This window comes from Triticum urartu, chromosome 7 (assembly GCF_003073215.2).
Source record: "Triticum urartu cultivar G1812 chromosome 7, Tu2.1, whole genome shotgun sequence".
Lineage (NCBI taxonomy): Eukaryota > Viridiplantae > Streptophyta > Magnoliopsida > Poales > Poaceae > Triticum > Triticum urartu.
The window spans coordinates 115,516,203-115,588,291 of record NC_053028.1 but is presented as its reverse complement, the minus strand read 5'-3'; the positions used below and the strand labels follow the sequence as shown (position 1 = coordinate 115,588,291).

The 72,089-nt window shown below is 44.1% G+C and overlaps 1 pseudogene; it reads right to left on the bottom strand.

The window, feature by feature from the left end:
- Positions 1-43,042: 43,042 nt before the first annotated feature.
- LOC125525768 lies at positions 43,043-47,221 on the bottom strand (annotated as a pseudogene).
- Positions 47,222-72,089: the final 24,868 nt, after the last annotated feature.

Here is a 72,089-nt window from a genome sequence, read left to right as displayed (position 1 = left end):
GCCTTTAGTGCAATCAATAACAGCCCCTGCAGTGTTCAAAAAGGGTCTTCCAAGAATAATAGACATACTATCTTCCTCAGGAATATCAAGAATAACAAAGTCTGTTAAAATAGTAACGTTTGCAACTGCAACAGGCACATCCTCACAAATACCGACAAGTATAGCAGTTGATTTATCAGCCATTTGCAAAGATATTTTAGTAGGTGTCAACTTATTCAAATCAAGTCTACGATATAAAGAGAGAGGCATAACACTAACACCGGCTCCAAGATCACATAAAGCAGTATTAACATAGTTTCTTTTCATGGAGCATGGTATAGTTGGTACACCGGGATCTCCTAGTTTCTTAGGTATTCCACCGTCAAAAGTATAATTAGCAAGCATGGTGGAAACTTCAGCTCCCGGTATCTTTCTTTTATTAGTAACAATATCTTTCATGTACTTAGCATAAGGATTCATTTTGAGCATATCAGTTAATCGCATACGCAAAAAGATAGGTCTAATCATTTCATCAAAGCACTCAAAATCCTCATCATCCTTGTTCTTGGATGGTTTGGGAGGAAAAGCCATGGGTTTCTGAACCCATGGTTCACTTTCTTTACCATGTTTCCTAGCAACAAAGTCTTTCTTATCATAATGTTGGTTCTTTGATTGTGGGTTATCAAGATCAACATCAAGTTCAATTTCTATATCATTATCATTACTAGGTTGAGCATCATCATGAACATTATTATTGACATTATCACTAGTTTCAGGTTCATTACCAGATTGCGTTTCAGCATCAGAAATAGAAGTATCATTTGGATTCTCAGGTGTTTTAGTAATAGGTTCACTAGAAGCATGCAAAGTCCTATCATTTCTCTTTTTCTTCCTTTTAGAAGGACTAGGTGCATCTACATTATTTCTTTGAGAATCTTGCTCAATTCCCTTAGGGTGGCCTTCAGGATACAAAGGTTCCTGAGTCATTCTACCAGTTCTAGTAGCCACTCTAACAGCATAATCATTATTCTTTACTATTCATTTCATTAAGCACTTCTTTTTGAGCTTTAAGTACTTGTTCTACTTGGGTGGTGACCATAGAAGCATGTTTGCTAATAAGTTTAAGTTCACCTTTAATATCATCCATATAATCACCCAAGCGTCTAATCATATAAGCATTTTCTTTTAATTGTCTACCAAAATAAGCATTGAAGTCATCTTGCTTATACATAAAGTTATCAAACTCATCCTAGCATTGACTAGCAATTTTAGTAGGAGGGACTTCAGCTTTATCATATCTATAGAGAGAATTTACCTTTACTACCTGTGTCGGGATATCGGGATCAGGAGGTTCTTCAATAAATAAATAGTTGAGATCATAGGTTTCTTCAACAGGCGATGAATTAAGACCATGTATTTCTTCAATAGGAGGTAAATTCTTAGCGTCTTCAGCTTTAATACCTTTTTCTTTCATAGATTTCTTTGCCTCTTGCATATCTTCAGGACTGAGAAATAAAACACCTCTCTTCTTCGGAGTTGGTTTAGGAATAGGTTCAGTAACTGGAGCAGGAGTCGGCTCAGGAGCTGGCTCAGGAGGTGCCCAATTATTTTCATTTGTCAACATATTATTCAATAAAATTTCAGCTTCATCCGGTGTTCTTTCCGTGAAAAGAGAACCAGCACAACTATCCAGGTAATCTCTAGAAGCATCGGTTAGTCTGTTATAAAAGATATCAAGTATTTCAGGTTTCTTGAGAGGATGATCAGGCAAAGCATTAAGTAACTTGAGAAGCCTCCCCCAAGCTTGTGGGAGACTCTCTTCTTTAATTTGCACAAAGTTGTATATTTCCCTTAAAGCAGCTTGTTTCTTATGAGCAGGGAAATATTTAGTAGAGAAGTAATAAATCATATCCTGGGGACTACGCACACAACCAGGATCAAGAGAATTAAACCATATCTTAGCATCTCCCTTTAATGAAAACGGAAATATTTTGAGTAAATAGAGGTAACGTGATCTCTCATTATTAGTGAACAGGGCAGCTATATCATTTAATTTAGTAAGATGTGCCACAACAGTTTCGGAATCATAGCCATAGAACGGATCAGATTCAACCAAAGCAATTATATCAGGATCAACAGAGAATTCATAATTTTTATCAGGAACACATATAGGTGAAGTAGCAAAAGCAGGATCGGGTTTCATTTTATCTCTAAATGGTTCTTTGTTCCATTTAATTAATAACCTCTTAAGCTCATATCTATCTCTGCAAGCTAAAATAGCTAAAGAAGCATCTTGATCAAATAAATAACCCTCAGGAATAACAGGCATATTTTCATCATCACTATCATCATCGTATTCAGATTCAATAATTTCTTTTTCTCTAGCCCTAGCAATTTGTTCATTCTAGAAAATCACTAAGTGGCACAGTAGTATCAGGCATAGAAGCAGTTTCATCATAAGTATAGCAGAAGTGGCATCATCAATAACATGCGACATATCAGAACGAATAGCAGAAGCAGATGTAGGTGTCGTAAACTTACTCATAACAGAAGGTGAATCAAGTGCAGAGCTAGAAGGCAATTCCTTACCTCCCCTCGTAGTTGAGGGATAGATCTTGGTTTTTGGATCTCTCAAGTTCTTATAGTGTCCAGCAGATATAAATCCCAAGTGACTCAAAGAATAGAGCTATGCTCCCCGGCAACGGCGCCAGAAATTAGTCTTGATAACCCACAAGTATAGGGGATCGCAACAGCTTTCGAGGGTAGAGTATTCAACCCAAATTTATTGATTCGACACAAGGGGGGCCAAAGAATATTCTCAAGTATTAGCAGCTGAGTTGTCAATTCAACCACACCTGGAAACTTAGTATCTGCGGCGAAGTGTTTAGTAGCAAAGTAATATGATAGTGGCGGTAGCGGCAACAAAAGTAAAGACAACAAAAGTAATGTTTTTGTTATTTTGTAGTGATTGTAACAGTAGCAGCGGGAAAGTAAATAAGCGTGGACCAGTATATGGAAAACTCGTAGGCACTGGATCGGTGATGGATAATTATGCCGGATGCGGTTCATCATGTAACAGTCATAACATAGGGTGACACAGAACTAGCTCCAATTCATCAATGTAATGTAGGCATGTATTCCGTATATAGTTATACGTGCTTATGGAAAAGAACTTGCATGACATCTTTTGTCCTACCCTCCCGTGGCAGCGGGGTCCTATTGGAAACTTAGGGATATTAAGGCCTCCTTTTAATAGAGAACCGGAACAAAGCATTAGCACATTGTGAATACATGAACTCCTCAAACTATGGTCATCACCGGGAGTGGTCCCGATTATTGTCACTTCGGGGTTGCCGGATCATAACACATAGTATGTGACTATAGACTTGCAAGATAGGATCTAGAACTCACATATATTCATGAAAACATAATAGGTTCAGGTCTGAAATCATGGCACTCGGGCCCTAGTGACAAGCATTAAGCATAGCAAAGTCATAGCAACATCAATCTCGGAACATGATGGATACTAGGGATCAAACCCTAACAAAACTAACTCGATTACATGATAAATCTCATCCAACCCATCACCGTCCAGCAAGCCTATGATGCAATTACTCACGCACGGCGCTGAGCATCATGAAATTGGTGATGGAGGATGGTTGATGATGACGACGGCGACGAATCCCCCTCTCCGGAGCCCCGAACGGACTCCAGATCAGCCCTCCCAAGAGGTTTTAGGGCTTGGCGGCGGCTCCGTATCGTAAAACACGATGATTTCTTCTCTCTGATTTTTTCTCTCCGAAAGCAAATATATAGAGTTGGAGTTGGCATCGGAGGGTCAACAGGGGGCCCACGAGGTAGGGGGCGCGCCCTAGGGGGGGCGCCCCCCACCCTCGTGGAAAGGGTGTGGGCCCCCTGGTCTTCATATTTGGCGAGGATTTTTTATTATTTTTTCTAAGACCTCCCGTGGAGTTTCAGGTCATTCCGAGAATATTTGTTTTCTGCACATAAAAGAACACCATGGTAATTCTGCTGAAAGCAGCGTCAGTCCGGGTTAGTTCCATTCAAATCGTACAAGTTAAAGTCCAAAACAAGGGCAAATTGTTTGGAAAAGTAGATACGATGGAGACGTATCAAGGGATTCCCCATCCCGCAGGGTGCCGGAACGGGTCTAGATTGGTTTTCAGTGGCTACAGAGGCTTCTGGCGGCGGAACTCCCAATCTATTATGCTCCCCGAAGTTTTTAGGGTATATGGGTATATATGGGAGGAAGAAGTACGTTGGTGGACCTCCGGGCTGTCCACGAGGCAGGGGCGCGCCCCCACCCTCGTGGGCAGCCTGGGACTCTCCTAGTCCACTCTGATACTCCGTGGGCTTCTTCTGGTCCAAAAATAAGTTCGGTGAAGTTTCAGGTCAATTGGACTCCGTTTGATTTTCCTTTTCTGAGATACTCTAAAAGAAGGAAAAAAACAAAAACTTGCACTAGGCTCTGGGTTAATAGGTTAGTCCCAAAAATAATATAAAAGTGTTTAATAAAGCCCATAAACATCCAAAATAGATAATATAATAGCATGGAACAATCAAAAATTATAGATACGTTGGAGACGTATCAGGGCCTCATATGGGTCGAAAGACGTCGTGGACCATACATGGGCCGGAAGTTAAAACGGGCTGGAATTAGATTGGACGGCCCAGATGAAGCTATTGGGCCTAATTTAGATAGGCCATAAACGGGCCCTGGGTTAGTGGGCTGTAAATGGGCTATATGCGAACAGGCCGTTAACATGCTTGCCGTGGGCTAGCCCGCCACCTTTTGACCAAATCAAACGGGCCGGCCTTTTCACAGGAATGGGCCTCTATTGGGTCGTGCCACTGCCGACGTATCATAGGCGCTTTGGGTCCAATGAGTGGATGACATATGTCCCAACAGTGAGCCGATACATGTTTCCTCCAGCCAATGATGATTTTACACGTGGAAAATCCCCATTGGTCGGGGCTGTTAATGGGTTATCGGATCCAAAACCGGACCCGATAGCTTAACTGCGTTCCGTTACGGTGGATGCCACATGTCGGTCACCCTTGATGAAAGAACTTCTGTGACGCGCGATTTATCGTCATGGAACTGGACACTTCCGTGATGATAATTTTCGTAATGTCATGGAACACTTCTACGACAGCACAGGTATGACTATCTTGATTCTTTCATAAAATCGTCATGGATGTACATGCATGACAGAAAACGTGGTCTACTGTGACAAACACGTATCATCACGGAAGTGTGTTTTTTTTGTAGTGATGGGTGCAAGACAGTTTTGCACATGCGGAATACTCACGTTAAACTTGACGAGCCTAGCATGTACAGACATGGCCTCAGAATGCTAGAGACCGAAAGGTCGAACGTGAATCATATAGTAGATATGATCAACATAGAGATGTTCACCATTGATGACTACTCCATCTCACGTGATGATCGGACATGGATTAGTTGATTTGGATCGCGTATCATTTAGATGACTTGAGGGATGCCTATCTAAGTGGGAATTCTTAAGTAATTTGATTAATTGAACTTAATTTATCATGAACTTAGTCATCATAGTATTTGCGTATCTATGTTGTAGATCAATGGCCCATGCTACCATTCCCCTGAATTTTAATGCATTCCTAGAGAAAGCTAAGTTGAAAGATGATGGTAGCAACTACATAGACTGGGTATGTAACTTGAGGATTATCATCATTGCCACACAGAAGAATTATGTCCTTGATGCACCGCTAGGTGAAAGGCCTACTGCAGGAGCAGATGCTGATGTTTTGAACATCATGCAAGCTCGATATGATGACTACTCGATAGTTCAGAGTGTCATGCTTTACGGCTTAGAATCGGGACTTCAAGACACTTTGAACGTCATGGAGCATATGATATGTTCCAGGGGTTGAAGTTAATATTTCAAGCAAATGCCCGAGTTGAGAGATATGGAGTCTCCAACAAGTTCTATAGTTGCAAGATGGAGGAGAACAGTTCTGTCGGTGAACACATACTCAAAATGTCCGGGTATCATAATCACTTGACTCAGCTGGGAGTTAATCTTCCAAATGATAGTGTTATTGACATAGTTCTTCAATCACTGCCACCAAGCTATAAAGGCTTCGTGATGAACTATAATATACAAGGGATGGAGAAGACAATTCCCGAGCTCTTTGCAATCCTCAAAGCTAAAGATGTATTAATTAAGAAGGAGCATCAAGTGTTGATGGTTAACAAGACCACTAGTTTCAAGAAAAAGGGCAAGGGAAAGAAGGGGAACTTCAAGAAGAATGGCAAGCAAGTTGCCACTCCCGGGAAGAAGCCCAAAGCTAGACCTAAGCCTGAAACTGAGTGCTTCGACTGCAAAGGGACTGGTCACTGGAAGAAGAACTGCCCCAAGTATTTGGCGGATAAGAAGGATGGCAAATTGAACAAAGGTACATTTGATATACATGTTATTGATGTGTACCTTACTAATGCTCGTAGTAGCGCTTGGGTATTCGATACTGGTTCGATTGCTCATATTTGCAACTCGAAACAGGAGCTGCGGATTAAACGAAGATTGGCTAAGCACGAGGTGATGATGCGCGTCGGGAATGGTTCCAATGTCGATGTGATCGTTGTTGTCATGCTACCTCTACATCTACCTTCGGGATTAGTTTTAGACCTGAATAATTGTTATTTGGTGTCGGCTTTGAGCATGAACATTATATCTGGATCTTGTTTAGTGCGAGACGGTTATTCGTTTAAATCAGAGAATAATGGTTGTTCTATTTATATGAGTAATATCTTTTATGGTCATGCACCCGTGAAGAGTGGTCTATTTCTGTTTAATCTCGATTGTGGTGATACACATATTCATAACATTGATGCCAAAAGAAGCAAAGTTGATAATGATAGTGAACCATATTTGTGGCACTGCCGTTTAGGTCATATTGGTGTAAAGCGCATGAAGAACCTCCATGCTGATGGGATTTTGGAATCACTTGATTATGAATCACTTGATGCTTGCGAACCATGTCTCTTGGGCAAGATGACTAAAACGCCGTTCTCCGGAACAATGGAGCAAGCAACAGATTTGTTGGAAATCATACATACTGATGTATGTGGTCTGATGAATATCAAGGCTTGCAGTGGGTATCATTATTTTTTGACCTTCACAGATGATTTGAGCAGATATGGGTATATCTACTTGATGAAACATAAGTCTGAAACATTTGAAAAGCTCAAAGAATTTCAGAGTGAAGTGGAAAATCATCGTGACAAGAAAATAAGGTTTCTATGATCTGATCGCGGAGACAAATATTTGAGTTACGAGTTTGGTCTTCAATTAAAACAATGTGGAATAGTTTCACAAATTCATGCCACCTGGAACACCATAGCATAATGGTGTGTCCGAACGTCATAGCCGTACTTTATTAGATATAGTGCAAATCTATGATGTTTCTTACCGATTTACCACTATCGTTTTTGAGGTTATGCATTAAAGACAGCTGCATTCACATTAAAAAGGGGCACCATCTAAGTCCGTTGAGACGACACAATCTGAACTGTGGTTTGGCAAGAAACCAAAGTTGTCGTTTCTTAAAGTTTGGGTTGTGATGCTTATATGAAAAAGTTTCATCCTGATAAGCTCAAACCCAAATCGGAGAAATATGTCTTCATAGGATACCCAAAGGAGACTATTGGGTACACCTTCTATCACAGATCCGAAGGCAAGACATTCGTTGCTGAGAATGGATACTTTCTAGAGAAGGAGTTTCTCTCAAAAGAAGTGAGTGGGAAGAAAGTAGAAAACTTGATAAGGTAATTGTACCATCTCCCTTATTGGAAAGTAGTTCATCACAGAAATCTGTTCTAGTGACTACTACACCAATTAGTGAGGAAGATAATGATGATGATCATGTAACTTCAGATCAAGTTACTACCGAACCTCGTAGGTCAACCAGAGTGAGATCCGCACCAGAGTGGTACGGTAATCATATTCTGGAGGTCATGTTACTTGACCATGACGAACCTACGAACTATGAGGAAGCGATGATGAGCCCAGATTCCGCGAAATGGTTTGAGGCCATGAAATCTGAGATATGATCCATGTATGAGAACAAAGTATGGACTTTGCTGGATTTGCCCGATGATCGGCAAGCCATAGAAAATAAATGGATCTACAAGAGGAAGACAGACGTTGATAGTAGTGTTACTATCTACAAAGCCAGAATTGTCGCAAAAAGGTTTTCGACAAGTTCAATGTGTTGATTACGATGAGAGATTCTCACTTGTATCTATGCTTAAGTCTGTCTGAATCATGTTAGCAATTGCCGCATTTTAAGAAATCTGGCAAATGGATAACAAAACTGCAATCTTTAATGGATTTATTAAAAAGAGTTGTATATGATGCAACCAGAAGGTTTTGTCAATCCTAAAGGTGTTAACAAAATGTGCAAGATCCAGCGATCCATCTATGGACTGGTGCAAGCATCTCAGAGTTGGAATATACACTTTGATGAGTTGATCAAAGCATATAGTTTTATACAGACTTGCGGTGAAGCCTGTATTTACAAGAAAGTGAGTGGGAGCACTACAACATTTCTGATAAGTATATGTGAATGACATATTGTTGATCGGAAATAATGTAGAATTATTCTGCAAAGCATAAAGGAGTATTTGAAAGGAGTTTTTCAAAGAAAGACCTCGGTGAAGCTGCTTACATATTAAGCTTCAAGATCTATAGAGATAGATCAAGACGCTTGATAAGTTTTTTCAATGAGTACATACCTTGACAAGATTTTGAAGTAGTTCAAAATGGAACAGTCAAAGAAAGAGTTCTTGCCTATGTTACAAGGTATGAAATTGAGTAAGACTCAAAACCCGACCACGGCAGAAGATAGAAAGAGAATGAAAGTCATTCCCTATGCCTTGGCCATAGGTTCTATAAAGTATGCCATGCTGTGTACCAGATCTATTGTATACCCTACACTGATTTTGGCAAGGGAGTACAATAGTGATCTAGGAGTAGATCACTGGACAGCAGTCAAAATTATCCTTAGTGGAATAAGGATATGTTTCTCAATTATGGACGTGACAAAAAGGGTTCGTCGTAAAGGGTTACGTTGATGCAAATTTTGACACTGCTCTAGATGACTCTAAGTCTCAATCTGGATACATATTGAAAGTGGGAGCAATTAGCTAAGAGTAGCTCTGTGCAGAGCATTGTTGACATAGAAATTTGCAAAATACATACGGATCTGAATATGGCAGACCCGTTGACTAAACTTCTCTCACAAGCAAAACATGATCACACCTTAGTACTCTTTGGGTGTTAATCACATAGCAATGTGAACTAGATTACTGACTCTAGTAAACCTTTTGGGTGTTGGTCACATATCGATGTGAACTATGGGTGTTAACCACATAAAGTTGTGAACTATTGATGTTAGATCACACGGCGATGTGAACTAGATTATTGACTCTAGTGCAAGTGGGAGACTGAAGGAAATATGCCCTAGAGGCAATAATAAAGTTATTATTTATTTCTTATTTCATGATAAATGTTTATTATTCATGCTAGAATTGTATTAACTGGAAACATAATACATGTGTGAATACATAGACAAACAGAGTGTCACTAGTATGCCTCTACTTGACTAGCTCGTTAATCAAAGATGGTTATGTTTCCTAACCATAGACAAAGAGTTGTTATTTGATTAACGGGATCACATCATTAGGAGAATGATGTGATTGACTTGACCCATTCCGTTAGCTTAGCACTCGATCGTTCAGTATGTTGCTATTGCTTTCTTCATGACTTATACATGTTCCTATGACTATGAGATTATGCAACTCTCGTTTACCGGAGGAACACTTTGTGTGCTACCAAACGTCACAATGTAACTGGGTGATTATAAAGGAGCTCTACAGGTGTCTCCAAAGGTACATGTTGGGTTGGCGTATTTCGAGATTAGGATTTGTCACTCCGATTGTTGGAGAGGTATCTCTGTGCCCTCTCGGTAATGCACATCACATAAGCCCTGCAAGCATTGCAACTAATGAGTTAGTTGCGAGAAGATGTATTATGGAACGCGTAAAGAGACTTGCCGGTAACGAGATTGAACTAGGTATTGAGATACCGATGATCGAATCTCGGGCAAGTAACATACCAATGACAAAGGGAACAACGTATGTTGTTATGCGGTCTGACCGATAAAAATCTTCGTAGAATATGTAGGAGCCAATATGAGCATCCAGGTTCCGCTATTGGTTATTGACCGGAGACGTGTCTCGGTCATGTCTACATTGTTCTCGAACCCGTAGGGTCTGCACGCTTAAGGTTTCGATGACAGTTATATTATGAGTTTATGAGTTTTGATGTACCGAAGGAGTTCGGAGTCCCGGATGAGATCGGGGACATGACGAGGAGTCTCGAAATGGTCGAGACGTAAAGATCGATATATTGGACGACTATATTCAGACATCGGAAAGGTTCCGAGTGGTTCGGGTATTTTTCGGAGTATCGGGGAGTTACGGGAATACGGGAGAAGAAGTATATGGGCCTTATTGCGCTTTAGGGGAGAGCGAGAGGCAGGCCGCGCGCCCCCCCAAGGCCTAGTCCGAATTGGACTAGGGGGAGGGGCTGCGCCCCCTCCTTCCTTCTCTTCCCTCTTCCCCTTCCTTGTCTCCTACTCCTAATACTTGGAAGGACTCCTAGTTGGACTAGGAAAGGGGGAATCCTACTCCCGGTGGGAGTAGGACTCCCCTAGGGCGCGCCATAGAGAGGGCCGGTCCTCCCCTCCTCCACTCCTTTATATACGGGGGTAGGGGGCACCCCATAGACACACAAGTTGATCTTCGTGATCGTTCCTTAGCCGTGTGCGGTGCCCCCCTCCATGATATTACACCTCGGTCATATTGTAGCGGTGCTTAGGCGAAGCCCTGCGACGGTTGAACATCAAGATCGTCACCATGCCGTCGTGCTGACAGAACTCCTCCCCGAAGGTTTGCTGGATTGGAGCCCGGGGAGCGTCATCGAGCTGATCGTGTGCCAAGAACTCGGAGGTGCCCGAGTAACGGTGCTTGGATCGGTTGGACCGGGAAGACGTACGACTACTTCCTCTACGTTGCGTCAACGCTTCCGCTTCGGTCTACAAGGGTACGTAGACAACACTCTCCCCTCTCGTTGTTATGCATCACCATGATCTTGCGTGTGCGTAGGAAATTTTTTGAAATTACTACGTTCCCCAACCAGTGGCATCCGAGCCTGGTTTTTGTGTTGATGTTATATGCACGAGTAGAACACAAGTGAGTTGTGGGCGATATAAGTCATACTGCTTACCAGCATGTCATACTTTGGTTGGCGGTATTGTTGGATGAAGCGGCCCGGACCGACATTACGCGTACGCTTACGCGAGACTGGTTCTACCGACGTGCTTTGCACACAGGTGGCTGGCGGGTGTCAGTTTGTCCAACTTTAGTTGAACCGAGTGTGGCTACGCCCGGTCCTTGAGAAGGTTAAAACACCAACTTGACAAACGTTGTGGTTTTGATGCGTAGGTAAGAACGGTTCTTGCTCAGCCCGTAGCAGCCACGTAAAACTTGCAACAACAAAGTAGAGGATGTCTAACTTGTTTTTGCAGGGCATGTTGTGATGTGATATGGTCAAGACATGATGCTATTTTATTGTATGAGATGATCATGTTTTGTAACCGAGTTATCGGCAACTGGCAGGAGCCATATGGTTGTCGCTTTATTGTATGCAATGCAATCGCCCTGTAATGCTTTACTTTATCACTAAGCGGTAGCGATAGTCGTAGAAGCATAAGATTGGCGAGACGACAACGATGCTACGATGGAGATCAAGGTGTCGCGCCGGTGATGATGGTGATCATGGAGGTGCTTCGGAGATGGAGATCACAAGCACAAGATGATGATGGCCATATCATATCACTTATATTGATTGCATGTGATGTTTATCTTTTATGCATCTTATCTTGCTTTGATTGAGGTAGCATTATAAGATGATCTCTCACTAAATTTCAGATAAAAGTGTTCTCCCTGAGTATGCACCGTTGCCAAAGTTCGTCGTGCCCAGACACCACGTGATGATCGGGTGTGATAAGCTCTACGTCCATCTACAACGGGTGCAAGCCAGTTTTGCACACGCAGAATACTCAGGTTAAACTTGACGAGCCTAGCATATGCAGATATGGCCTCGGAACACTGAGACCGAAAGGTCGAGCGTGAATCATATAGTAGATATGATCAACATAGTGATGTTCACCATTGAAACTACTCCATTTCACGTGATGATCGGTTATGGTTTAGTTGATTTGGATCACGTGATCACTTAGAGGATTAGAGGGATGTCTATCTAAGTGGGAGTTCTTAAGTAATATGATTAATTGAACTTAAATTTATCATGAACTTAGTACCTGATAGTATCTTGCTTGTCTATGTTGATTGTAGATAGATGGCCCGTGCTGTTGTTCGTTCCGTTTTTTAATGCGTTCCTTGAGAAAGCAAAGTTGAAAGATGATGGTAGCAATTACTTGGGGGTCCGTCATTGAGGATTTATCCTCATTGCTGCATCGAGAGTTCGTCTGGAAGGCACCGCTAGTAGTTGTACCTAGGTATCTTGCGCCAGCAACTTGTCAGATTGTGAATGCGTTGGCGTCTCGCTAGTAGATTGTGACTAGAAACTGAGGATTCAGTGTTAGTGGTGCTATGTCGCTTACGGTGATTGAATGGGGAACTATGGTCAAAACAAGTTTTGTAACCGTCATTGATGTCATATGAATTTGGTTCTCAGTTGTCATAGTCATGGAGTTAGGCATTTAGAAAATGCCGGCATTGAAGAGCGGTGAAGTTCAATAGGTATAGGGTACGATGAAGATGGATGGAGATAGTATCTGTCAGATGAGTTCCATATACATACAAGATGTCTGGGTAAATGCAGATACCGGGTTAAGTATTAAATGACTGATTAACTGAGTGCGTTTTATAAGATCTTCTGACTTGTTAATGACTAGTTTCATTTGTACAGATATGTCACAATGACTAAAGATCGCAAAGAAGCAGTCAGAGAGATTCGGTGATGAGTATAATTGCCAAGGGATGAGAATGGGGAGAGAATTAAGCAGGGGTGCTCTGGCACATGCTAAGGATGCGGAGGGTAGGAGCAGAAAGAGGGCAGTCAGTGTTGATGGTCATAGGACAGTTTCAGGAAGAGGGCAAGAGGGAAAGAAGAAGGGGAGATCAGGAAGGAGCAAGACGGAGGAAGAGAGTTGGCGGGGCAAGAAAGAAGCAAGGATATAGGAGTAGCAGAAACTGAGTGGTATGCTGAAGAGAATGGCTCTGAACGAGCTGGCCCACGGAAGTAGTTTGGGGGATAGAGGAATAGGGCAAGGGAAAGCAAGATATATGTGGTGATACATGTTATTAGAGGTGTACGCTTATGAGAGCTAGAGGTCGTGTTATATAGATGATACTGGTATCGTGTTGATAATGAAATTTTGCAGACTAGGAAAGGAGTAGATTAGAGGCAGAGAAAGATGGGGAGAGGGCGGAGGTGCAGGATGCGACAGTGGGAAGTGGGTACGGTCGGTGTGGAATGAGGAGGGATCGGCACGCTAGGGAGGGGGAGGGAAGCGGAAGAGTGTGGCATCGACGATTGGATATACATAATTAGACTAGTATTAGTGTGAGTGTAGAAGATGAGAGGTTGAGAGCTGAAATTTATGTGGATGCTTGTATTTAGAATAGAAGGGGTTATTCAGTTTAGATAGAGGAATAGAAGGTGGTTGTTCATAGTTGATAGTAATGGAGGTAGGAGTATTTTGTATGATCGAATGCGACGACTATGAAGAGGGTGGTGGAATTTGAGATGAAAGCGGATGAGGGGTAAGGTAACTAGAACGATAATGTTTGTGTGGAAGAAATAAAAGAGATGCCAGATTGATAGTAGGAGAAATAGTGTGCTATAGGTGTGTGGACGAGCGTGAGAGGAGGGTTTAGGGTATGTGGGTGATAAGAGAGACGGATGAAGAAATCCGCCGAAGCTGGTAGGAAGGAGTCAATATTTGAAAAGTGTAGGTTAGTGATCATTAGGTAGCTGAAAGGTGAGAGACAGGATATGAGGGCAAGAATGATAAGAGACGCGCGTGCTTAGAGGATAAGTGGAGGAGAGGCAGAAATTTGTTGAGAAAATGCAATACATAGCAAGATGGTAAGATGCACGATGGAATGTTAGAGGGGGCTTCGTTTGGCGATAGGTAGCGTTATTTGGTCGGCACGTCGAGCGAGATGATTTAAGGCGAGATTATGGGTAATAAAGGCGTGTTAATGAGAAAGCATAAGGTCTGAGAAACGTTTGTGAAAAAGTAGAGAAGTTAGAGATGAGGTAGTGAAAAAGTCATGCAGAGTAGGAAGAAGATAAGATTTGGTACGGATCTGATCGTGGGGAGAGAATATTTGAGGTTAGACGAGTTTTGGTCATAACACAGTTGAAAAATGCAGATAGTGTTGCAAACTGCCGCAGGGGTGGAGGACAACACACGTAGATGGTAGTGATCGGTAGAAACATTGTAAAATGATAATGTCTAGCTATGGTGAGATCTAGTGGTGTGATCTAGATTTAAATAACGCTAGTATTTGGGTTATTGACGTTTGAGAGACGGCTGCATTCACAGGTTAATGAGGGCACATCAAAATCCATGTTGAGACGACGCTTATGAACTGTGGTTTGGCAAGAAACCAAAGTTTGTCGTTTCTTAAAGTTTGGGGTGCGATGCTTATGTGAAGCTTCAACCTGATAAGCTCGAACCCGAAATCGAGGAAATGTGTCTTCATAGGATACCCAAAGGAGACTGTTGGGTACACCTTCTATCAAGATCGAAAGGCAAGACATTAGTTGCTAGAATGGATCCTTTCTAGAGAAGGAGTTTCTCTCGAAAGAAGTGGAGGGGAGGAAAGTAGAAATATTTGAGGATTTATAGGAGGAAGAAGGAGAGGTTAAGTGTTAGAGTAGAGTGGTTTATCTTTTGAATGAGGTACTGGTAGAACTGCTGCGCCTATATTGAAGTAGTATATGGGCAGCAGAAACGGGGATTTCTGTGGCACTACACGAATTAGTTAGAGGAAGTTAATGATAAGAAGATAGCATGGGGAATCAGAATGGAGGTTGTATATGAAGGAGCATCGTGGATCAATCGAGTAAGATAACGGAAGACAAGAGTATGGTAACGGTAATGCTGTCTGGAAATCGATGCACTAGATCAGGAGTGAATCCATAAAGCGAAACTGCTGAAGAGAGAGATGGTGAGCCCGAGATCTAGGGAAAGTGGGCTTGACCAGGAGAAGTAGAAGATGGGAGTCAGTATGAGAAATAAAAGAGTGATGGGGAGTGATGTGTGATGTGACGCGAATGATAGGGGGAAGCGGAATATGGAGAATAAATGGATTTAAAGAGAAGACTGACGCTGAGTAATATTTGATAGGCGTAACATTGTGCGAAAGAGATATATTGGAGAGAGTTGAAAGGGAATGGACGGAATGGAGTTCTAAGTAGGGGTGCGTGTAAAGTCGCAGAAGAGAGAGAAAAATGTAGGGGAATTGTGATTATAAGTATGATTAGAAATTAGGTGGCGAGATGAGATGTCAAACTGCATCTGATGGATTGTCTGGAGAAGAGTTATACAATGAGATGAAAGGGATAAGGATTTTGTCGAATGCAAGGGAAAGACGATGGGAGAAGGGAAGGCAGGAAGAAGAGGAAACCTTTTAAATACAAATGGTAAGGAAGAGTAGTAGAAGGGAGAGAAAGCGATGAGAAGGAGGGAGGAAGAGGGGGGAGATGGGAGAGGGGGAGAGGGGAGGGGAAAGGAAGGGGAAAGTTTACACGGGGAAGAGGAATAGGAGAGGAGGAGATAGGACAGAGAAAGAGAAAAGGAAAGAGGAAAGGGAGAGAAGCAGGCGAAGGGGTGGGGAGAGGACACAGAAGGGGAGGGGAGTGGAGAAGGGATGAGGGGGAAAAGAAGGAAGCGAAGGGAAAAGAATAGGAGAGGAGTAGGGAGAGGAGGAGAGAGATTCATCAGACGACGGGGAAATCGATCATATGAAAGGCGGTAATACAGAGAAAGGGAGAGGGGAGAAAAAGGCGGGGAGGAGAAGAGAAGGAGGAGGCAAGGAATGAAGAGAGAAGGAAGGAGGTTAAGAAGGAAAGGGAACGGGGAGATAAAGAGGAAGAACGAAGAAGCAGAGAAGAAGAGGAAGGGAGAGAAGAGGAAGAAAGAAGGAAGGACGGGGAGAAGGGGAGAAGGAAGGAAGAGAAGGAAAGGAGGGGGGGAAGAAAGGAGAAGTAAGGGGAAGAAAAAGGAAGAGGAGGAGAAGATAGGGGGAGGAGGAAGAAGGAAGAGAGGGGAGAGATAAGAAGGAGGGGGGACCAAGTGAAGATGGGAAGAGTAGAGAGAAGGAAGGAAAAGGGAGCGGAAGAAGAAGGAGAAGGAAGGGAGAGGAGACGAAGTAAAGAGAGGAGGGAGAAGGTGGAGAAGGAATGGGAAGGGAAGGGGGGAAGAAAAGCGAAGGGAGAGAGGAAGGAGAGTGAGGCTAGGGAAGAGGTAAGGGAAGGGAGGTGAGAGGAAAAAGGGAGAAAGAGGGAGAAAGGAGAGACAGGGGGCTAGAAAATGAGGATAAGAGAAAGAAATGGGAAGGAGGGTAAGAAAGGTGGGGGAGGAGTAAGGTGGAAGGGAGAGATGAGAGAAGGAGAAAGGAAGAGTAGAGGGAGGAAAGTAGAAAAAGAAAAGGGTTAAAGAGAAAAAGAAAGCAGGGAGAAGAATGAAAGAGGAAGTAGGGAGGAAGATAGAAAGGGAAGAGGAGGGGAGGTAGGATGATGTGGGGAGGAAAGAAGGTAGGAAGAGGGAAGAAGAAAAAGAGAGAAAAAAGGAAGGACGAAAGAAGAGACAGGGGGAATAGAAGGGAAGAGAACAGGGGAAGATGAAGTAAGAGGGGGTTTGAAAAAAGGAAGAAGGGGAGAGGGGAGAAAGGAAGGTGTAAGAGAGATAGAAGGAGATGGGGATGGAGGAAGGCGAGTAAGAAAAGAGGGACAGGGGGAAGAAAAGGAAGGGGAGAAGGTAAAGGAGAGAGATAGAGGAAGAAGAAGGTAAGGAGGAGCTGGGGAGGTGGGGAGGAGAGAAGAGAGAAGGTGGAGGGGAGGGGGAGAGGAAAGAAAAGGATAAGGAAGGGAAAGGGAAAAGGAGAGAAGGTTAAAGAAAGAGGGAGAGAGGAGGGAAGGGAAGAGGAGGAAGGGGAGAGAGAGAGAAGAATGAGGAGAGGGGTAAGAAAAAAGAAAAGGGAAAGAAGAAGTAAAAGAGGGAAAGAGGTAGAAGGAATGGAGAAAGGAGGGAAAAAGAGGGAGAGAGAAGGGAAGGAGAGAAAGGAAAAGGGAGGGGAAGAGTAAGGCGGAAGGGAGGGGTAAAGCCGTAGGGGAGAAGTGGGAATTAGAGAAGAGAAAATGAAGGAGGAGAAAGAGAGGAAAGGATAAAGAGGAGAGAAAGGAGAAGGGAGGAGGTTAGTAAAAGAAGGGAAATAGGGAGAAGGAAGAGAGAAGAAAGATAGAGGGAGGGAAGAGGGAGAATAGGAATAAGGAGGGGATGGGCGGGGGAAGGGGAGGAGGGAAAAGGGAGGGAGAGAGAAAAGAAAGAGAAGAAAGAGGAGAAAGAGGAAAGAGGAGGGAAGGAAAGAAGGAAACAGCGGGGTAGAGGAGAGGAGGGAGAAGGGAAGAGAGAAAGAAGGAAGAGATGAAGGTAAGGGAAGGGAAGGCAGGAGGAGAGAAGAAAATAAGAGGAGAAGAGAGAAGAAGAAGAGAGACAGGGGGAGAGGAAGTAAAGGAAGAAGAGAAAGTAGAAGGTAAAGGAGAAGAAAGATAGAGGATGAGGGAATAGGAGAAGGGAGAAGGGAGGGGAAAAATGAGAGGAGAAGGAAAAGTAAGCAGGAAGAGAAGGAGGAAAGAAGGAAGAAAAGGGGGAGGAGGGAAAGGGAGGGAGAGGGGGGGGAAAAAAAGAGGGAGGGGCAGAGGGGGGAGGAAGGGGGAGAAGAAGAATGCAGGAAGAGAGGTGAGGAAAATGGTGAGGTAGTAGTAAATGAGAAGAAGAAAAAAGAAAAAAATAAGAAGAGGGAGTGGAGGAAGAAGAAGGGAAAGAGAGAGGGGAAAAGAAGGGAGAGAAAAATAAAGGGAAAAGAGAGAAAGGGAGGAAGAAGAAGAAATAAAGGGGGGAAAAGAAAAGAGAGAAAAAAGGTTAAAGAAGAAGAGGTAAGGGTGGAAAGGGAGAAAGGAGAGTAGACGGGGGGGGAACGGGGAAGGAGATAAGGAAGAGTGGGAAAAGAGAAGAGAGGGAGAAGACGGCGAGAATAGGATTGTAAAAAGAGAGGGAGAGAAAGAGAAAGGAGGGGAGAGGAAGTAAAAGAAGAAATAAGAAGGAAGGAGGCAAAGGGAAGAAAGGGGAGGAAGGATATAGAAAGAATAAGTAAAGATAGGGAAGAAGAGGGGAGAGGAGAGGTGGAGGTGGAAGTAAGGAGTAAGAGGAGAAGAAAGGAAGAAAGGGAGGGAGAAAGGAAAATAAGAAAGTAAAGGGAGGAGAGGAGGAGAGAGGGAAGAAGAGGGTGATAGGGAGAAGAGGAGAAGAAGGAGGAGAAGGAGAAGGAGAAGAAGAAGAAGAAGGATGAAGAAGGAGAAGAAGGAGAAGAAGGAAGAAGAAGAGGAAGAGGAGAAGGAGAAAGAAGGAGGAGAGGAGGAGAAGGAAGAAGAAGAAGAAGAAGAAGAAGAAGAAGAAGAAGAAGAAGAAGAAGAAGAAGAAGAAGAAGGAGAAGAGGGAAGAAGAAGAAGAAGAGGAAGAGGAAGAGGAAGAGGAAGAGGAAGAGGAGGAAGAGGAAGAAGAAGAAGAAGAAGAAGAAGAAGAAGAAGAAGAAGAAGAAGAAGAAGAAGAAGAAGAAGAAGAAGAAGAAGAAGAAGAAGAAGAAGGAAGAGAAGAAGAAGAAGAGAGGAGAAGAAGAAGGAGAAGAAGAAGGAAGAAGGAAGAAGAAGAAGAAGAAGAAGGAGAAGAAAGAAGAGAGGAAGAAGAGAAAAGAAGGAGGGAGAGAAGAAAAAGGAGAAGAAGAGAAGAAGAGAAGAAGAGGAGAAGGAGAGAGGAAGAAGAAAGGAAAAAGGAAAGGAGGAAGAAGAGGAAAAGGAGGAGAAGAAAAAAGAAAAGAGGAAGAAGAGAAGGAAGAAAAAGTGATGAGGAGAGGGTAGGAGTAAGAAGGAAAAGGAAAAAGGAAAGAAGGAAGGATGGGAGGCGGGAGAGCGGCCAGAGAGAAAAGGAAAGAAGAAGATAAAGAAAGGAGATAGAAGGGAAAAATTTAAAGGGGAAGAGAGAGAGGAGGGAGGAGGAGTAAGGAAAAGCAGAGATAGGAGAAAGAAAGCAAAGAGGGGGAAGAGGGAAAAGGGGAAGGAAGGAGCAAGGGAGGAAGAGAGGAAAGAAGAGAATAGAAAGGGAGGGGAAAGGAAAGGGGGAACAAAAGGGAAGAGAAAGAGGGAGGGAATGGAAGAGGAGAGAGAGAAAAGGGTAAAAGGGGGGGGGAGGAGAGAAAAGGAAGGGAGAGGCGAAGAGAGAGATAGGTGGGAAGATAGAACGGAGGAGGAAGAGGAAAGAGAGGAGCGAGAGAGGGGAGAAGGGAAGGGAAGGATAAAAGGATAGACGATAAAAAAGAAAAACGGAATAGGGGGGAAGAGGGAGAGGAGGAAGAAGGAGGGAAGAAAGTGAAAAGGAGAGAAAAGAAAGAGGGAAGAAGAGAAGAGTATGTAGGGGGGAAAGAGGGAGAAGTACAGAGAGAAGAGAGCTTATAAGAGGAAGGGAAGGGAGGGGAAAGGAGGGCGGAGAGGAGAGGGGTAGAGGGGGGGGAGAAGGGTGAGAGAGGAGGGGGAGGGAGTAAGGAGGGAAGGGGGGGAAGGGTGGAGGAGAGTGGAGTAGAAAAGGAAAGTCGAGGGAGAAAAAGCAAGCGTAAGTAAAGAAAGGGGAAAAAGAAGAGGGGAAAAAGAAGAAGAGAAAGAAAGTAGAGGAAGGGAGAAAAAGATGAAGAAGAAGAAAGAGAAAGGAAAGGAGAGGGGAGAAAGTAAGGGAGTAAAGGGAAGAAGGGGAAAAGCAGAAGAGAAGGGTAGGAGGAAGAGTAAGGAAAGAGCGGGGAAGAAAAAGAGGAAAGAAGGAAGAAAGCGAAAGAAGGGGATAGGGAGAAAGGGGGAGGGAGGAGGGGAGGAAGAAGGAAAGCGAGGGAAGGGAGAAGAAGGGGGGTAGGGAAGAAGGTAAAAAGGGTGGGGAAGTAAGAAAGAAGAAAGAGAGGGAAAACAAAGAGGGGAGGAAGAGGAAAGGTGGAAGGAGGGAAGAGAGAAGCGGAGAGGAAGGGAGAGAAAAGAAGGAGGAAAGGAGAGGGTGGAAGGGAAAGGAAGGGAGAGGGGGAGGAAGAGAAAAAGAAAAAGAAGAGGAGAGGAAGAGGGAGCGAAGGGGGAAAGAAGAGTAAAAAAAGGAAGAGGGGGAGAGGGAGGATGAAAGGGGGGAAGGATAGAGAGAGGAAAGAAGATTAAAGAAGGGGGGTAACAGAGAGTAAGAGAGGGAGGAAAGAAGAGAGGAAAGAAGGAAGGTCGGGAGAGAGAGGGCGAAAGGAAAGGGGGAGCGGACGTAGATGAAAGAGAAGGAAGAAGGGAGGGAAGGAAGAGCAGGGGGAAAAGGAAGATAAGCGAAGAGAAGAAGGAGAAGGGAAGAAGAAAAGGGGAAGGGAGAAGGAAGAGGAGAAGGAAGAGGTAAAGAAAGGGAAAGGACGGGAAGAGTCGGGAAAGAGGAGAGAGAGGGGAAAGGTAGGGAGAGGATGGAAGAGAAGGGAAGAGGAAGGGAAGAGAAGAGGAGTAAAGGAAAGAGGAAAGAGGGATGGAAGGGGAAAAGAAAGTAGAGAAAGGAAGGGAGGAAGAGGGAGGGGGAAAAGAGAGGAGAGGGAGGGGAGGGAAGAGGAAGAAGAAGGAGGAGAGAAGGAGAGGGAGAGATAGAAGGGAAGAGGGCGAGAGGGGGAGTGGGGAAGAGAAAGGGAGGAAGTGATATCAGAGGGGAAGAAATGAAGGCCTAAAAGGAGGAAGAAGTAAGGGAAGTTGGGAGAAAAGAACAGAAGTAAAGGGGAGAAGGAAGAGATAGAGGGCGAAGCGAGAGTTAAGAGAGAAGGAAGAGATATTAAGGAGAGGAAGGAGGAAGAGAAGGCAGTAGAGAAAGGAGAAAAGGAGGGGAAATAAGAGAGAAGAGAAGGTGAGGAGAAAATGAAGAGGAAAGGAAGGAGAAATAAAAGGGAAGGAAGAAAGGGAAGAGAAGGGGTAAGTAAGGAAAGCAGAGAAGGAGAAAAGAGGAGCAGGCAGGGGAAGGGGGGAGCAGGGAGAAGAGGAAAAGGAAAAGGGGGAAGGGGAGGGGGAGAGAGGGAAAGGAGAGGGTGAAAAGTAAAGGAACAAGAGAGGAAGAGAGAGAGAGGGACAGAGGGAGAAAACAGGGAGGAGAAGAGGGGAGTAGAAAGAAGAAAAGGAAGAAGGGGGTAAAGGAAAGAAAAAGGGGAAAGGGGGAGGAGAGAGGAAGAGGAAGAAGGGTAGAGAGAACGTGGGAAGGAGGGAGGAGGCGGAAAAAGGGAAAAAGGGGGAAAGAAGAGAAGAAGGAGAGAAGGAAGAATGGGGAGCAAGAGAGGAGAAGACAGAAGAGGAAGAGGGGAGAGATTATTAACGGAAGAAGAGGGGGAGGGGAGGAGAGCCGAAGGAGAAGAAAAGAGAAAAGGTGAGAGAGGAGATATAAGCAGGAAAGGGGAGAAGGGGAAAAAAGAAAGAAGAAGAGGAAGAAAGAAGGGGGGATGAAGAAGAGGAAAGAGAGGAGGAGGAATAGAGGGGGATAAAGAAGAGGTGGGGAAGAGGAGTGGGGGGGAAGGGGAGGGAGAAGGAAAAAAGAAGGGGGAATAAAGAAGAAAGGGGAAAGAGGGAAGGAGGGTAAAGGGCGGAAGAAAGGGAGAGGAAAGCGTAGAACTCCCACTTAGAAAGACATCTCTAATCTTCTAAGTGATCACGTGATCCAAATCAACTAAACCATAACCGATCATCACGTGAAATGGAGTAGTTTCAATGGTGAACATCAATATGTTGATCATATCTACTATATGATTCACGCTCGACCTTTCGGTCTCAGTGTTCGAGGCCATATCTGCATATGCTAGGCTCGTCAAGTTTAACCTGAGTATTCTGCGTGTGCAAAACTGGCTTGCACCCGGTTGTAGATGGACGTAGAGCTTATCACACCCGATCATCACGTGGTGTCTGGGCACGACGAACTTTGGCAACGGTGCATACTCAGGGAGAACACTTTTATCTTGAAATTTAGTGAGAGATCATCTTATAATGCTACCGTCAATCAAAGCAAGATAAGATGCATAAAAGATAAACATCACATGCAATCAATATAAGTGATATGATATGGCCATCATCATCTTGTGCTTGTGATCTCCATCTCCGAAGCACCGTCATGATCACCATCGTCACCGGCGCGACACCTTGATCTCCATCGTAGCATCGTTGTCGTCTCGCCAATCTTATGCTTCCACGACTATCGCTACCGCTTAGTGATAAAGTAAAGCATTACAGTGCGATTGCATTGCATACAATAAAGCGACAACCATATGGCTCCTGCCAGTTGCCGATAACTCGGTTACAAAACATGATCATCTCATACAATAATAGCATCATGTCTTGACCATATCACATCACAACATGCCCTGCAAAAAGAAGTTAGACATCTACTACTTTGTTGGTTGCAAAGATAGAGGTTAACGTGGTGCTACGGGGCTAAACAAGAAACGTTCTTACGTACACGATAGGAAAACCAAGAAGACAGTTTGTCAGTTGGGTGGGTGTATTTTAACCTGTAAAAGACGGAGCCATAGCACATTGGTTAACAAACGTTGGACAATGACACCCGCAGCCACTGTGTGCAGAAGCGTTCGATAGAACATCTGGTGTAAGCGTATGCGTATGTGGTCCGAGGCCGTTCATCCCAAAGTACGCCGAAAATTCACAAGTGGCTTATGGGGAGGACGACAGGTAGACACCTGCGAGCCTGTCATTCGCAGCCGGGGGTGTTGTGCTCACTGTAGCCGAAACGGTTAGCAAGGGTTGAGTAGTGTCGTTCCCATCGACGTGTAAGTACTGACCGTCAGGACTCGAGTTAGCACTCGCCGATGACGTCTCGAACTCCGATACCAGCCGAGTGTTGAGGGAGAGTTTCGTCGGCACAACGGCGTGTGGATGTTGATGTTCTACCGATCGCAGGGCTTCGCCTAAGCACCGCTACAATATGACCGAGGTGTAATATCGTGGAGGGGGTCACCGCACACAGCTAAGGAATGATCACGAAGATCAACTTGTGTGTCTATGGGGTGCCCCCTGCCCCCGTATATAAAGGAGTGGAGGAGGGGAGGGCCGGCCCTCTCTATGGCGCGCCCTAGGGGAGTCCTACTCCCACCGGGAGTAGGATTCCCCCTTTCCTAGTCCAACTAGGAGTCCTTCCAAGTATTAGGAGTAGGAGACAAGGAAGGGGAAGACGGAAGAGAAGGAAGGAGGGGGCGCAGCCCCTCCCCCTAGTCCAATTCGGACTAGGCCTTGGGGGGCGCGCGGCCTGCCTCTCGCTCTCCCCTAAAGCCCAATAAGGCCCATATACTTCTTCTCCCGTATTCCCGTAACTCCCCGGCACTCCGAAAAATACCCGAACCACTCGGAACCTTTCCGATGTCCGAATATAGTCGTCCAATATATCAATCTTTACGTCTCGACCATTTCGAGACTCCTCGTCATGTCCCCGATCTCATCCGGGACTCCGAACTCCTTCGGTACATCAAAACTCATAAACTCATAATATAACTGTCATTGAAACCTTAAGCGTGCGGACCCTACGGGTTCGAGAACAATGTAGACATGACCGAGACATTTCTCCGGTCAATAACCAATAGCGAAACCTGGATGCTCATATTGGCTCCTACATATTCTACGAAGATCTTTATCGGTCAGGCCGCATAACAATATACGTTGTTCCCTTTGTCATCAGTATGTTACTTGCCCGAGATTTGATCGTCGGTATCTCAATACCTAGTTCAATCTCGTTACCGGCAAGTCTCTTTACTCGTTCCGTAATACATCATCTCGCAACTAACTCATTAGTTGCAATGCTTGCAAGGCTTATGTGATGTGCATTACCGAGAGGGCCCAGAGATACCTCTCCAACAATCGGAGTGACAAATCCTAATCTCGAAATACGCCAACCCAACATGTACCTTTGGAGACACCTGGAGAGCTCCTTTATAATCACCCAGTTACGTTGTGATGTTTGGTAGCACACAAAGTGTTCCTCTGGTAAACGAGAGTTGCATAATCTCATAGTCATAGGAACATGTATAAGTCATGAAGAAAGCAATAGCAACATACTAAACGATCGAGTGCTAAGCCAACGAAATGGGTCAAGTCAATCACATCATTCTCCTAATGATGTGATCCCGTTAATCAAATAACAACTCTTTGTCTATGGTTAGGAAACATAACCATCTTTGATTAATGAGCTAGTCAAGTAGAGGCATACTAGTGACACTCTGTTTATCTATGTATTCACACATGTATTATGTTTCCAGTTAATACAATTCTAGCATGAATAATAAACATTTATCATGAAATAAGGAAATAAATAATAACTTTATTATTGCCTCTAGGGCATATTTCCTTCAGGCACGAGCCAGCTCCGGGGGCCGGGAGCCCTTTAGTACGGTTGGTAACACCAACCGGTACTAACTGTTTGTGGGTTTTTGTTTTATTTTGTATTTTTAATTAAATTTGTGTTATCAATTTAATTTAGGATTGTTTTACGTTATAATGAGTTGTAGTCGTCATCATCATCATCATCATCATCGCATATTAATAAATAAATAAACTCTAGCTAGCTAAAAATCATCGTAGTCGTCTAATTACCACTATTTAATCATCATAGTCATTACCGCTAGCTATCTAATCATCACCAACACTGGCTAGCTTAAAGAGGAAACATTCACTTTGTAACAGAAGCAAAGATATCATCGAGTTCAACATAATCATCACCAACATCGAAGTTCAGGACACGAACATGAGACACTAATTAAGAGCATGAACTAGTGCTGCTCCCTCTCAGGTAGAATAGCATAGAACATGTATAGCTCTCCTGATTCATCATACTGGAGCTTGCAGATGAATCTGTCTCCTAATCTTGGGTTGCACTTCTCCTTGCTGCCCCCTAGTACTTCTCTACGATCGTTAACAATTTTGCTCCAATCTTTCACTATTAAGCATTCTTCGCTTTCAGAAATCCTAAATGCACTCATGTGCAATGTAGGATATCTTGGCCGTAAGCTAACCATTGACATGTCACCTTTAGTCTCGATCCACTGAGGCACAACTGTCATCGGAAGTCCCTGTTGAAGAACATTGTATAGTAATTAATATACTAAGCAATGAAAGTTTAGCTTCAAAAATAATGTATGCAAAAGATGCACTAATTAAGGACAAATAGTTAAAATCTTACCATCTTTCGATTATAGATGTGACCGTAGTTCAATACGATCACCATTGGTCGCACGTTTTGAGTACTAACATTTCTAAGTTCAGGAAAAAAATTTGTCTTGACAGTATTAAGATCCTCAAGCCATGAAACATAATGACTTATCTCCTCGCAGTTTAGTTGAGCACCGGGGCAGTAGTAGGTCCTGTCTACCAAGCTCCGGACATGTTTGCTTGAACCAAAATAAGCTGACAATACAAATTAGTTGTCAACTATTTTTGAATAAACTGTATCAAAGACATAAACATATGCATGCATGGTTGAGAAAAACTCACATAATGGTAGAACTGGAGGCGTTTGCACATCGACCCAGATGTCTATATTACCTTCAATATCATCTTCCGAACGAATATCAAAGGTGACAACCATACCAGGCTCAAATGCATAAGCCTTGCATAGTGCTTGCCAAGTTTTGCATTCAAAATGGGTGTATGTGTCTCCATTATATAATTTGACGTTGAAAGTATAACCATGCTCCGTCTTCAAGTAAACTCTCTTTACCTCCATATCATCTATAGCACTAAAACCTATCTTATCCAAGACAAAAAAATTTGCATGGTAGGGGATGCTCTAGTAGAATAGTGAAAATTTAAAATTATAAGTTGAAGCAAATGAAGCATAAGTTTTGCATTCAAATAATAATTGACAAAGTGACTTACTGTATCAACTTCGAATGTCTCATCCAGCTTGATGCTGAAGCGCCTACCATCAACAAGGAAATTTCTGTCGCACAGGCCGCGCTGGTCTTTACAGTGTTCGCACATAATGAAATCTTTTTCGTCGTCAGATGACATTTCCTATGTTCATATAGGTGAAACATTAAACACCTATTACTATCTAACATTAATTAATATCTAGCAAATATATATTCATCTAACATTTGACATTAATATATCTAACTATATTCATCTCTAACAATTGACATTACTATATATTTAACTTTTCTATCTAATTCATCTAACATTCGACATTAATCTAACATTTATATAAACTCAAAATATATAAAAAATTAAATAAACAGAAAAACTCATTAACAAATAATATTTTAATTAGATCATCAAATCTCAGATACCTAAATTTTCTTACTAAAAATAAACTAGTTATATTAATTATTGAACTAGTTCAAATCTCATATACCTAAATAAACTAGTTCGACAATTTTCTTACTAACAATAAACTAGTTATATTAATTATTGAACTAGTTCAAATGTCATATACCTAAATAAACTAGTTCAATAATTTTCTTACTAAAAATAAACTAGTTATATTAATTATTCAACTAGTTCAAATCTCTAGTTCGACAATTTTCTATCTAGCTATTTCATCTAACATTCGACATTAATCAAACATTCGATCATCTAATTAACTTTTCTAAAAAACAGAAAATAAGTAAAAAAAATGTGTGTGTGTAGTGTGTACGTATATATGTGTGTGTATGTGTGTATGTGTGTGGCCCCGTACGCCGCCGCCCCGTACGTACGGGCGGGGGCGCCGCCGTATGGGGCGGGGGCGGCGGCGTACGGGCCGGCGGCGCGGCGGGTATACGCGAGAGCGAGAGACGTACGGGACCACGGCGGGACGACGACGGACGGCGGCGCGCGGTGTTCGGAGCGGCGGCACGAGACGGCGACGAAGATGGGTGGCAGTGGGGACAACGACGACGACGACGGACGACGGGCGACGGGCGGCAAGGGCGGGTTCAAGCGGCGCGCGAGAGGTTGGAGACGAAAGAAGTGGGGAGATCTAACTGAATTTTCGTAAGTGTTGTATATATAGGAGAGGCCTTTAGTACCGGTTGGAGCCACCAACCGGTACTAAAGGCCTCGCGCTGCCACCCCAAAGTTTAGTCCCACCTCGCCGGGCGAAGGGCAGCCGCACTGGTTTATAAACCCAGCCGCGGCTACCTCTTCGAACTCCTCTATATAGCAGGCTTCTGGGCCTAATTAATTAGGGCGCGCTGCCCTGTGAGCCTGCTGGCCCTTCTGGGCCTGCATTTGCACACTCTAGGTCTGGCAGGCCCACTGGGCAGCGCGCCAACAAATTTTTTATATAGTTTTTTCTTTTCTACATTATTTATTTTCTTCTATTTATTTTTGAGTAGTTTTTTATATAGTTTTTTCTTTTCTGCATTATTTATTTTCTTCTATTTATTTTTGAGTAATTTTTTTGAATAGTTTTTTTATTTTCTGCATTATTTCTTTTCTTCTATTTATTTTCTTCTGAAAATTGAATGCTGCATACTGAACAATTAGGTAAATGACCGAAAAACAACAAATGATGTCAGAACATGTTGGAAATTGATGACGTCGCTTTGAATGCTACATACTGAACACAAAAGAAGTCCGGAGTTCAAATAAGTTTAAAAAACATTGAAGTGGCCGTATAACAGATGAGTTCTCGTCCGAAACCCTGATACTCCGAAAGAGTTTGTCCAGTTTGTACACGAAGTGCATCCAGTTTTTGCCGTGACCCTCTCTACTCTTTCGCGCATGCTATGCGGGTGATATGATGATACCATGCCAAGTTTCAACATTTTTAGGATTCATTTTGTAGTGATTTTCAATTTCACGGTCATTTAGCTCTCTAAAACAATTAGGTAAATGACCAAAAAACAACAAATGATGTCAGAACATGTTGGAAATTGATGACGTCGCTTTGAATGCTGCATAATGAACATAAAAGAAGTCCGGAGTTCAAATAAGTTATTAAAAACATTGAAGTGGCCGTGTAACAGATGAGTTCTCGTCCGAAACCCTGATACTCCGAAAGAGTTTGTCCAGTTTGTACACGAAGTGCGTCCAGTTTTTGCCGTGACTCTCTCTACTCTTTCGCGCATGCTATGCGGGTGATATGATGATACCATGCCAAGTTTCAACATTTTTAGGATTCATTTTGTAGTGATTTTCAATTTCACGGTCATTTAGCTCTCTAAAACAATTAGGTAAATGACCCAAAAACAACAAATGATGTCAGAACATGCTGGAAATTGATGACGTCGCTTTGAATGCTGCATACTGAACACAAAAGAAGCCCAGAGTTCAAATAAGTTTAAAAAACATTGAAGTGGCCGTGTAACAGATGAGTTCTCGTCCGAAACCCTGATACTCCGAAAGAGTTTGCCCAGTTTGTACACGAAGTGCGTCCAGTTTTTGCTGTGACCGTCTCTACTCTTTCGCGCATGCTATGCGGGTGATATGATGATACCATGCCAGGTTTCAACATTTTCAGGATTCATTTTGTAGTGATTTTCAATTTCACGGTCATTTAGCTCTCTAAAACAATTAGGTAAATGACCAAAAAACAACAAATGATGTCAGAACATGTTGGAAATTGATGACGTCGCATTGAATGCTGCATACTGAACACAAAAGAAGTCCGGAGTTCAAATAAGTTTAAAAAACATTGAAGTGGCCGTGTAACAGATGAGTTCTCGTCCGAAACCCTGATACTCCGAAAGAGTTTGTCCAGTTTGTACACGAAGTGCGTCCAGTTTTTGCCGTGACCCTCTCTACTCTTTCACGCATGCTATGCGGGTTATATGATGATACCATGCCAAGTTTCCACATTTTCAGGATTCATTTTGTAGTGATTTTCAATTTCACGGTCATTTAGCTCTCTAAAACAATTAGGTAAATGACCGAAAAACAACAAATGATGTCAGAACATGTTGGAAATTGATGATGTCGCTTTGAATGCTGCATACTGAACACAAAAGAAGTCCGGAGTTCAAATAAGTTTAAAAAACATTGAAGTGGCCGTGTAACAGATGAGTTCTCGTCCGAAACCCTGATACTCCGAAAGAGTATGTCTAGTTTGTACACGAAGTGTGTCCAGTTTTTGCCGTGACCCTCTCTAATCTTTCGCGCATGCTATGCGGGTGATATGATGATACCATGCCAAGTTTCAACATTTCCAGGATTCATTTTATAGTGATTTTCAATTTCACGGTCATTTAGCTCTCTAAAACAATTTGGTAAATGACTGAAAAACAACAAATGATGTCAGAACATGTTGGAAATTGATGACGTCGCTTTGAATGCTGCATACTGAACACAAAAGAAGTCCGGAGTTCAAATAAGTTTAAAAAACATTGAAGTGGCCGTGTAACAGATGAGTTCTCGTCCGAAACCCTGATACTCCGAAAGAGTTTGTCCAGTTTGTACACGAAGTGCGTCCAGTTTTTGCCGTGACCCTCTCTACTCTTTCGCGCATGCTATGCGGGTGATATGATGATACCATGCCAAGTTTCAATATTTTCAGGATTCATTTTGTAGTGATTTTCAATTTCACGGTCATTTAGGTCTCTAAACAATTAGGTAAATGACCGAAAACAACAAATGATGTCAGAACATGTTGGAAATTGATGACGTCGCTTTGAATGTTGCATACTGAACACAAAAGAAGTCCGGAGTTCAAATAAGTTATTAAAAATAAAAAAGAGGTGCAATGCTGGTTAATTTGCTTCAAGCCATTCGGAATAGTGTAGACTGCACTGCACATAGCTCAGTGCAATCTATGCTATTCCGCAAGGCTTGAAGCTAATCAACATGTAGGTGAGCATTGCAACTCTTCGTCATTGTCTATGCACTCACGACTTATAAACTGCTCATACTGCCTCTCTCTTGGCGAGGTGGGACTAAAAATCAGCTTACAAAGAAACTTTAGTACCGGTTCATGGCATGAACCGGTACTAAAGGTCTTCGTGGGGGCCCCAGACTGACCATAGCCTGACACAGCCTCATTAGTACCGGTTCGTGGCATGAACCGGTACTAAAGGTTACCCACGAACCGGTACTAATGATGCCCGCCCGCCTAGCCGTTGGAACCGGAACTAATGGTCACATTAGTGCCGTCTCAAATTCAAACCGGCACTAATGTGCTTCACATTTGACCTTTTTTCTACTAGTGCCAGCCGAGTCTCCCCTTCACCGGTAGGGTGATCAAGCTGGAGGTCCTCAAATCCCTCCGTTATTTCATCCACCATCACCCTAGCATATCCTTCTGGAATCGGACGGCAGTGAAAAGTTGCGCCGGGTTCAGTAGGATAAACAGAGCCAACAGCCGCCTTGACCTTCAAATTCATCCATTGCGTCATAAGGTGGCAATTTTGAGACTCCGTGATAGCATCCACGAGATAGCTGGCAGGAGCCGTCAAGGCATGCTCCGACTGAAGCAGCTCGGTGGAAGCCACGCTGCTTCTGCGCTAAGATGGCGGGGTAGCTTCGGGGGAAGCTTCGGCAGTACGTTTGCTGCGATTTGCTTCTCGTTCCTCTATCGCATCTACCCTTGCTTGCAGCGCCTGCATTTGGGTCTGCTGCACTTTTTTCCTCCTCTCATGGGATTTGTAACCGCCTGCGTCCGGAAACCCAACCTTCCACGGAATGGAGCCTGGCGTGCCTCGTGTCCGTCCAGGGTGCTCAGGATTCCCGAGGGCCATTGTGAGCTCGTCGTTCTCTCTGTCTGGAAAGAACCTCCCTTGCTGCGCTGCTTTGATATACTGCTTAAGCTTCCTGACTGGTATGTCCATTTGATCGTTCGTCCAAATGCACTTCCCTGTTACAGGGTCCAAGGTTCCGCCAGCCCTGAAGAACCAAGTCCGGCAACGGTCTGGCCAGTTAATTGTCTCTGGTTCGATCCCTTTATCAACCAGATCATTCTCAGTCTTGGCCCACTTAGGCCGGGCTACGAGGTAGCCACCTGACCCCGTGCGATGGTGATGCTTCTTCTTTGCAGCATTTTGCTTGTTTGTCGCCGACATCTTCTTACTCTTTTCCGATGGTCTTGTGGGCCACAAATGCGGGCCAGTAATCTCTGATCTTCTCATATCTGCCCTTGAATTCTGGTGTCTCATTATTTTTGACAAACTTATTTAGAAGAGGAGAAGAAGAAGAAGAAGAAGAAGAAAGAGGAGAAGAAGAAAGGAATAGCTAGAGGAGAAGATTGAAGAAAAAAAAGAAGAAAAAAAAGAGGAGAAGAAGAAAGGAATAGTGGAGAAGAAGAAAAAATAGAATATATTCTATTTTCTCTTCTTCTCCACTATTCCTTTCTTCTTCTCCTCTTCTTTTTCTTCTTTTTTCTTCTTCTTATTTATTTCTCCTCTTCTTCCTCTCCTCTTCTTCTTTCTAAGTCCTGCTTATATACACAGAGTATTGGTCCCGGTTCGTACCCCTCTCGACCCCTCGTTCCTCTCTCGACCCCTCGACGACCCTCGTCCCTGATAACATTTTTTTCTCCCCTCGACCCCTCTCGACCTCTCGTCCCCCTCTCGACCCCTCATCATCATCTATCACCCCCTCGTTTTCTTTAGCATATATCTATGAACAAAAAAATAACTCATATATAGAAAAAAATGCTATATGAACATACATACATATGAGCATATACAGAGAGCATATACATAGCCAAATCCATATACAGAGAGCATATACATACATACATACATACATATGAGCATATACATACATACATAGCCAAATCCAAATACATATGAGCATATACATACACATATGAAAAAATTTATCACACACAGAGAGCAGCGGCGGCGGCGGCGATGGTCAGAGCGACAGGGATTGATGGGAAGGGGGGAGCTCACTGGGGGCGCGACGGGGAGGAGGCTGGGGACGGGGAGGAGGCCGGCGGCGGCGCGGGGGAGGCCGGCGACGCGGCGCGGGGCGACGGGGAGGGGGCCGGAGATGGCGCACGCAGCGACGAGGAGGAGGCCGGCGACGGCGCACGCAGCGACGGGGAGAAGGCCTGCGGTGGCGCGGGGCGACGGCGACGGGGAGCGGGCGACGACGGGCTTGGGCCGACGACGCGGCGCGGGGCGACGGGGAGGGGGCCGGAGATGGCGCACGCAGCGACGAGGAGGAGGCCGGCGACAGCGCACGCATCGACGGGGAGAAGGCCTGCGGCGGCGCGGGGCGACGGCGACGGGGAGCGGGCGACGACGGGCTCGGGGCGGCGACGACGACGACGAACGGCCTGGCAGCGTCGGGGGGGAATGGGAGCGCTTGGCGAAATTTTCACAAGTGCTACCTTATATACCCAGAGCAATGGTCCCGGTTCGTGGCACGAACCGGTACCAATGCACACCTATGGTCCCGGTTCGTGCCACCAACCGGGACCATGGCCTATGGTCCCGGTTGGTGGCACCAACCGGGACTAAAGGGGGGCATTGGTCACGGTTGGTTCCACAAACCGTGACCAATGCCCCCTTTAGTCCCGGTTGGTGCCACCAACCGGGACCAATGGCCTTGTGCTGCCCCGCGCCCAAAAGTTTAGTCCCACCTCGCTAGTTGAGAGGGCTCGGGAGTGGTTTATAAGCGCTGCTGCGCCCACCCTCCCGAGCTCCTCTCAACTTCAGGCTTTCGGGCCTAATCTGTCACTGCAATGCCTGTGGGCCTACTGGGTTGCGGGCCTGAATCCTGGCCCATGGTAGGGTTTCTAGTCGTATTCAGGCCGTGGTGGCCTAGTAGGTGGCATTTTTTGTTTTTTTTGTTGCTTTATTTATTCTCTTTTGTTTTTTTGCTTTATTTTTTTAATTCTTTATGCTTTTATTTTTAGAAAAATTATAAACTTTTTGTTAATGCCATTAGTTTTCAAATTTGAAAACACTTTTTTAGTTTTTTTGTTTTCTTTGTTGCTTTATTTATTTTATTTTGTGATTAACTTTACTATAAAAATAGTTCTTTCCTGTTTTTTGATTTGTTTTTTGCATTATTTATTTTCTTTTGTTTTTTGCTTTAATTTTTAATTCTGTTTGCTTTTAGGTTAGCAAAATTATAAACTTTTTGTTAGTGCCATTAGTTTTAGAAAAATTATAAACGTTCTGTTAGTGCCATTAGTTTTCAAATTTGAAAACACTTTTTAGTTTTTTTGTTTTCTTTGTTGCTTTATTTATTTTATTTTGTGATTAACTTTACTATAAAAATAGTTTTTTCCTGTTTTTTTGATTTGTTTTTTGCATTATTTATTTTCTTTTGTTTTTTTCTTTAAGTTTTAATTCTGTTTGCTTTTAGGTTAGCAAAATTATAAACTTTCTGTTAGTGCCATTAGTTTTAGAAAAATTATAAACTTTCTATTAGTGCCATTAGTTTTCAAATTTGAATAGTTAAAATTTGATTTCTTTGAAAATTGTTTGAATCACAAGTTTGTGATTAACTTACTAAAAAAATGAGAATAGATGCGCTTATAGAGAAAATTCAACCTAAATTCCTAGAAAATTTCTATGAATTTCAGAGAAATTCACTATGAATTTAGGTTAAACTTTTCTCTATTAGGGCATCTATTTTCAATTTGAGAGGAGCTCAACAAGGCAGAGAGGGAAGGGCTTATAAACCGGTGTGAGCCCCCTTCAGTTGGTGAGGTGGGACTAAACTCTGCCCGCAACGAGGACCAACCCTTTAGTCCCGGTTTGTGGCACAAACCAGGACTAATGGTCATGGGCCAGGGGCGAGGAGCAAAATTATAAACTTTCTGTTAGTGCCATTAGTTTTAGAAAGTTGAAAGTTGAAAGTTGGCATGGGCCAGGGACTAATGGTCATGGTATTACGAGGGCCGAACCATAAGACATGAAAGCATTTCAAATGAACTCTGAAAAAGATGAAAGTTGGGATGGTATCATAATTTCACCCACATAGCATGTGCATGTACAAAACGAACAATGGTAGCATGTTCGTGTGTTACAAAGTTGCGGGAGAAAGTCTTCACTTTTTCTTCGCTTGTGTCATTTGCTTATTGCGCCGTAACCATGGATAATCTTTATTGTTTATTAGGATGCTTGGGTCAGCCTTGACATTGAAGGGAGGAATTTCATGAAACTTTTCATAATCTTCAGACATGTCTGTCTTGCCGTCCACTCCCAGGATGTCCCTTTTTCCTGAAAGAATTATGTGGCGCTTTGGCTCATCGTATGATTTATTCGCTTCCTTATCTTTTCTTTTTCTCGGTTTGGTAGACATGTCCTTCACATAGATAACCTGTGCCATATCATTGGCTAGGACGAACGGTTCGTCAGTGTACCCAAGATTTTTCAGATCCACTGTTGTCATTCCGTACTGTGGGTCTACCTATACCCTGCCGCCTAACAGATTGACCTATTTGCACTTAAACAAAGGGACCTTAAAATCAGGTCCATAGTCAAGTTCCCATATGTCCACTATGTAACCATAATATGTGTCCTTTTCGCTCTCGGTTGCTGCATCAAAGCGGACATCGCTGTTTTGGTTGGTGCTCTTTTGATCTTGGGCGATCGTGTAAAATGTATTCTCATTTATCTCGTATCCTTTGTAAATCAATACAGTCATAGATGGTCCCCTGGACAACAAGTACAACTCATCACAAACAGTGTTGTCACCTCTGAGACGTGTTTCCAACCAACTGCTGAAAGTCCTGATGTGTTCACATGTAATCCAGTCGTTGCACTGCTCCGGGTATTTGGAGCGCAGACTGTTCTTGTGTTCATCGACATACGGGGTCACCAAGGTAGAGTTCTGTAGAACTGTGTAGTGTGCTTGAGACCAAGAATATCCGTCCCTACATATTATTGAGTCTCTTCCAAGAGTGCCTTTTTCAGTCAGTCTCCCCTCATACCGCGATTTAGGGAGACCTATCTTCTTAAGGCCAGGAATGAAGTCAACACAAAACCCGATAACATCCTCTGTTTGATGGCCCATGGAGATGCTTCCTTCTGGCCTAGCGCGGTTACAGACATATTTCTTTAGGACTCCCATGAACCTCTCAAAGGGGAACATATTGTGTAAAAATACGGGCCCCAGGATGACAATCTCATCGACTAGATGAACTAGGACGTGCGTCGTGATATTGAAGAAGGATGGTGGGAACACCAGCTCGAAACTGACAAGACATTGCGCCACATCACTCCTTAGCCTTGGTACAATTTCTGGATCTATCACCTTCTGAGAGATTGCATTGAGGAATGCACATAGCTTCACAATGGCTAATCGGACATTTTCCGGTAGAAGCCCCCTCAATGCAACCGGAAGCAGTTGCGTCATAATCACGTGGCAGTCATGAGACTTTAGGTTCTGAAACTTTTTCTCTAGCATATTTATTATTCCCTTTATATTCGACGAGAAGCCAGTCGTGACCTTCATACTGAGCAGGCATTCAAAGAAGATTTCTTTCTCTTCTTTCGTAAGAGCGTAGCTGATAGGACCTTTATACTGCTTCGGAGGCATGCCGTCTTTTTCGTGCAAACGTTGCAGGTCCTCCCGTGCCTCAGGTGTATCTTTTGTCTTCCCATACACGCCCAAGAAGCCTAGCAGGTTCACGCAAAGGTTCTTCGTCGCGTGCATCACGTCGATTGAGGAGCGGACCTCTAGGTCTTTCCAGTAGGGTAGGTCCCAAAATATAGATTTCTTCTTCCACATGGGTGCGTGTCCCTCAGCGTCATTCGGAACAGCTAGTCCATCGGGACCCTTTCCAAAGATTACGTAGTGTAAATCATTGACCATAGCAAGCATGTGATCACCGGTGCGCATGGCGGGCTTCTTCCGGTGATCTGCCTCGCCTTTGAAATGCTTGCCTTTCTTTCGACATTGATGGTTGGTCGGAAGAAATCGACGATGGCCCAGGTACACATTCTTCCTGCATTTGTCCAGGTATATACTTTTAGTGTCATCTAAATAGTGCGTGCATGCGTGGTATCCTTTGTTTGTCTGTCCTGAAAGGTTAATGAGAGCGGGCCAATCGTTGATGGTCACGAACAGCAACGCCTTAAGGTTAAATTCCTCCTGTCTGTGCTCATCCCACGTACGTACACCGTTTCCATTCCACAGCTGTAAAAGTTCTTCAACTAATGGCCTTAGGTACACATCAATTTCGTTGCCGGGTTGCTTAGGGCCTTGGATGAGAACTGGCATCATAATGAACTTCCGCTTCGTGCACATCCAAGGAGGAAGGTTATACATACATAGAGTCATGGGCCAGGTGCTGTGATTGCTGCTCTGCTCCCCGAAAGGATTAATGCCATCCGCGCTTAAAGCAAACCATACATTCCTTGGGTCCTTTGCAAACTCATCCCAGTACTCTCTCTCGATTTTTCTCCACTGCGACCCGTCAGCGGGTGCTCTCAACTTCCCATCTTTCTTTCGGTTCTCACTGTGCCATCGCATCAACTTGGCATGCTCTTCGTTTCTGAACAGACGTTTCAACCGTGGTATTATAGGAGCATACCACATCACCTTTGCAGGAACCCTCTTCCTGGGGGGCTCGCCGTCAACATCACCAGGGTCATCTCGTCTGATCTTATACCGCAATGCACCGCATACCGGGCATGCATTCAGATCCTTGTATGCACCGCGGTAGAGGATGCAGTCATTAGGGCATGCATGTATCTTCTCCACCTCCAATCCTAGAGGGCATACGACCTTCTTTTCTGCGTATGTACTGTCGGGCAATTCGTTATCCTTTGGAAGCTTTCTTCTTCAATATTTTCAGTAGCTTCTCAAATCTTTGTCAGCCACAGCATTCTCTGCCTTCCACTGCAGCAATTCCAGTACGGTACCGAGCTTTGTGTTGCCATCTTCGCAATTGGGGTATAACCCTTTTTTGTGATCCTCTAACATGCGATCGAACTTCAGCTTCTCCTTTTGACTTTCGCATTGCGTCCTTGCATCGACAATGACCCGGCGGAGATCATCATCATCGGGCACATCGTCTGGTTCCTCTTGATCTTCAGCAGCTTCACCCGTTGCAGCATCATTGGGCACATCGTCTGGTTCCTCTTGATCTTCACCAGCTCCCCCCGTTGCAGCATCACCGTATTCAGGGGGCACATAGTTGTCATCGTACTCTTCTTCTTCGCCGTCTTCCATCATAACCCCTATTTCTCCGTGCCTCGTCCAAACATTATAGTGTGGCATGAAACCCTTGTAAAGCAGGTGGGAGTGAAGGATTTTCCGGTTAGAGTAAGACCTCGTATTCCCACATTCAGTGCATGGACAACACATAAAACCATTCTGCTTGTTTGCCTCAGCCGCATCGAGAAACTCATGCACGCCCTTAATGTACTCGCGGGTGTGTCTGTCACCGTACATCCATTGCCGGTTCATCTGCGTGCATTATATATAATTAAGTGTCCAAATTAATAGAAGTTCATCATCACATTAAAACCAAAGTGCATACATAGTTCTCATCTAACAACATATAGCTCTCCAGAGCATCTAATTAATTAAACCATACATTGAAACTATGTAAAACATTTCAATGCGAAAACAAATGCGATCATAATCGCAACCAAGGTAACAATTGATCCAACGGCATAATGATACCAAGCCTCGGTATGAATGGCATATTTTCTAATCTTTCTAATCTTCAAGCGCATTGCATCCATCTTGATCTTGTGATCATCGACGACATCCGCAACATGCAACTCCAATATCATCTTCTCCTCCTCAATTTTTTTATTTTTTCCTTCAACAAATTGTTTTCTTCTTCAACTAAATTTAACCTCTCGACAATAGGGTCGGTTGGCATTTCCGATTCACATACATCCTACATAAATAAAATCTATGTCACGTTGGTCGGCATAATTTTCATAAACAATAAATGAACCAATAGTTATAAAGATAATATATATACCACATCCGAATCATAGACAGGACGAGGGCCGACGGGGGCGGATACCAAAACCATCGCACTATATAAGATGCAATAATAAAAGTAAGAAAATAATACAAGTATCTATGTAAACATACAAGTAAGAATATTTTTCCTTTCAGAAAGAAGATAAAACAAGAGGCTCACCACGGTGGTGCCGGCGATGAGCTCGGCGCGGGTGATCGACGGCGGTGAAGACGGGGACGGGGCGTGACGGACCGCTAAACCTAGACAAATATTATGGAAAATGGAGCTTGGAGAGGAGAAAGCTTAAGTAGTGTGGCTCGGGCATTCCATCGAACACCTTGTGTGCATAGGAGGTGAGCTAGAGCACCACCAAGCCCTCTCCCCCTCGGCCAGAGAAAAACAGAGCACTGGGGTGCTCTGCTCGCGAGCGAGGGGTATATATAGGCACCTCATTGGTCCCGGTTGGTGACATGAGCCGGGACTAAAGGGGAGCCTTTGGTCCCGGTTCAAGCCACCAACCGGGACCAATGGTGGTGGGCCAGGAGCGAGGCCCATTGGTCCCGGTTCATCCCACCAACCGGGACCAAAAGGTCCAGATGAACCGGGACCAATGGCCCACGTGGCCCGGCCGGCCCCCTGGGCTCACGAACCGGGACCAATGCCCACATTGGTCCCGGTTCTGACTGAACCGGGACTAATGGGCTGACCGGCCTGGACCAAAGCCTTGTTTTCTACTAGTGTGCAGTCGTCGTCTTCAACCCTTGCATAGATCTGAAGCATCTGACATTAAATCTCGCCACATGACAAGAAATCCCAACCTCATCGCCCGAAGAAAGCGGTAGGAGTCTACACCGGGGCTCCTTTTCCTACTCTAGATATGCCTTCTTAGTGCAATCGAATAAAAAAATCACATACTCATCATCTGATTAGACTCATATAGTTTTAATTAAAGATGGATCATTTGCATTAAAGATTACTCTACGTACTCCTACATGAGCGTGCTAGACAATACCAGAAGTAGCCTAAAGAACAATTATTTGGATGCCATACATGCATGAATGACGAGCTTACTAAAATTTTGCAGAAATTTCGGAAAAGATACCCGTAAATGTTTTGGAAAGAAATGGTAGTCGATAGAGGTGCAAGAAAAGAAAAGAAAATCCTACGACGACAGTCGCCATAGAATTCATCCTTCACTGGCCCAGTACCACAAAAACAGGATCGAACTTACCAGCGTATGCGGCGCTGACAATGTCTCCGCGCGAATCCCTGAAGCGCAGCTCCACCCGCGTGGCGTAGCTCGGGTGCTCGAGGTAGAAGTCTTCAAGGGCCATGGAAATGCAGGTGAGGCTCCTCCTCCCGGCGTCGCTGGTGAGGTCCAGCACCACGCCGACTCGCACTGGAAGCGGCGCTGCCATGGCCGCACTGCTCCGGAGCATGAGCATAGAGAGGATGCCTGCAGACGCAGCGACGGCGAGCAAGCGCCTCGCTGACCACTCCATACAGCCGAATCTTCAGTTTGGCACGTGTATTTACTATTTAGTGTCACTCTGTAGGTTGGTGTACCTGATACATAACATATATACGGCACAGCGAGGAACGGCGTGAACCAGCGAGGAACGGCGAAATTTCGTGCAGCATCTTCCACCGCCCTTTGGTTATGTAATATGATTGACAAAAAAATAGCATGCTATAATGTTCTGAACAATGCTTCACTAAATAAATCAGTATACAATGTCTCGTTAATATCACGCTATAGAGCGATATAGCATCCTAATAGTACTCTCTCAGTAAAGAAATATAAGAGCTTTTAGATCACTGCTTTAGTGATCTGAACACTCATATATATTTTTTACCGAGGGAGTATATTTTAAAGCCACATTATTTTGGCACGCTATTTTTTCATTGTGTAATACATGCATATATAAGTCAACGTCTCTCCAGAATATATATGATGCGATTCTACCTTACTATATATATATCTTGAGTTGGAGCGATCTCACGAATACATGTAGATCTCTTGGTCAAGTCTCAGTAGGAATCAAATTTCAAGGTTTGACGCTTTGGTATCTCATTATTACGGCTTATTCTTTGAGTGGAAGGCGATGTTTCCATCTATAGTAAGACGTTTGTCGTGACTTCGTTAATCTTGAGGCTTTGCATCTTCTACCCATTCTTGAGCAGACGTTGTGTGAGTGTGTTGTAATCGGTACTCTCAAAAGAAAATCAACAAATAACTACATCTACTCAATCTGGATTAGACAAGGACTAATCAGCAACCCATAGGTGGCGTATACATATTCTGACAGTTTTATGGTTATTATCAGTTTAATTTTAGAAGGATACTCGATATATAGTGGATCAAGTCAATAAATACTCAAGGCATTTCTTTTGAGAAAAATATGGCATGAAAGATAAGGACACTGCATCACTTATTGTTTGGGATAAGCAAATCTTGACTCACTAGAGCCTGCATGAGCTGCATGCAGGACACCAAACATGCCCTTAGCTCTTCTATTACGCCTAGCTCTGAAACTAGCAACACAACACCAAATTGATAAACAATCCTAGCAAGAGGAAATTATTAAATGAAACTAGAAACTTAGCATAACACCAGCATGGCACGCCCCTTGGACATTATCCAGCGACCCTTGACGCCTAGCATGCTTTTTTTTCACGAATACGCAAAAGGCTATCGTTTCATTGATAGGTAGAAAGTAGGAAGGATTACATGAATGATGAAGGTGGGGGGGGGGGGGGGGGGGTCTGTCGAGCATGAGCGCAAGGATGGCATGCGACGACAACCATGGCACACGGGAGGGAGTGGGTGCGCCTGCCACAGCGGCCCTAGACTACGTCTCTGGCATGATGAGCGCCAGTCCTGTGGCGCCCGCGCATGCCCAAAGTCTCGCTTCCTCCCGGATGTCGTTGACGGCTCGACGCACGGAGGGGTGGTCGCCGTTGAAGACACAGCCATTGCGGTGTTTCCATAGCCACCATGCCGTGAGGATGGCAATGGAGGCGAGCCCGTGTTGTAGGCTGTGTGGCGTGGCGGCGATGGCCGAGGTCAGCCAGGTGATGAACTCTTCGTCTTGGTCCGGGATAGTGGCGGTGGAGGAGAGCACTTCATGCCACACCTGGCGGGAGAAGGAGCAGCTCGTGAGAAGATGCTGCATTGTCTCGGGCTCCTGATCACAGAGTAGACATGTAGGCTCGTGGGGCAGGTCATGTCACGCGAGGCGGTCGGCCGTCCAGCATCGTCCAAGCAAGGCCAACCAGATGAAGAACTTGACGCGAAAGACTTCGGCAGCAACATGTATGTAGTCATCGGCATTGTAAGCCTAACCAAAATTCAAGCCAATGAGCCGCTTGAGCTATACCATATTTGATCTGTAACGACCGCATTCCATTTTCTCAATATTGGTCAATCGTTAGCGAGAAAGGTCTTGACGGAAACCTGGCTAGCCAATTCTTTCTGTTGAAATAGGCTATTTGTGGACTGCTCCATTTACAATATTCTGGTAACTTGGTATAAGAACGAAAGGCCTAAACAAGCATAACTTTACCTGGACAAATAAGGCGCCAAGATTGGTCCCGCTATTGCTCGGGAGATGAAGTTGAACAAATATTTCCGCTGAAAGATACCCATGAAGGTCCGAGTTCGTCAGGGATACCCATGAAGGTCCGAGTTCGTCAGGAAATCTAGCAGATGCAAAATAATTAAATTGGAGCATTGACGTGGAATTGACATACTCTCCCCATCTCACTGCAACTGTTAATGTCACATCACGGACTCATGGTAATGCATTGGTGCTAGTTATTTCAAGGTACAGACATCCGTTCCCAGATCAGCCAAGTGGCTAATGAAGAACCAAACTTAGTGTTCTCCAGGCGCGCGCATACTTCTCTAACTTTGACTATTATCGATATATCAAAGAAAAACAACTATCATTGGTTAAATGAAAGCAGCATCTTTAAAAAAAATTCTCTCAACAAATTCGGTACTGATAAGCTCATCTGAAAGTTGAGATTTTCTTCACCAAGACCATGTATGTTGGAGATTATGGTTTTGCCTCAACCATCAACTGTCTATAAAGGACACGCCAAAAAAAATACTGTCTATAAAGGAGCTGGAGAACCAGTACATCGTTGCTTCGAGAAGACAACATAAATAATGTGAATCTGAACAGACAAATGTGCACATCACTCACTGAATATATCCAATTCAAGATGTGAAATGCAGCTTCACTTTAATGGCAACAGAGCATCCCTGCTCCCTAGCAGATTCATCTCAGGCAGTGGCCATGTCAATATACATGTACTCTGCGGGCACAGAGCCACAATGCACGGCATTCTGCTTGCACTTGACCAGGCTCATTCTTAGCATTCTCCTAGTAGGCTGAATCACACATTTAAGGGCATACACTACATATGTGACACTGCCTCCATTCGGATTATAGGCGACATTCTAGAAAGCATGAACTTCTCCAATTTCAAAGATCCAGGGTTGTAAAATGCAAATAGTACCATTATATTGTTATTTACAAATGTTGAGGAATATACCTGTCTCATCACCATCTATGTACAAATGAAATTACAGAACTTATAGTACATCGGTACTACTTTGAAAACATAAGTACCGATCTAAAGAGAATATGCACACAGAGCATCTACCTCTTCTTTCCAAGAGAGTGTGGAAGAGAGAAAAAAACTTGTCCTATATAGGTATGGAATGCAGCATCACTTAAATGACGAGAGAAGTACTAATGAGCATCTGGCGCTTTCCTTTACCTTAGACATCGCACATCTCAATCTGAGTGTGTCCTGCAGGGACAGAGCCACCATGCATGCCATTCTGCTGCACTGGATTAGGCTCTGTGTCCCCAGCATTTTCGCCACTCATATGGACACCCCCGGAATGATTATTGCCAGCTTCATGTAATGGTTGTTGATCAGGGCTAGGGTTGCCACCTATGCCATTCTGCAACAGACGAGACTCATCGTCGGTGCCACTGTAGCTGACACTTTCCACATCAGCCCTTCTCAACTCAATGCATTTGGCATAAATAAACCTCATAATGCTTATCAGCAACATGAGAGTTGAAATGGATCCCGTGATGACGAAGAGACCAGAGAAACTTTCTAAAGTGAGAGGCGCGGAATCAGTGTCTGGGATTGTGCCAGCATGTATCGGCGATGAATTTGTGCCAAACCATTTCACTTCGATTCGTGATCCCTCATCCCCTCCTGCTAGGTTCAGGATGGCAGTCGAAAGATTATGAACTAGCGGAGAACCTAGATTAAATGCCTGAAGATAAGAACACTAAGTCAGCAACTCATTTTTTTGTCCAGGCTGCACTACAAAGAACAAATTAGGAATATACGAAGGCATTAGGTTGAGTAGCTTACAAAACCAAATCCAGGAGTCTTGTAAATGCACCCGAGCATCCTAAAATCATTTCCATACCGACGGTCTGAGAGGAAAGAAGTCAAATAGGGGATCTCATCGACGATAGCTGACACCCCTCCATTATTGGACCCCTTCCACAAAGCATCAGCATATTCTTCTTTCGTGGTGTAGTTCCTTAACCTGCTTTCACTGATGTTATGATTCATCAAGAACGACCGCACAAATGAATCATCTTGGTATCCTACAAAGTCACCACTGTGCCGGAGTTGGTCAAAATCTGTCATCCAAGGACGGAGTCTCTTTGCAGTCAAAATGGATGACAGGCTTGCTGTGTAGCTCTGGACAAGAATCAGCACTACAAAGCACCATATCACCACAACAATTTTTGACAAGGGGCTTTTAATAGTATGACCTGTGCATGAGATAACCAAGAGATTGTAATCTTATAACTGTGTTACTACATCAAAACACTTATCATAATCTCACAAATATTGTCAAGAAGTTTAAACTTGAAGTGCTGACCATGAGAAAATGTCAAAGTGGAGAAAACAAAGTAGAGGGCGGTGCTACACTGTCTCAAACTTGATCCTTGGTACTCCTGATTTCTAGGTAGTTCAATCATCCACACGACAAAGCCAGTAATAGAAGAAAAAGACCACGGTTGCCAACCAGAGCTTCCGAGTTAGTGGCTTTACAAATGTCCAGCGGATTGTATCCGGTTCATCCTCGGCAAGCACAAGCATAGACACACCAGACTGTGTGTATGGCATTGTAAAGTCGGTGGTGGTGACTCGTTCAGCCGTTATGGTCACATCGCCTACTGCACCATCATAGACCTGTTTATCCACCAGAAATTTAGCAGAGATTAAAAGGTATTTAGGTACAAGAAATTATAATGTTAATAAATCAATATGCGTAAAAAAATTATGCAAGTGGGTTGGAGTAAGCCTTACCCCCAAAGACACGTTGCCTACTAGCTCATCATAAGTACCATTGAAGACCAAATATTCATAGCACGGGAGAGGATGTAAATTCATCATAGCAGCCTCGAAGATATCAATGCTGTAGCCAGTGACATTTTGTTTCTCGGAATAAGGATAAGTAACATTTACAAAAACTTGAAAACCTAGTTTTAGCGGCACGGCTATATTCAGCCCTGCCTTGCTTCTGCAACTCTTCCTTGAGTTTCGTGTATCTAGTTTTCTTCTGTATGTTCTACCGGTTTCTGGATTAGGAAAGGTTATGTTGTCACTTCCATGTGTAAAGCCAAACTTGGCATAGCTTCCAGGAGCTGTTAGATCTTCCAGCCAGAAGGCACACGATGCTGGGGAAATAATGCTAGAGAAGGAGATAACCGGAATGTGGTTGCGGTGGCGGCGCAGGTGTGCAGCACGATCCGCTTTGGTCAGTTCCTCAGGGCCCCATATGATGGCTTGCACTTGCCCATTCTTGAGCAGGTCATCGGCTGCAAAACATATACGCAACACAGAATTAGCCGAGCAAATGGCATAATCTTGGAACAATTAGGCAAGAAAATGAGCCTACTGTTTTACTATTATTCATTGATTTGCATCGGCATCATCAGAGTGAGGAGTAAGAGCATGATTAATAGTATAGCCAGCTGCTGACTATAAGCTAGTGCCATGTCATTTACAAGCCATCTTATAGCCAACATATACAATAGTAAATCAAAAGAGTGTACTACTTTTTTATTATGTGGCCCACCTTTTATTCTCATAAAGTGACTAGGAGCATGTGCTAGAGCTGGCTCTTCGCGAAGAACCCGCTTACCTTCTCTCTCCTTTTTTTCCTCCAACTAAGCAAAAATATACTAGTTTATTCCTTATAGTCCGCTGACTCGGCTCTATTGTACTTGCTCTAAGGCGCGTCGTGCATCTGCATAACTTTGATTTGCACAACTTGAAAGAAATTTCGACCCTACAGATATGTACCTTGTGGGCCAGAGCAAAGAAGGCTATTGGCTGTAGCTGCAGCGAAGATGGAGGTCATGGCAGGTTGTTGGGTTGGTCAACCCAGGTTAGAGAGGGGCAACGGTGGTGCGGCCAACGGTCATCACCCATAGCCAGTGGTGTAGGGCGGCGGGCGAAGGAAGCGCTCGGCATCTCAGATCCTGGCGGGGGCGGGGGCGGCACGTCCAGTGGCGGAGACAGGCCTGGGGCAGCTAGGGTTATAGCCCCAGGCCTAGAAACAACTTTCTTTGTAATTTCTTCATGCAAAGCATAGAAAATCATAGAAGTTCATTACTCAACATAGCACAGCCCTAGGCGTAGTCTGCATCTAGCTCCGCCACTGGGCACGTCAGAATATTGAGGCGATGGCCTGGTGAGGACGCCGGTGGTGATGGTGGTTATGGCGGCTGGACGGAGCGCGTTGCTTCTCGAGGAGACCGAGACTACTTTTTTTTAGAGGGGTAGGAGACCGCGATGCTTCTGCTGGCTAAGTGAGCGGATGTTTTCGGCCCTGGGCTCTGGTTGGATGTGTGGGCCATCGTTGCATCGGGCTGACCCGATCAATTTAAATGTTTACGAAACCAAAAAAACAAAATGAAAAACTTTCTAAAAAGTTCTAAAAAAAGAACTCACTTACTGAATGAATGTATTTCTCTACCTAAATAGCTAGTCCTTTACCCCTAAAAAAGCTAGCCCTCGCTAACTTATTTTAGAGCACATGACTAATTGCATGCATGCATGCGTACGCCCTTCATATCCAGTTTTCTTATCCCACAGCTTTTTCCAACTCCCCTCGTAACTAAGGGCGTATGTAATGTGGTTAAAGATAGGCAATACTATTTTAAAAGTCCTCTTCTGTTTTTGAGCTGAGATGAGGTCGCGTGACAGTAAAATCCGGAAAAGATTGAAAACCATTATGTTTTTTTTTTTCTATGGCAAACTTTGACAAATGTTTTGAATGCTTATAAAGTCCTACCATAGAATGACTGAATGAAATTCGTGCTGACTGTTGGTTTTGCTTTTTTCATGACTTTACACGAATGTCATTTCATGATGAAAATTTTCAAGCACTCAAAACATTTGTCAATGTTCTTTTTTTTTTGGATTTTACTCTTCATAGGTGCTACAGCTAAGAAACACCGTGTCCAAACTACTGTTAGTCAAAATATCCATGTTCATGCAATTAAATTTTATTAAAATATATCGTATCTTATTCCCGCGGCAAAGCATGGGTTATGATGGTCTATCTAGTATCTTGAAATGAAGGCACCAGGGATATTTATCTTTGATATTACTACTAGTATAATGTACCAGCATGTGCTGCCATGGCGAGATCCCCGCGCGAGTCCCGTACGAGCAGCTCGACCCGCGCGCCGTCTGAGCTGGGGTGAGCGGCGTCGAAGTCGTCCAGGGCCGTGGAAATGCAGGCGCGCCTCTCCCTCCCCACGTGACTCGTCAGGTCCAGCACCACGCCCACCCGCACCGGCGCCACCGAGGCCACTACCGGCGGTGATGCAACGGCGATGGCGCTGCTCCAGGGCGTGAGCAAAGTGACGAGGACGAGCACGAGCCTTGCTGCCGGCCACTCCATGCGCGCGCGCGGTGGCATTCTCACTACTGATTCGGCGTAGTTTACTCTCCGTCGATACGGTACAAATGTACGTACACCATTTATATATACTGTCCGCCGTATTACGTATGTTGATATGTATGTACCGCGTGGGGAGCGACGTGGAACAGTGGCAAGGGTGGCCGGTGGCGAAATTTCCTGGCCAATCCTCATCCTCCGCCGGCTACCAAGCCGATAGTAATGCAGGCAACATCTCTGGACAATGCAACGAAAGTCTCTCTCTCTTTCTCTCTATATATATATATGTGTGTGTGTGTGTGTGTGTTAATCAAAGAATTCAAGTTTATATTTGATAAAGAAACATCATTTTTAAGATTAGCTTTCTTTAAGTGGTACCTTAAGCCAGAAGTAAAGGGAACCCGTGCTTCCTCCATCGGTAGGAGCAGTAGATAGAAAAAGATGATCAGGTCAAACGAAGCTTAAGTTGTCGCGTCAACCAGTGTATTAACCTTTTAGATACTCCATGGCGACTTCGAATCTTCGGCCAGCTAGCCAAAAAAAACGCCCACACGCAGGACGACTTGGAATCTTTGGCTACTAGTACTATGCTGGATTCAGTACATTCTCAAAGAACTCATGACTGATAAATCCATCGAATACAAGCATGTCACCGCAGCAATGTTCAAGGAAGTTAATTGGTTACTGCATTAACATAACAGTGCTATATTCAAGCTATATGTGCATTTCGGTCAAGAACTTGCGACCAAAGCTGCCTATGCGCGACGCGAGGGAGTCGGGCAGAGGCAGGCATGGGACTTTCGACGAAGCTTCTGGTGTTATTGTCAACTGTCACGTAGAATGTTTGCTAGCGTAAGTCAAGCATAGACAAGGAGAAAAAATAATGACGACCACTTTGTCAAGCATAGACGAAGCTTCCTCCGTGGGGGAGGCTTTCGTAAACCGATCAACAACATTTGCATATGTTTATATCACCAATTTTTATGGAATCTCGTATCAGTCTAAAACGCCTTTGTATGTGCTTGGATTTTCGCTTTGGTTCCTTGGCTTGTGCGAAGAGGTCCAAAGGGTTGGACGCGCCCCGAACTACATCAAGATCAGAAATCAAATTCCTCAGTCAAAAACATAATCCTACATTAACATAACATTACTCGCTATATTGTACGTGCATTTGAGTCAATAACTCGCGACCGAAGCTGCCTGCACACCACGCTAGCTAGTGAGTCCAGGCACAGGCAGGCATGTGAGTTTCCACGAAGGTTCGGCTGTCAGTGTCAACTGTCAAGCAGTAGAATGTTTGCTGGCGGAAGTGAAGCAGAGACAAGGAGCAAGAAGTAACGACAACCGCGGCAAGAATAGACAAAGATCCTTGCTGCATTAATAGCAGACGCGAAACTGCAGTGTCAACTGCTTGGGCTTCACGGAAGTCGTACGTGGCAGACGCATGTTCCGAGTCGTTTTGCATGTAAGCTACTCCGCCGGCCGCGGCGAGAGAGACCGATGGCGAAGGTCGACCTCGATTAATGGTGACCGGAGGCTAGAGAACAACTAATGCATCTCACAGTTTCATATATACAATCCATACAGTAAACAGTACACCGATAGTTTTGTTTACATCTTTGATGTAGACTTGCCCTGACTTTGATACATGGCCGGCAAAGAATTTGTCTCCAAACTACTCCTTCCTACGACCTTTTTTTGACACTAATGTGATGTTAAAAGAGTTTCACATTAAGAAATGGAGGGAGTAGCTGTTAGCTTCAATTCCATATACTTTGGTATTAATTCTACGGATGACTGGTCATGATTTTTCTTTTTCTTTGTGGAAGTGATGCCATGGGTTTATCGATTCTTGCTGCACTAGTTACCATGCAAGGCCTCCTTTTTTGCGTATATTGCCTTGCAAAGTTGTTACTTATGAGCTGTATTTTCTTCGAAGAGGAAGGGCGAAACATAACAGTAGAGATAATTATTTCCTTCGGTGAGAACCAAGGCTATCCAATCAATAGTAGAATCACACAAACCCCAGTAAACATCACCTACACACACAAAAATAAATACTTGCACCCAACACGGGCAAAAGGGTTGTCAATCCCCTTGAGCTCCTTACCTGTAAGGATTAATCTTGTATAGGGAGATTTAAATTGCAAAACAAAATATAAGTAAATAAATTACAGCAAAATATTTTTGGTTTTTATAATATGATTAAAGTAGACCCGGGCGCCATAGTTTTCACGAGAGGCTTCTCCCTTGAACACATAACATACGGTGGGTAAACAAATTACTATTAGTGAATTGATAGAAAATCGCATAGTTATGATGTTATTCATGAAAATGATCACATATATAGGCATAATGTCCATGACAAATAGAGCAAAACGATTCTACATCTACTACTATTAATCCACTTCGAGGGCGTTTCTATGCTTGCCTCTCTAGGTATTAAGTTCATGGCAAATAGAGTAATGCATGAAGTATGATGACATGAAGTAGACAAAGTAAACTCAAGCAATATGATTAAACCCTCGCCGTTTTACCCTTAATGACAAGAATACAAATACGTGTCTCACTGCCTCTTCTGTCACTGGGTGAGGACACCGCAAGATTGAACCCATTACGAAGCATCTCTCCCACTGAAGATAAATCAATATAGTTTGGCCAAATCAAACGGATAGATCATAGAGAAATACAAAGCTATAATAATTATACATAATAAAATTTAGAAAAAACTCAATTACTTTCAGTGAATAATTTGATCATAAATCGACAATTCATCAGATCCCAACAAATACACCACAAAAATATTACATCGGATAGAATTCCAAGAAGATCGAAGAGAACATGGTATTAAAGATCAAAGAGAGAGAAGAAGTCATCTATCTACTAGCTATTGACCCGTAGGTCTGTGATAAACTACTCACACATCATCAGAAGGGCAGCAAGGTTGATTTAGAAATCCTCCATGATCGATTCCCCCTCCAGCAGAGTATCGAAAAAAGGCCTCTAGATGGGATCGTGAAAAAAACATAGACTTGCGGTGGCAGAAAAATTATTTCAGGTGGCGCTCTGTTGGTTTGGGAATATTTGAGAATTTATCACTACTAGGGAAAAGTTTATAGGTAGACGCTTACTAGTAGCGCGGGTTTATACCCCTCGCTACTGCTACTTACTAGTATCGCGGGTTTATGCCCCCCGCTACTACTAAGTTGATAGTAGTAGCGCGGGTTTATAACCCTCGCTAGTACTAAGTGGCCTCTACCTTGCCCCTCCCCGGGACATGCCATAATAGTATATATCATGCGCTACCACTAAGTTGATACTAGTAGCGCGGGTTTATACCCCTCACTACTACTAAGTACAAGGTAGGTGAAGTCCCCATATCCTTGGCTGAATCCCTCCTCTCTCCCTCACTCTCCCCCTCTCTCCATAGGCTCTCCCACGGTGCTCTTGCCCAAGCACCCTCCTCCTCCATGGCACCCAACGAGTTCACCTCCTCGCGTCGCCGGCGTCCAGGAGCTCGCCCGTCTTCCCCCTCGCCTTTATGCCACCACGACGGAGCACCTCACCACCGGCGACCAACCCCGGTGCTACCTCCATCTCCTTCCTCTCTCCCTTGTTTTTATTTTTTTATCTCTCCCTCTGGTTTGACTCACCCTCCCACGTCCTTGCCCGTGCAGGTCGTCGCCATGGACGACCAGGAGCTCGCTACCTTGGCCGCGAAGAGGAGCCCCATGCCGCCGCCTTGCTCGGCCATGGATCCGGTCCCTCTACTGCAGTCGTCGTTGGATCTCTTCTACCTCTGCCCTTCTGCACCTCCGGTGACCTCTGTCGGCGCTGGATCCAACCATTGCTGCCATTGACAGCACGCATGGGATCGATAATTTTTTTGTTTTTGAAATTAATAGTAGTAGCGCGGGTAGCACCCACGCTACAACTAACAGACGTAGTAGTAGAGCGGGTGCACCCGCACTACTACTACTACTACAAGTTAGCTGTAGCGCCGTAGTAGTAGTGTGGGCACCCGCGCTACTACTAGGTTTTTCCCTAGTAGTGTATAGAAGTGGAATTAGGTCAATGGAGCTGTGTGGGCCCATGAGCTTAAGGGGCGCGCCTACCCCCTTGGGTGTGCCCTGTGAGCTCGTGGCTCTCTCGTAGGTCTTCTGGCCTCCTTCCAAACCTTCTAGGGTCCCTTCCGGTTAAGAAAAAATCACCTTAAAGTTTTATCGTGTTTGGACTACATTTGGTATCATTTTTTTTAAAGTTAAAAACAAGCAAAAAAAGGAACTTGCACTGGGCACTAGGTTAATAGATTAGTCACAAATTTTGATATAAAATAACATATAAATGCACATAAAGCATCCAAGATTGATAATATAATAGCATGAAACAATAAAAAAAATATAGATACGTTGGAGACATATCAAAGACCTATGTGTGTGTGTTCTCTTGGATGTTGTATTAAAAACAGTATAAATGAGCTTCCTACGAGCTATTATAGTAACTTAATGTTCTCAATTGTTCGATTGCTCTATTGAACGGCTTTGATATGATGGTCATCCCGCCGAGCGAATTTTGATCATTTTCGTGTGTCGCGAGTCCCACTCAGCCCAACTTTTTTTTGAACTGCAAAACCATAGAACGATTGTTCCATGGTATTTCCCATATATTATACTTCCTTCATCCGGAATTAGTTGACGCTCAAACGAATGTATCTAGCACTAAGAGTAAAACGTAAGTATATACAGACAAGAAAATAAATGGAAGGAAGGTGGAAAAAATCTACCCAATCTCTGTTCTAGGTAGTGATATGTCTCCAACGTATCTATAATTTTTTTTATTGTTCCATGTTGTCATATTATTGTTCTTGGATGTTTTACAATCATTTTATAGCAACTCTATATCATTTTTTGGGACTAGCCTATTGACATAGTGCCCAGTGTCAGTTGTTGTTTTTGCATGTTTTTTACTTCGCAGAAAATCAATACCAAACGGAGTCCTAACGCAACAAAACTTTTTGAAGATTTTTTCTGGACTAAAGGACACATGATGGGCCAAGGAAGTACCATAGGGGGCTCCGAGGGGAGCACAACCCACCTGGGCGCGCCTGGGGGCCAGGCGCTCCCTGGTGGGTTGTGCCCACCTCGGCCGCCTCCTGTACCGCCTCTTTGCTCTATAAATACCCTGAAAATCCAAAAACCCTAGGGGAATCGACGAAAAACAATTCCAGCCGCCGCAAGTTCCAGAACCACAAGATCCAATCTAGACACCATCACGGAGGGGTTCATCATCCTTATTGTGCCTCACTGATGATGCGTGAGTAGTTCATTGTAGACCTACGGGTCCATAGTTAGTAGCTAGATGACTTCCTCTCTTTCTTTTGATTCTCAATACAATGGTCTCTTGGAGATCTATTTTATGTAACTCTTTTTGCCGTGTGTTTGTTGGGATCCGATGAACTTTGAGTTTATGATCAGATCTATTTTATCCATGAAAGTTATTTGAGTTTTGATCTCTTATATACATGATTAATTATAGCCTCGTATTTCCTTTTGAATCTTTGGTTTAGTTAGGCCGACTAGATCGGTTTTTCTTGCCATGGGAAGAGGTGCTTTGTGATGGGTTTGGTCGTGCGGTGTTCTTTCCCAGTGATAGAAGGGGCAGCAAGACATGTATTGATCGTTGCCATTAAGGATAACAAGATGGGGTCTATTCCTACATGAATAGATCTTGTCTACATCATGTCATCGTTCTTATTGCATTACTCTGTTTTTCCATGAACTTAATACACTAGATGCATGCTGGATAGCGGTCGATGTGTGGAGTAACAGTAGTAGATGCAGGCAGGAGTCGGTCTACTAATCTTGCACGTAATGTCTATATAATGATCATTGCCTGGATATTGTCATAATTATTTGAAGTTCTATCAATTGCCCAACAGTAATTTATTCACCCGCCGTATGCTATTTTTCTCGAGAGAAGCCGCTAGTGAAATCTATGGCCCCCGGATCTATTCTTTATCATATTTGCTTTGAGATCTATTTTTATTTGCTTTTTCTTTCAGATCTATTATTTCAAAAACCCAAAAATACCTTGCTGCAATTTTTTTGTTATTTATTTTATTTCGCGTTTCCGCGAGATCTATTTATCCAATCTACTACAAACCAATCTATCTTTTACCCGAGAGGGATTGACAATCCCTCTTACGTGTCGGGTTGCAAGTATTTGTTCTTTGTGTGTAGGTACCGTTTACATAGTGTTTCTTGGTTCTCCTACTAGTTCGATAACCTTGGTTTCATCACTGAGGGAAATACCTACCGTAGCTATGCTGCATCATCCCTTCCTCTTCGGGGAAACTACTGATGCGGACACGAGCCATCAGGTAGCATGAGAAAGATGAAAGATTATGCTTCTTTGGTCAGCATCAAAGATTTGAATCCATCCATTCCTTTAAAAATGTTGTATTCTTGATTTTGGACCTATGCTCCAGTAGCTCCAGTCTTACTTGAGCTTGTACTTATAGGTATTAAGACTTGGGGCTTCTCTTCTAAAATCTTTCATTTCTTTGTGTCCAAATATTCCACCATCTCACAATGATGATGATAGTGCTACAGACATTGGAAGTTTTTGACATCCAAGCAAAATTTCATCAAATGGATAAATTCCTCTTTGTATGTTAGTAATAATGAGAGCCTAGCATTCTTGAGCAAATGAGCAGTCCCAAAACAAGTGCATCAGGGTTTCTTCTTTGCCTTCATTGCATAAAGCACAGTCATAACTTTCCAAATGCATAATTTTCCTTCTAAGCATATTCCCTGTGTGTTGGGAAACACAGTAGAAAACAAAAAAATCGCCCTATAATCACCCAGGAACACTACGAAGATGTAATAAATGGTTTAGATCAGATTGTTACGGACTCCGAGTTGAAGCGGAAGAAGATGAGTCGGTGTAGATTATACTTGGAGTCCCTCAAACCGTAGATGAACTATCCCGCGAACTGCCGGCAAACAGTCCCTTGAATGTAAGATAGAAAGCACAGCTTCTCTACGAGTCGCATGCATACGGTCTTCGCGATCCGGCAACGCTTCGCCATCCAGAACTAATCATTAGCGGGGAATTAGAGGGAGGAGGTTAGAACCACACTGGGATTCTAATTATGAGGATTGGAGGATCTAGGCATAGATCTAATTGATGAAATAGGACCAACTAGAACTAGAACTAGAGGAGGCTCCAAAACTTGTGTGTTGAAAAGGTGCCAATTCCTCTAGTATCTATAGGTTGGAGGGGAGAGGGAGGTGTTGGGGAACATTGCATGAAAATCAAAAAAATTCCTACGAACACCCAAGATCTATATAGGAGCAACATAAAAATGAGAGGAGAGAGTGTGTCTACGTACCCTCGCAGACCGTTAAGCGGAAGTGTATATCACGCGGTTAATGTAGCCGTACTCGTCATGATCCAATCATGATCCAAACCGAGGAAGAATCGAATAGACGACACCTCTGCGTTCAGCACACGTACGGCTCGATGAAGTCTCCTTCTCCTTGATGCAGCAAGCAAGGGAGGAGAATTAGATGGGATCGTTGGTAGCACGATGACGTGAAGGTGATGGTGGTGGAGTGATTCTGGAAGGTCTACGCTGAGCGCTGCTGAAACAACGAAGACAAAGGAGTTACAAAGTAACGGGAGAGAGAGGGGGTCAAAGGCGTGTGTGTACTCTTGGGGCACCCCATCTCCTCTATATATAAGTGGAGGGGCGTGGTGGCCATCCCTCCAATCCCTAGGGGCGCACCAAGGGGGAGGAGTTGGACTCCTAGTCCAATTCCCTCCTTTACCATACACAGGTGGACTTTCCACCTCTCCCAAGCCACATGGGCCTTGAGGGGAATCTGCGTCTGGCCCAATAAGGCCAAGGTGCCTCCCCTCAGCCCATGCTAACCCTTGGGACATGGTGGAACCCTTGGTGGACTTTCGGACTCCTTACGAAGATTCTGGAAGCTTCCCGGTACAATATCAAAAAAAATAAAACTTTTTCTGAAACCCTAAAAACAACTTTCTATATATAAATCTTTACCTCCAGACCATTCCGGAGCTCCTCGTGACATCCCCGATCCCATCCGAGACTCCGAACAACATTTGGTTACCAACATACAGATCCCAATATTACTCTAGTGTCACTGAACGTTAAGTGTGCGGACCTACGGGTTCGAGAATCATGTAGACATGACCGAGACACCTCTCCGGTCAATAACCAATAGCGGAACCTGGATGCCCATATTGGTTCCAACATATTCCACGAAGATTTTTTATCAGTTGCATAATGATGTCAAGGATTCGATTAATCCCGTATGCAATTCCCTTTGTCCGGCGATATGTTACTTGCCCGAGATTCGATCCTTGGTATCTCCATAATTAGTTCAATCTCGTTACCGATAAGTCTCTTTACTCATTCTGTAATACAAGATCTCGTGAATAACTCATTAGCCACATTGCTTGCAATCTCTTTACGATGTTGTATTACCGAGAGGGCTCAGAGATATCTCTCCGTCACACGGAGCGACAAATTCCAGTCTCGATCCGTGCAACCCAATAGCCACCTTTGGAGATACCTGTAGACCATCTTTACAATCATCCATCTACAAAGTGACGTTTGATAGCACACAAGGTATTCCTCTGGTGTCCGAGAGTTGCATGATCTCATGGTCTTAGGAATAGATATTTGACATGAAGAAAGCTATAGCAATAAACTCAAGTGATATGATCGAATGCTAAACTTACGGTTGGGTCTTGTCCATCACATCATTACATGTCTATCTTTAGGAAACCTTAACCATCTTTGATCAACGAGCTAGTCTAGTAGAGGCTCACTAGGGGCATATTATTTGCTTATGTATTCACACATGTATTTAAGTTTCCGGTCAAGAAAATTCTAGCATGAATAATAAACCTTTATCTTGAACAAGGAAATATGATAATAACCAATTTATTATTGTCTCTAGGGCATATTTCCAACAGTCTCCCACTTGCACTCGAGTCAATAATCTAGTTCATATAGTTATGAATCTAACACCCATGGAGTCTTGGTGTTAATCATGTTTTGCCTGTGGAACATGTTTAGTCAACGGGTCTGCCACATTCAGATCCGTATGTACTTTGCAAAGTTCTGTGTCTCCATCCTTAAAATAATTATGAATAGAGTTGAAGTGGCGCTTGATTTTCTTGGTTCTCTTGTGAAACCTGGGCTCCTTGGCAATGGCAATTGTAGGAAATATGCCCTAGAGGCAATAATAAAGTTGTTATTTATATTTCCTTATATCATGATAAATGTTTATTATTCATGCTACAAATGTATTAACCGGAAACTTAGTACATGTGTGAATACATAGACAAACAGAGTGTCACTAGTTTGGCTCTACTTGACTAGCTCGTTGAATCAATGATGGTTATGTTTCCTAACCATAGACATGAGTTTTCATTTGATTAACGGGATCACATCATTAGAGAATGATGTGATTGACTTGACCCATCCGTTAGCTTAGCACGATGATCGTCTCTGTCATGTCTACATAGTTCTCGAACCCGTAGGGTCCAGACGCTTAACGTTCGGTGACGATCGATATTATGAGTTTATGTGTTTTGATGAACCGAAGATAGTTCGGAGTCCAGGATTTGATCACAGACATGATGAGGAGTCTCGAAATGGTCGAGACATAAAGATCGATATATTGGAAGCCTATGTTTGGACATCGGAATGGTTCCGGATGAGTTCGGGCATTTTTCGGAGTACCGGGAGGTTACCGGAACCCCCCTGGGAGTATATGGGACTTATTGGGCTTTAGGGGAAAGAGAGAGGGGCTGCCTAGGGCAGGCCGCGCACGCCCCAAGGCCTAGTCCGAATTGGACTAGGGGGGAGGGGCGGCCTCTCCTTCCCTTCCTTCTCTCCTACTCCTACTTGGAAAAGGGGGAATCCTACTCCCGGTGGGAGAAGGACTCCCTAGGGCACGCCATAGTAGAGGGTCGGCCCTCCCCCTCCTCTACTCCTTTATATACGGGGGAGGGGGCACCCCATAGACACACAAGTTGATCATTGATCTCTTAGCCGTATGCGGTGCCCCCTCCGCCATAATCCACCTCGGTCATATCGTAGCGGTGCTTAGGAGAATCCCTGTTCCGGTAGCATCATCATCACCGTCATCACGCTGTCGTGCTGACGAAGCTCTCCCTCGACACTCTGCTGGATCGTGAGTTCGTGGGACGTCACCGAGCCGAATGTGTGCAGATCACAGAGGTGTCGTACCTTCGGTGCTAGGATTGATCGATCGTGAAGACGTACAACTACATCAACCACGTTGTCATAACGCTTCTGCTTACGGTCTATGAGGGTACGTGGACAACACTCTTCCCTCTCGTTGCTATGCATCACCATGATCTTGCGTGTGCGTAGGATTTTTTTAAAAAAATTACTACGTTACCCAACAGTGGCATCCGAGCCAGGTTTATGCGTAGATGTTATATGCACGAGTAGAACACAAAGGAGTTGTGGGCGTGGGTATATACATATTGCTTGCCGTCACTAGTTGATTCTTGATTCAACGGTATTGTTGGATGAAGCGGCCCAAACCAACATTACACGTACGCTTACGCGAGACTGGTTCTACCGACGTGCTTCGCACATAGGTGGCTAGTGGGTGTGTGTTTCTCCAGCTTTAGTTGAGCCGGATTCAATGAACAAGGTTCTTTCTGAAGATCAAAAAGCAATCACTATACCGCGTTGTGGTTTTTGATGCGTAGGTAAGAACAGTTCTTGCTCAGCCCGTAGCAGCCACGTAAAACTTGCAACAACAAAGTAGGGGACGTCTAACTTGTTTTTGTAGGGCATGTTGTGATGTGATATGGTCAAGACATGATGCTAAATTTTATTGTATGAGATGATCATGTTTTGTAACACAGTTATCGGCAACTAACAGGAGCCATATCACTACAAAAAAAGACACATCTGTGACATTTTGGGCCGAACGAAATTTTTTTCTGTCATACTTATGACAGTTCTATGACGATAATTGTGACAAAACCCGATATCATCATAGATGTGGTGGGGTTCTACTTCTATGACAAAAAATCATGACAGAAAATGGGCTTTTCGTCCTGGGCGGGCCGGAGACGCAGCTGCATGACTTTCTTTGGGCCGTCCATGACGGAAAAAACCATGGTAGAAGCGAGGGCGAGGAAAATATCGGGGTGTTCCTGGTTACGTTGGGTGGTCGGGGCCGAGCGATGCGCGTTTCTCTCGTACACGCACGCGCGTGGGTGCGAGGCATTGGGCTCTAACTGAACCCGAGCGAGGCGTTGTGAAAGGACCGAGAAGAGGTGTCTAGAGGGGGGGTGATTAGACACTAAGTACTAAAGTTGCAGTTTTTAAATTCTTTAGGTTGAAGTGGATTTTTGGCACAAGTTTAACAAACACAATACATATCAGGCAAGCATGCAACAAGTAAATGAGGAGCGGAAAGTAAAGCATGCAACTTGCAAAAATGTAAAGGGAAGGGTTTGGAAGTTTCAAACGCAATTGGAGACACGGATGTTTTTGTCGTGGTTCCGATAGGTGGTGCTATCATACATCCATGTTGATGGATACTTCAACCCACGAAGGGTAACGGTTGCGCGAGTCCACGGAGGGCTCCACCCATGAAGGGTCCATGAAGAAGCAACCTTGTCTATCCCACCATGGCCATCGCCCATGAAGGACTTGCCTCACTAGCGGTAGATCTTCACGTAGTAGGCGATCTCCTTGCCCTTACAAACTCCTTGGTTCAACTCCACAATCTTGTCGGAGGCTCCCAAGTGACACCTAGCCAATCTAGGAGACACCACTCTCCAAGAAGTAACAAATGGTGTGTTGATGATGAACTCCTTTCTCTTGTGCTTCAAATGATAGTATCCCCAACACTCAACTCTCTCTCTCACAGGATTTGGATTTGGTGGAAAGAATATTTGAGTGGAAAGCAACTTGGGGAAGGCTAGAGATCAAGATTCATATGGTAAGAATGGAATATCTTGGTCTCATCACAAGTGTAGGTGGTTCTCTCTCAGAAAATATAGGTTGGAAGTGTAGTTTCGTTCTGATGGCTCTCTCCACGAATGAAGAGGAGGTGGAGGGGTATATATAGCCTCCACACAAAATCTAACCGTTACACACAACTTGCCAATCTCGGTGGGACCGAATAGTTAAACTCGGTCGGACCGATTCAGCAAAGCTAGTGACCGTTAGGGTATTCGGTGGGACCGACATGCAACTCGGTAGGACCGATATGGTTAGGGTTAAGGCATAACGTAATCTCGGTGAGATCGATTACACAAACTCGATGGGACCGATTTTGGTAATAAGCTAATCAGAGAGTTGGTCAGGTAAACTCGGTGGGACTGATTCTCTCATTTCGGTGAGACCGAAATGTTACAAAAGGGAACCAGAGAGTTTACATTGCAATCTTGGTGGGACCGATCGCTCATCTCGGTGGGACCGAAACTTCACGAAGGGAAACAGAGAGATTGCAACCCCATCTCGGTGAGACCGAGATCCCTATCGGTGAGACCGATTTGCCTAGGGTTTGTGGCAATGGCTATGACATCTGAACTAGGTGGCACCGGATAGAAAGAATCGGTGGGGCCGAGTTTGAATTTTGGTTTAGGTCATATGTGGATGTGAGAAAGTCATTGAGGACTTTGGAGCATATCACTAAGCACTTTGAGCAAGGTCCTCATTAAGGAACACCTCATCCCTCCTTGATAGTATTGGCTTTTCCTATAGACTCAATGTGATCTTGGATCACTAAAATAGAAAATGTAGATTCTTGAGCTTGGAGCTTGAGCCAATCCTTTGTCCTTAGCATCTTGAAGGGGTTTCACATCCTCTAGTCCATGCCACTTCACTGTTGAACTTATCTCAAACATACTAGATAAAAAATGTTAGTCCAACAAGAGATATGTTGACATTAATTACCAAAACCACCTAGGGAGCACTTGTGCTTTCAATCTCCCCCTTTTTGGTAATTGATGACAACATACATCAAAGCTTTAGATCAAGATATTGAGAGTAGTAAGTAAAGCTTTGGAAAGACATGTAACTTGCATAGGCTCCCCCTACATGTATGCAATCATGTGAATATGGAATATAGGAGCATGTGAATGCATAAACATGACAGAGTAAGCAATGTGTTACATGTATCTTGGCTATATGCATCAGAGCAAATGATTAAAATATGAGAAATGTACCTTCATGCTCATGAGTTCTTCTTGCAAACAGTATGTACATCAGCAAGAAATTCTCATTCACATGACTGTGATGCATATACTTACCTTGTGGTCTTGAGTCGGCTTAGGATGGGATGAACCTGCGTAAACAAGGTTAGATAACACAGATACACCTACTGGCCAGAGCAAACAAGAGAAACCACAAGAGTACCAAGACTGGGATGACATGTAGAGTGAGTACTAAGTACCACACTGGATAAAGACATGTCCCCAAAGGTAAAGATATGCAATCAATTCAAGGATTTCCTTCCCTTAGATGTCTTGCTCCCCCTGAATCTAATATGGGATATTGGGAGAAGATAGGGAACAGAAAATCAGAACAAAATCAGAGCTCAAAGGAAATAAACAGAGCTAATGCAATCGAGCAAATATGAACATGTCTTTCCCCTCTTGAAGACATGTGACTTCTCTCCTCTTGAACACCAAGCATCTGGGGTCTCTTTCTTCCCTGGAGTATTCTCTCTCCCTATAGATATGATTAAGCTTTGATGTGATGATCTCTGTCTCCCCCTTTGACATCAATTTCCAAGAAGGGATCTTCTAGATTTTTTTTGTCATAATGGGTTTGGTCCTTGAGTCACAGAACAAAGCAGCAATTTGAGTAGGATGCTGGTCGAGGACAAGATTCATTGAGTGAAGCTGGATCAAAAAGAATTCAGAAACAAGCGGCAAGATGTTTTTTCTGTAGTGAAATCGGTAGCACCGAGTTTGGTACTTCGGTGGCACCGAAAGGGTTCGGTTGGACCGAAGTAAACAACCCGGTGTGACCGAGTTCATCGCAGAGAAAACACTTGTCACCTTAGCTCACTAGACAAGTAAGATCTCACAAGGATTTGCAAGGAATTTAATGCAGAAAATGTAGAAATGAAAATAAAAGAGAAGAAACTAAAAAGAATCTAGATGAAGAGGGAAACAAATATGCATGAGACAAATGCAAGAGCGCAGAAAAGAACACAAGAGAACTTCATCTAGAATTGGGCGGTGACAAAGTCACCTATGTTAGAGTATATTGACTTAGGAGTCAAGTGAGATCACTTGATCTTTGGTCATACTCATCGTTTAAGCTCAAAATGGGGTTACCATTTTTCGTTAAAGCATCTTGATGTATTCACATCTTGTTGAGTTGCTTTATCCCATGACTTGGAGTAAAGCTTCTCTAAGATGGAATAACATACCTTGGGTGGTGGTGTTGATCATGATCATGTAGTTGAACTTGTGTGGGTTGCTCAAGGTTGATCTAGCTCATCAAGAGTTGGGAGCATCACTTGAAGTTTGAGTTCATCTACCTACATGGGTTAGTTTTTGCAAGGAAGAGCACTTGTGTCTCCAAAATGACAATCATGATAGAATTTGTCAAAGGATATGTTTGAAAGGTTGCGTGCTTCCTTATCTTCATCCACCATTCTGTAGTGACTTGGTGATATAGAAATTGCTCAAGATGTGAGTGAGTTGCAATCTCATAGATTTCGATTCATCCAAGTACCTACACGGGTTAGATAGCATGCAAGGTGCAAATATATCCAAGACATAAGATAGTCAACATAAGAGAAATATCAAGGATTAGTCATAGGCTCATGCCTTGCATGTATTAAATGGAGTTCCTACTCCAAGTTTGAAGCATCAATGATGTTCAATTCAACTCTTAACCTGCAAAACACTTTCTCATCAAGTGGTTTGGTAAATATATCCGCTAATTTCTTATCGGTGCGAACATGCTTAAGATTAATGTCTCCTTTGGCAACATGATCTCGAATGAAATGATGACGAACTTCAATATGCTTAGTTCGAGAATGTTGCACAGGATTGTGAGCAATTTTAATAGAACTTTCATTGTCACATAGCAATGGAACATGTTTCACATATATTCCATAATTTTTAAGAGTTTGGGTCATCCAAAGTAATTGAGCACAACATGATCCAGCGGCAATGTATTCTGCTTCGGCGGTGGATAAGGATACCGAGTTTTGTTTCTTGGAGGACCAAGATACAAGAGATCTACCAAGAAATTGACAAGTACCCGAAGTGGACTTTCTATCAACCTTGTCACCGGCATAGTCCGAATCGGAGTAGCCAACAAGATCAAAGGAATCCCTCTTTGGATACCAAATGCCAAAATTTGGTGTATGGATTAAGTAGCTCACTATCCTTTTCACGGCCTTAAGATGACATTCTTTAGGAGCGGCTTGATATCATGCACACATGCACACACTTAGCATAATATCGGGACGTGAAGCACATAGATATAACAATGAACCAATCATAGAGCGATAAACCTTTTGATCAACCAGTTCACCATCTTTGGTTAAATCAAGATGTCCACTAGTAGGCATGGGTGTAGTCATACCTTTGCATTCTTGCATATTGAACTTCTTGAATAAGTCCTTGGTGTACTTCATTTGATATACAAAGGTGCCTTCCTTAGTTTTCTTGATTTGCAAACCGAGAAAGAATTTGAGTTCACTCATCATCGACATCTCAAACTTCTCCGACATTAGCTTTCCAAACTTTTCACTAAAATGAGGGTTAGTTGATCCAAATATAATATCATCGACATAAATTTGGCATACAAATAGTTCTCCATTAACCCTTTTAGTAAAAATAGTTAAATCTATTTTTCCAAATTCAAAGCCTTTTTCAATAAGGAACTTGGTCAAGCATTTATACCATGCTCTAGGAGCTTGTTTAAGACCATAAAGAGCTTTGTGAAGTTTGTAAACATGATTAGGTTTCTTAGGGTTGACAAATCCAGGAGGTTGCTTAGCATACACTTCCTCCTCAATTTCACCATTTAGAAAAGCACTTTTAATGTCCATTTGGTACGGTGATATAATGATGATTAGCATAGGCAAGTAAGATGCGAATGGACACAAGTCTAGCAATGGGGGCATATGTCTCACCATAGTCCATACCTTCGACTTGAGTGTAGCCTTGGGCGACTAGGCATGCTTTGTTGTGGACGACTTGACCATCTTCATCTTGCTTGTTGTGAAACACCCATTTGGTACCAATGATGTTGTGGTTGTTGTCGGGCTTTTCAACCAATGTCCACACTTGATTTCTCTCAAAGTTGTGTAGCTCTTCATGCATGGCATTTATCCAATCCGGATCTTCCAAAGCTTCTTCAACCTTCATAGGTTCAATGCGAGAGATGAATGAATAGTGTTCTCAAAAGTTAGCTAAACGAGTTTTTGAGCAAGTGATTCTCCCAGTTTGGATACCATTGTAGATTTGCTCGACGGGATGATCTTTAGCAATTCTTTCTCGAACTCGTGAAAGCTTTTGCTTGGATCTTGGTTGAACATCTTCTTCATCTTGTTCTTCTTCTTGGCCTTCTTTGTTGTTGACATTGTCGTTCTCTTGTCGTGGTGGAGAAGGAGGTGGTTGGCGTTCATCTTCATGCACTTCCTATTTTTCTTCATCTTGATGTTTCCCACTTGTGGACACTTCCGTATCAACTCTTGGTTCACCTTGTCGTGAGGTAGAAGCTTCCACTTGGATGGACGAGGTACTCTCCTTCACCTCCGTTGGACGAATCTTGCCAATAGACAAGTCTTGGATTGCTTCCGAAGGGTCTTTGTCTCCTACATCAATTGGCAATTGCTCTACTTGCGATCCGTTAGATTCATCAAACTTCACATCCACCATCTCTTCAACCTTTCGGGTGAAATTATTGTAGACACGGTATGTGTGAGAGTTTGAGCCATAACCAAGTAGAAAACCTTCATGAGACTTAGGAGAAAATTTAGAGCGACGATGCTTATCAAGAATGTAGCACTTTAAGCCGAATAGTCGAAATTATCCAACTTGGGGTTTGTTACCGGTGAGGAGCTCGTATGCCGTCTTGCCAAGTAGCTTGTGAAGATACAAGCGATTTGTAGCATGACAAGCTGTCTCAACCGCTTCTGCCCAAAAGTGTTTTGGCGTCTTGTACTCATCAAGCATCGTTCTTGCCATCTCAATAAGAGTCCGGTTCTTCCTCTCAACGACTCCATTTTGTTGAGGTGTGTACGTAGCCGAGAACTCATGTGAAATCCCTTCTTCGTCAAGAAAGGTATCCACATTTGTGTTCTTGAACTCCGTTCCGTTGTCGCTTCGAACCTTCTTGATCTTCACGTCAAATTGATTTTGGGCCTTCCTAGCGAAGTTTTTGAAGATCTTTTGGACCTGCGATTTTTCATCAAGAAAGAACACCCACGTAAATCTTGAAAAATCATCAACTATGACTAGTCCAAATGAGTTACCACCAAGACTCTTGTAGGCATTTGGACCAAAGAGATCCATGTGAAGTAGCTCGAGTGGTCTTCTCGTGGTCATGATGTTCTTCGCGCGATGACTTCCTCCAACTTGTTTCCCTGCCTGACAAGCACTACAAAGTCTATCCTTGTCAAATATAACATCTTTTACTCCAAGGATATGATCACCTTTAATAAGCTTGTCAAGGTTTTGCATACCAACATGACCTAATCGTCTATGCCATAACCAACCTTTAGAGGATTTAGCAATTAAGCAAGTTCTAGGTTGAGCCTTTTTAGTGAAATCAACAATGGAAAGATCACCTCTACGTATTCCGGTAAAGACCATTTTACGATTGTCTCTACGAAACACTTGGCAATCTACCTCAGTAAATACGACATTGAAACCGACATCAGCAAGCCTAGATACTGAAAGTAAGTTGTACCCAAGAGATTCGACGAGCATGACATTTTGTATGGAGCTATCATGTGAGATGGCCACCTTACCGAGGCCAATCACCTTCCCTTTGAGTTATCACCAAAGGCGACATATTTTCGAGGGCCGTCGTTTTCAGCAAGCTCACGGAACATATCTTTATCTCCGGTCATATGATCAATACATCCACTATCAAGAACCCATTCCTTTCCTCCAGCCATGTAGCCGCGAAGATTTGCCATAAGACCAAAGTGTCTCATTACATCATTAAGATCGTAGTCACTGTCATCATCATCCTCATTAGAGTATCCATGTTCAACATCATCTTGTGATTGATCAATTCCTAGAGAGGGTAATTCATTAGATAAATGATCATTTCTATAGTTATGTTTATGAATTCTAATAGCTCTGGAAATGATATTGCTAATGATTCCAACATCTCCTTTGGCACTTGTAAGATCAGTAAGCTCAAATAAGCAGTCGCCAAAATTGGGATCATTGGAACTCATCTTAATCAAGGCAGTAGACTTATGGAGGATTTCATCTAGATCTTTCAAGGAATAATTTGGAAAGCGTTCCTCAAGAAATCTCCATATATTGTAGGCACAATCAAGAGTAGGCAAACATTCAATCAAGTTCCTAGGCAAGCCTCTAGTGATAAGATTAACAGTTCTAAGGTTGCGGATCATGTCAATAGACTCATCAAGGGTAAGATGCAAAGGATCAACATGAGGTGCACAAGGGCTAGTAATGTACTTGTTCAAATGATATTCATTGAAAATCTCAAGCATTTCATTTTTCCACTCATGAAAATATTATCCATCAAGAATAGGCACTCTACATCTAAGACTCCCCAAAGTAGACTCAGCCATCTTCCTCCAATGGTGTTTAAACCAAAGTAATGGAGACCAAAGCTCTGATACCAATCGAAAGGACCGAGAAGAGGTGTCTAGAGGGGGGGGGTGATTAGACACTAAGTACTAAAAGTTGCAGTTTTTAAATTCTTTAGGTTGAAGTGGATTTTTGGCACAAGTTTAACAAACACAATACATATCAAGCAAGCATGCAACAAGTAAATGAGCAGCAGAAAGTAAAGCATGCAACTTGCAAAAATGTAAAGGGAAGGGTTTGGAAGTTTCAAACGCAATTGGAGACACGGATGTTTTTGTCGTGGTTCCGATAGGTGGTGCTATCGTACATCCACGTTGATGGAGACTTCAACCCACGAAGGGTAACGGTTGCGCGAGTCCACGGAGGGCTCCACCCACGAAGGGTCCATGAAGAAGCAACCTTGTCTATCCCACCATGGCCATCACCCACGAAGGACTTGCCTCACTAGCGGTAGATCTTCACGAAGTAGGCAATCTCCTTGACCTAACAAACTCCTTGGTTCAACTCCACAATATTGTCGGAGGCTCCCAAGTGACACCTAGCCAATCTAGGAGACACCACTCTCCAAGAAGTAACAAATGGTGTGTTGATGATGAACTCCTTGCTCTTGTGCTTCACATGATAGTCTCCCCAACACTCAACTCTCTCTCACAGGATTTGGATTTGGTGGAAAGAAGATTTGACTGGAAAGCAACTTGGGGAAGGCTAGAGATCAAGATTCATATGGTAAGAATGGAATATCTTGGTCTCAACACAAGTGTAGGTGGTTCTCTCTCAGAAAATATAGGTTGGAAGTGTAGTTTCATTCTGATGGCTCTCTCCATGAATGAAGTGGAGGTGGAGGGGTATATATAGCCTCCACAAAAAATCTAACCGTTACGCACAACTTGCCAATCTCGGTGGGACCGAATAGTTAAACTCGGTCGGACCGATTCAGCAAAGCTAGTGGCCGTTAGGGTTTTTGGTGGGACCGACATGCAACTCGGTAGGACCGATATGGTTAGGGTTAGGGCATAACGTAATCTCTGTGAGACCGATTACACAAACTCGGTGGGACCGATTTTGGTAATAAGCTAATTAAAGAGTTGGTCAGGTAAACTCGGTGGGACCGATTCGCTCATTTCGGTGACTTCGAAATGTTACAAAAGGGAGCCAGAGAATTTACATTGCAATCTCGGTGGGACCGATCGCTCATCTCGGTGGGACCGAAACGTTACAAAGGGAAACAAAGAGATTGCAACCCCATCTCGGTGAGACGGAGATCCCTATCGGTGAGACCGATTTGCCTAGGGTTTGTGGCAGTGGCTATGACATCTGAAGTCGGTGGTGCCAGATAGAAAGAATCGGTGGGGCCGAGTTTGACTTTTGGTTTAGGTCATATGTGGATGTGAGAAAGTAGTTGAGGACTTTGGAGCATATCACTAAGCACTTTGAGCAAGATCCTCACTAAGCAACACCTCATCCCTCCTTGATAGTATTTGCTTATCCTATAGACTCAATGTGATCTTGGATCACTAAAATAGAAAATGTAGAGTCTTGAGCTTTGAGCTTGAGCCAATCCTTTGTCCTTAGCATCTTGAAGGGGTTTCAGATCCTCTAGTCCATGCCACTTCACTGTTGAACTTATCTCAAACATACTAGATAAAAATGTTAGTCCAACAAGAGATATGTTGACATTAATTACCAAAACCACGTAGGGAGCACTTGTGCTTTCACGTTGGGCTCTAACTGAACCCGTGCAAGGCCTTGGGAACTAATTGAACACTGCAGGCTACGCGTTACTGAACCCGAGCGATCGATCGATGGGTGTTAACTAAACCCGATCGAGCGATTCCTTCGCTGCTGCTGCTAACTGAAGCCGATCGATGCTGCCTCTGGATGAACAGTGAGCGTTGCTGGGGGGGTTGGATGAACAGCTCCCGGTGGGGGTGGATGAACAGGACCCCATGGTGTTGCCTCTGAATGAACAGTGAGCGTTGTGGGGGGGGGGTTGGATGAATAGTTCCCGGTGGGGGTGGATGAACAGGACCCCGTGGTGTTGCCTCTGGATGAACAGGATCCCGATCGATCGAGCCAGTTGGGGCTGGATGAACAGGACCCCGTGGAGGGCTGGATGAACAGGACCGCCCCGTGGAGGGCATGATGAACAGTATACGGTGGAGGGCTGGTTAAACAGTAGCCCGTGGAGGGGTGCTTGAACAGGAGCCCATGGAGAGGGTTGGTTGAACAGTAACCGGTAGAGTAGCACGCGGTGGAGGCTGGATGAATAGGAGCTCGTGGATGAACAATCGCAGGTGGAGGCTAGAGGAGGTCGACGGTGGATGAACAGTAGCCCGTGGAGGCTGGAGGGGGTTGACGGTGGAGATGAACAGTATCCCGTGGAGTCCCGTTTTGCGGTACGCCATACCCCTCCCGATGAACAGGACCCCCGTTTCGACCGTAGCGCTCCCACACAAATCTGTTTCCTCCGTTTTGCGGTACGCCACACCCCTCCCGATCAACAGGAACCCTGTTTCGACCGTAGGAGGTCCGTTTCCTCCGTTTTGCGGTATGCTAGACCCCTCCTGATGAACAGGATCCCGTTTCGAACGTGGTCGGTCGAACACAAGGCCATTTCCTCTGTTCTGTGGTACGCCAGGCCTTGTTTCCATCGGCTGTTCCGTCCAAGCCCTCCCGATGAACACGACTACGCTTTCTGTTCCGACCCAGCCGGTTGGCTCCCTATGAACACGACGACGACGTTGTTTCTCCGTTCCGACCCAGCCATGTACACGAGCCTTGGCCGTACGTATGCGCGGGTAGGCGTTCGAGACCCCGCCCGTATGTACACATACGTGGCCATATTTTCTTTCTTGCACGCTGGCCGCTGTACGTACGTGTACATGCTACGTGCGTGCCTCTACTACGACATGTGCGCGCCTCTACATCGACTAGTATGTACGTACACGTTCGCGACCAGAATGCCAACACTACGTACGCTTTGACCAGGTGGGTCCCGACTGTCAGGCACTTCCTTACGTGCGAAGATGTAGCTGGTGGGTCCTACCAGTCACGGGGTGAACCGTTTTTTTTGCCCGGACGCACTTCCTTGTGTGCGAAGATGTAGCTGGTGGGTCCCAGCAGTCAGGGGGAAACGTTTTTTCGTGAAATACGGTGGCCCGTCAGGTGGGTCCCCGCTGTCAGGTGGAGGAATAATTATTTTGCGCGTAATAAGGAGGCACTTCCTTGCTGCGGCCGTGCACCCAGCTGTCAGCCTCTCCACATACATTCCACGTCCGATGGAAGCCGTTCCTTGACCACGTTGACCACGCCGTGCCGAGAGCACCAGGAAGGTGGACAACGACGAGGCCTAGGAAGGGGACGACGCGAAACCGGGGAAGACGCGACAGTGGAAGCCCGCGCGGAGAGGAGTACGAGGGTTCGCTGGTTCGACTGTGCTGTGAGGAAGCCATCGCCGCAGGGCCTGGCCAGCGGCAGGAATTGTAGGGGGCGGTGAGGCCTCCACTGCAGCACAGCCGGTCACGGAAGGCAGGAGCATGCGGCACGACCGGCGCTGCTTTGGGCGGCTAGAGCAAGAAGACCAGAGGTTGAAGAAGCACTACGACCGTTGGATGGACATCGTACGGTCACTGGAGCTAGAATCGTTCATATTGACTAAGTTGACAAAGCACTCCGTCCACGTCAACTTAGTAGGCCCACAAGTCAGCCTCCCACCAAGGTGGGTCCCAACTAGCAGGGGGAGTATTCAATTTTTTTGTGCGTAATAAGGAGGCACTTCCTTGCGTGCGAAGATATAGCTGGTGGGTCCGACCTGTCAACGGTGGGAACGTTTTTTCCGTGAAATACAGAGGCCCTTCTAGTGGGTCCCAACTGTCAGGTGGAGGAATCATTATTTTGCGCGTAATAAGGAGGCATTTCCTTGTGTGCGGCCATGGACCCAGCTGTTAGCCTCTCTACACATGGTCTACTTTCGATGGTGTCGTTCGTTGACCACGTTGAACACTCCGCGCCGAGCGCATCCAAGGTGGTGGATGATGGCGAGGCCCTGGACAGCAACGAGCCGGAGATGGGAAGACGCGGGGGTAGAGTCGCAGACGAAGAAGTGTATGAGGGTTAACTGGTTCTGGTGCGGTGTGGTTCGGCAGTCGGTGGAGAAGAACAGGAGGTGTGGAGGGGTGGAGAGATGGCCTGGCCAATGGTGGAGTAGTGTTTCACAGTGAAGCGTGCTAAGCAGAGCTGCTAGCAGCAGGAGGCGGGAGAAGGTGGTCCCGATGGCGCTGGAGGAAGAAGACGAGAGATTGAAGATGAATGTCGGTCGTTGGATGTAAATCCAACGGCGAACGATGTCAGAATCATTTGTTGACTAAGTTGACAACGACTTGTATTGGCTTCGGCCTATTGGCCTACATTTTAGCCTCCAAAAATATGGCACGTATTCAACCCATTTTTCAGAATTTACAGTCTTTTTTTGCGGGGTAGAATTTACAGTCCATTTGATCTTTTTTTGAATTACAGTCCATTTGCTGGGCTGGGTGAACAAATAATGTAGCGTCCATGCGGCCCATTTATGTTTTTCCTAAAAATTACAGGATATTTGCACTTTCTCGAAATACACGATTTTGCTGGGCTAATTCTAATTATAATGTTGGGGTGGGCGCAGCAATGTTACCAAAAAATAAATAGGGACCGAGCATTTTGTTATATATATATATATTTAAATAATAAGTGATTTATTATTACATTGGTCCTTAAATCTTACCAAGTTTTTGTACACAATCACCAGGATTTTTTTTTGCCAAAAAAATCTAGGATTTTATTGTTAAGAAATTATTTTTATAAGTTAACAAGATGTGGGATATTGTTTTCTTATATATATGTAAGTATCTATTAAATATATGATGACAATAACAATAATATATAATAGCATATAAAATAATTTAATATATATAATATAGTTAGAAGGGAAACATAAGTTGGACCAGGTGTTCCTATTCTTATATAGAAAAATAGAACAGACCTCGGCGTTTTTTCAGAAAAAATATAAATTAGGCTGCCGATGTTTCAGGAAAAATAAAACCTCGGATGGGAGGTCCGTAGGCCGGTCGATACATGATGGCCCTCAAGAAAATACAAATAGGCCTATGGACCTCCCATCCGAGGTCGAGGGCTGCGCATATTAAAAAAGAAAGCCTAGACGGGGCAGCCCAAAACCCAGCTGATACTTGCTACCCCAGTGGTAATAAATGATACCTGCCAGTTCCCCGGCTTCGTTGTGAATTTATCTCCTATAGTAACTACGTTGAAGCACGTAAAAATGTAACTATGTTGACAAACCCATGGGCCCCAACGTCAGTATAGCATTAGGAGGAAGTATTTTTTTGATGAGGCATTTGCTTGCGTACGGCCATAGACCTGGTGGGTCCCGACTGTCCGCCTCTCCACGTACAGTCATCGCCAGATTCCTCTTGTTTGTTCAGCATGTTCACAACGGCAGACAGCGGCGTGGCGGCGAGCGCACAAAGGCGCAAGAGGAGATCCGACCACCTGAGGAAGTGCCTTATTAGTAACGAAACAACTAAACTAGCCCAGTGACCGAGTGACACTACCCGACAGCTATTCCGCTCGGGTTCGATTCCACCTGTGCAGAGAAAATATCTCCAATTTTTTTGCCTCTGCCTTTATTTACATGTGGGTCCCAATTATCATCTATGCACACCACGTCCTACAATTGCCAAAATTTCGTCCCTCGTTTTCTCTATTTTTCGCACACTCGACACTGTGTGGGCATTTTGAAAATAGCATATCTTTTTGACTGTGCATCATATGAAGATGTGCTATGCATGAATGTTGATCAGCATGATGTTAACTGGCTGGTAGTTCTAGTTTCGACCATGGATAAAACTTCCAGCATGATGTTAACACTATTTGAAAAACGCCATGTTAATATAAATGCTCTGCCTCTGAAAGTTTTAGTTTCTTATCTGAAACTGAACTTGGAGTTTCTTAT